Raw genomic sequence first — 71,805 nt, 5'->3', positions numbered from 1 at the left:
CTACTCAGGGTTTTTTCTTCCAGTTCAGAGCAGAAATGTTTTTGTTAAGATACTGGATGTTGTGTTTTTCTCCACAATTTTAATTATAAGCTAGATACATTGCTGCTAACAGCAACAGGGATGAGTCAGTGAGTCAGTTGGACTTGTGAATCATGATTCATGAGTCAGTAAAGTGATTCTCGAGTATTGAACGATTCGTTCATGATTCGCGCATCACTACATTAGACAAAAATGAAACTTTAGACCCTCTCTTCCCCCCCAACAGAAGTCAAAGGGATCTTCCAGGAATAGTGACACTATTTTCTGGAGAAGTGATTGGTCAGTACGTCGTGATTTCATACCTGCTGATCTCTAATCTGGAACCTAACCGGCACCAGCAGAGTAAAAGACACTTAACAGCTAAATTGAATCAAGCATAAAAACATTTTAGGCATCAAGACAAGTCATATTATCTGTGAATTTCCCTTTTTGTGATTGGTCAGATGCTGCCAACACCTCCCTTTCCTTGTGAAGGTGCATGAGAAACCCTGGATTAACTTTGCTAACCAGCGGTTATCCTGATCACGATTGTTAGTGTAAGTCAGGGGTGTCCAAACTTTTTTCACTGAGGGCCACATACATAAAAATATAGGAGGGGGTGGGCCACTTACTAGAAATTAGGTATATAACCTTAACTTTAGTGTATTAAAGTTAGAAAAATCACTTACAAGTGGTCGAATATATTATATTGTTGAATATAATTAAAGACAAAACTGCCTTCATCACAGCTTTCCATAAATGGATCTTTATTGATATATTGAGAAAAAGCTTTGGTAGCTCATTCTCAGAACAGCAGCCTCAGATTTCCTCTTAGACAGAAGATTTACAGCACAGAGAAAAAACAATAAAGGGGAAAATGGGACGGGCACATTTCAAGTTTGTTATTTAAGTTATTGGGCTTAGCAACACACCTATTAACGTTCGTTTGAAACCGTTATCAACATTAACAAACTGAGCTGGACTTAATAACAGGAGTGCATATAATTTTAGTAAATTATTCTGGTTAGTATGTAAATCGGGACATCCAGCCGCGGTGCTGATCCGACGCCACTCGTGCCAAAAATCCAGACAAATGTCAATTGATCAAGGAGCAAATCTGCATCAGATGAGATCAGCTGACTTTGCGTGTGCTGTGCACAGCGGTGTGTACTCTGTGTGTTAACAAGAAAAGCGCATATAAGAAAGTGGTGTGCAAAAGCAGGGTAGTGACAGAATTGATGCGCATTATTGATATTTGAAGCATGTGTACCTGCACATTAACACACGGGTACTGTGGAATATATTTTTACTCACCTAAAGTGCTCGTCCACTCCCCGCAAAAAAATAGCAGCTGTGCGGTGTCTGTGGCATCAGTGCTCTCATCGCATGCGATGGAGTAAAAATCAAAAGCACAGCTTTATCAGACATTTGCAGTTTAATGTTGGCTGACAAGTCTTCAGCAACTGGATTTCTGGACATGCTGACGTTGTTGACGGGCGCATTATTTCGGTGACTTTAACGAGGCCGTGTTTTATGAGGTCTCCATCTGAAAAAGGCTTGCCATGTCTTGCGATGAGTTGGGCGACCTCATAGCTGGCTATTGTAGCCTTTTCCTGGACCTTTTGACCACGAAAAAAATGACTGTTGCTGACCCCGCATGAGAGCTACCCTTTGCTTTAATTTCTGCTCTCCCTCAGCACCAGTGTAGGATGCATAGGCCTGATGTTTGGTTTCATAATGACGTCGTACATTATACTCTTTCATAACTGCCATAATTTCAGTGCAGATCAAACAGACACACTTCCCCTTGAATTCTTTGATGAAATATTCACTCTCCCACCATGTCTGAAATTTTCTGCATTCACTTTCTACCTTTCGCTTCTTTGGTTCTGCCATGTTTAGTAACTAACTTGGGCTAAATTTCTTCTGTGATTGTCCTTTTTGGTGGAGCAACTGCCTCGATCGACAGTAGCTCCCCCTGGTGTTAAAACTAAGAAGTGCAATACACTCAAGCAAAAGTTGAAGTGCGGGCCATATTCGATTCTATTTATAAAATTACTTGCGGGCCAATTAAAAATGGATCGGGGGCCGCAGTTGGCCACCCTGGTGTAAGTGAATCCAGATGATGGAAAGAAAACCTGGGCATGCTGAAATCACTTCGTAGTATATGCCCCAGGGTTCAAAGGCCATCCAGTCGCACCATAACAAGAACATGGGAACACTAATGTTGTTTCTCCTTTTACAGTCATAATCTGCATTCATGGATGTTAAAAATGATTTTATTAGAAATGTATTTTGAAACAGAAGAGGTATTTCAGTTAAGATAACACAGAACTACTTCAGTGACAGTGGACGAGATCTTTCCACTGCTGTGCAGTCCAGATGTGCAGCTCACAGACTGATGGCAACCTCTCAGAAAACACGAGTTACAGTAGTAGTGATAAACAGTGAGACAAAGATCCTCTGCTGAAGCAGAAAAGGTTTTATATATTTCCTATGTAACCTGCAGGGGTGATTCTCAAGTCTGTTGGAGCCCAGGCAAAAAGGGACAGGGACACCTGACAGCCCAGTGTGCCCAGCAGAGCTGACATGAGGGCTGTTTCAACTGAATCACACACTCTGCTTGCCAGAGGTGAGTGAGTGGAGTCATGTGGGGTCCCTTTAGGGAAGTCAGGTCCAGCGTACCGCCACTGCAGACTCTGCACATTATCGCTGCTGTAGTCTCAAATTTGTGCAAACAGTGCATTGTGGGTTGTGTTGCATCCGAATCTGCTGGCAGGCATCTTTTTCTCAATCCTGCCAAACTCCGCCCCTTTCATGTAAGCGTGCAGGGAAGACCCTGGGTTAGAGAATTTCAATTCAATTCAATTCAATTTTATTTATATAGCGCCAAATCACAACAAATGTCGCCTCAAGGCGCTTCATAGATACAGAGAAAAGCCCAACAATCATATGACCCCCTATGAGCAAGCACTTTGGCGACAGTGGGAAGGAAAAACTCCCTTTTAACAGGAAGAAACCTCCGGCAGAACCAGGCTCAGGGAGGGGCGGCCATCTGCTGCGACCGGTTGGGGTGAGAGAAGGAAGACAGGATAAAGACATGCTGTGGAAGAGAGACAGAGATTAATAACAGATACGATTCAATACAGAGAGGTCTGTTAATACATAGTGAGTGAGAAAGGTGACTGGAAAGGAAAAACTCAATGCATCATGGGAATCCCCCGGCAGCCTACATCTATTGCAGCATAACTAAGGGAGGATTCAGGGTCACCTGGTCCAGCCCTAACTATATGCTTTAGCAAAAAGGAAAGTTTGAAGCCTAATCTTAAAAGTAGAGATAGTGTCTGTCTCCTGAATCCAAACTGGAAGCTGGTTCCACAGAAGAGGGGCCTGAAAACTGAAGGCTCTCCCTCCCATTCTACTTTTAAATACTCTAGGAACAACAAGTAGGCCTGCAGAGCGAGAGCGAAGTGCTCTAATAGGGTGATATGGTACTACAAGGTCATTAAGATAAGATGGGGCCTGATTATTTAAGACCTTGTATGTGAGGAGCAGGATTTTGAATTCAATTCTGGATTTAACAGGAAGCCAATGAAGGGAAGCCAAAACAGGAGAAATATGCTCTCTCCTTCTAGTCCCTGTCAGTACTCTTGCTGCAGCATTTTGGATTAACTGAAGGCTTTTCAGTGAGTTTTTTGGACATCCTGATAATAATGAATTGCAGTAGTCCAGCCTGGAAGTAATAAATGCATGAACTAGTTTTTCAGCGTCACTCTGAGACAGGATATTTCTAATTTTAGAGATGTTGCACAAATGGAAGAACGCAGTCTTACATATTTGTTTAATATGTGCGTTGAAGGACATATCCTGGTCAAAAATGACTCCAAGGTTCCTCACAGTGTTACTGGAGGCCAAGGTAATGCCATCCAGAGTAAGAATCTGGTTAGATACCATATTTCTAAGCTTTTCAGCGCCGAGTACAATGACCTCAGTTTTATCTGAGTTAAGAAGCAGAAAGTTAGCAGTCATCCAAGTCTTTATGTCTTTAAGACATTCCTGCAGTTTAACTAATTGGTGTGTGTTATCTGGCTTCATGGACAGATAGAGCTGGGTGTCATCTGCATAGCAGTGAAAATGTATGCTATGTCTTCTAATGATGCTGCCTAGGGGAAGCATGTATAATGTAAACAGAATTGGTCCTAGCACTGAACCCTGTGGAACTCCATAATTAACCTCAGTGTGTGAAGAGGACTCTCCATTTACATGCACAAATTGGAGTCTATTAGATAGATATGATACAAACCACTGCAGTGCAATACCTGTAATACCTACAGCATGTTCTAATCGCTCTAATAGGATATTATGGTCAACAGTATCGAATGCTGCACTAAGGTCAAGAAGGACAAGCACAGAGATGAGTCCACTGTCAGAGGCCATAAGAAGATCATTTGTAACCTTCACTAAAGCTGTTTCTGTGCTGTGATGAACTCTGAAACCTGACTGAAACTCTTCAAATAAACCATTCCTCTGCAGATGATCTGTTAGCTGTTTGACAACTACTCTTTCAAGGATTTTTGATATGAAAGGAAGGTTGGAGATTGGCCTATAATTAGCTAAGACTGCTGGGTCTAGAGATGGCTTTTTGAGTAAAGGTTTAACTGCAGCCACCTTGAAGGCCTGTGGTACATAGCCGATTATTAGAGATAGGTTGATCATATATAAGATCGAAGAATTAATCAATGGCAGGACTTCTTTGAGCAGTTTTGTAGGAATGGGGTCTAAAAGACACGTTGATGGTTTGGAGGAAGTAATTATTGAAGTTAACTCAGAAAGATCGATTGGAGAAAAAGAGTCTAACTTAACATCAATGGAACTAAGAGTAGCTGTAGATAATATTACATCTGTGGGATGATTATTGGTAATTTTTTCTCTAATGATAAAAATTTTATTTGTGAAGAAGTTCATGAAGTCATCACTAGTTAACGTTAAAGGGATGGTTGGCTCAACAGAGCTCTGACTTTTTGTCAGCCTGGCTACAGAGCTGAAGAGAAACCTGGGGTTGTTCTTATTTTCTTCAATCAGTGATGAGTAGTAAGCTGTTCTGGCTTTGCGGAGGGCTTTCTTATAAAGCAACAAACTATTTCTCCAGGCTAAATGATGATCCTCTAAATTTGTGACACGCCATTTCCTCTCCAGAGAACTGTCCTCTCCAGAGAACTGATAACAAACTCTGTGTGACAGTTTATCCTGATAACAAACGTTAGGGTAAGTGAATCCAGATGATGGAAAGATAGCCCGGGTCTGTTGATGAGTCTCCACTTAAACACTGACTTTGTTTGTGTTTCCTGGAGTCCCGTCAGTCCTGTAAACCAGCGTCCCCAACCTTTTTTGTGCCACGGACCGGTTTATGACCGACAATATTCTCAAGGACCGGCCTTTAAGGTGTCGAGGATAAATACAACAAAATAAAACCAGTACCGCTGCCAAAAAAAGAAGAGTTATTCAAAACACATGGGAAAAGACCCAGGGAAACAGAGTTAACGATAAAAAGATTTTAAAAAATAACACTTAAAAATTCATAGTTTTTCATTAAAACATTTTAATTAATTAAAATAAAATATTTTTAAAAATTTAAACTCTACCACCACCAAAAATCGAAAAATAAAAATAATAATAAATGATGATAACATGTATTTATTATGTTGCTCTTTGTTTGATTTCTCTTCTGTTTTTTTTCTCCATACAGGTGATCCAGGTGTTTGTTTTTCTTTTTGTTCCTTCCCCCCTTTCTCATCATCTCTTCTGCCCTCTGTCTTTCTTTCTCTCCCTCTCTTTCTTTCCTTCTTTCCTTCTCCCTGTCCTATCCCCCAGTCATGTCTGTCCCGTCTGTAACAACCGATAATAAAATAAAATAAATACACAATTATAATAAAGGTCAATCAAATGGACCAACATGGCATCTTTCTTGGCCTTCAAACAACAATTCTGATGGCTAAAGATCCAAATGGGACAGGCAAAAAAATAAATGAATAAATAAATGATGATAACCATGTGCAGCTTCTCTCGTCTTCCATTTTTCCATGATATGTTTCACTCTACATCAGACACGTGTTAAAGTGTGTTGGCTGCATATTAAGTTCAAAATGCTGATGAGCTCTGATCCAGTTGACTGATATACTCTGCTCTACATCCTGCACTGAAATATGAGGATTGTGTGTTTATTAAAATTTAAAATCATCATGGAGTCATTGACAGAAGAGCATCAACGTTCAGCCTGTTAAATTAGATTTAGATATTTTTATTTCAGAAATGATTCCTAACAAAAATGGAGAATATAAAAACACAATCAAAGCAGTAACGTCCATATTATGAAGTGTTTGCTGTATCAGACAATCATGTTTATTCACAACAATGAAAACAATATAGTGCAGATGAACATGGTGCTGTAATGAATCTGCTCTTAAACACAATAACAAAATACATTTTCCAAGAGAGATGATAATGATTCACATCAGAGTGAAGAACGAATACATTTACAACTGGTTTCTAACATTTATTATAGATCGAACTGATCACTGATAGAAACAGAAGAATATTCAAAATGATACTCTGAGAGATACACGAATGAGATATGGATAAACATCAAATCACATAAAACAAAAAAGCACATAATCATTATAACTGAAATAAAATATGAGCAGAAATAAACAAGAATTAAGTCGAAAGATAGAAAAAGGCAAAATGTTTAAAATATATAATCATATAAGAGACTGAACCGTCCAGTCAGGTCACAGATTCATATCTACAATAATATTTTTGTTTGTTTTTGTTTTGATTTCTTCACTTCTATGTATTATTATTATTATTATTATTATTATTATTATTGTTATTATTATTATTATTATTGTTGTTGTTGTTGTTGTTGTTGTTATTATTGTTATTATTATTATTATTATTATTATTATAAGCATATTAAGTGTGTGTCTGAGCTGAAAGCTGCTCTCCTCTCCTGGTTTTCTGTCTCACACAGACCACAACAACACAAAGCATCACCTGCAGACTGCTGAGCAGTATCCACCTGACTCTGTAGAAGGTCGAGTAAACCCCAAAGGGCTCTCTGTAGATCAGAACTGTTTTTTCTGCTGACACACACTCAAACTTTAAATTATAACCTGCACACACATACTCTCCTGCATCTTCCAGTGAGACATTAGAGATTATCAGGCTGTCATGGGAACAAGTGATTCTATTGTCCCTGCATAACTTAACATCGTACACAATTTTGTCTTCTGTTTGAATCAACTTAATGAACATAAAGTCCAAAGTACTATTTTTCCAATCATCAGAGCATCTCATAGTGACTTCATCTCCCTCTGAGAAAACCTTTACTGTAGGTGGACCAAATTTAGGGCACACCAAAAGCTCGTACACATGTTTTACTGTTTCACCTTCACAGCTGTAGGTACCTGAATCATTTAACATTAGTGATGGAAGTACCAGCGAGAAGTTTCGACCAATTTCTTGAACAGTATTGTAGGAAATATCTTCCTTCATCCAAACTGGGGGCTGGTCATGAATGGGGTCCATGAAGGGACACTCCAGCACAGCTGTGTCTCCCTCTGAAGCATAACGTCGCTTTATTTGTTTGGTCAAACGTACAGAGTAAGTGCTCACACACTGCTGTTGGTTCATCACCAGGCAGATGTAAACAGTTTGTTGTTGATTGAAGACATGAAGAAGTGATGTGTTTGTCACCTCCAGGAAACTTTCTTGGACTTTATTCACCTTCAAAATTCTGTCTTCAAAACTACTCCACATGTCTTGTTGCCACTTACTGTCATGTCTGATCCAACGCACCGTCAGATTCTCACCTGCTCCTTTACATTGTACGTCTACAGTGTCTTCAGGACTTATGATCAATTCTTCCTCCCTTACTGTCTTGCACACAGTCAGGCTGATGTTTCTCTCATATGTCACGCTGCCCTGAGTCCAGCACACTTCTTGGTACAGTCCAGAGTCTGAGTGGGTCAGGTTGTTGAGAGTAAATGAAGGAGAACCATGAAATGTCTCAGGAAATGAGAGTCGTCCTGTCAGGTCTTCATGTACTGTGAAGTTTCTGTTCCAGGGGTCAGAGATGTTCCACAGGACCAGAGTATCTTCACCAACACGTCTGGAGGTGATGCAGGAGCTGTTTTGATCTGGGAGCTTGAACTGTAAAGACTCTCCTTCTTCTCTTATGGCGATAAATTCTTCTGCATGAATGTTGCTGATGAGAGTGAACAGCAGGGAGAAGCAGAGCTGTGCGACTGCAGCCATCCTGCTCAGAGGTCTCGTGGTGAGTGTCGTACAAGCACTGACACTGCTCGCTTCATGAGCTTCCTGTTTGTGGTTGGAGGAGGAACGCCACTTCTTTATCACATCATCAAGGAACACTTTGAAGCATTTGGCTCGATATCACGCCGTATATCTGCTTTCACTCTTCACAGGCCAAAGTGTGGACACGGTTTTTTTTATGCTTCGTTGCATGGGTCCAGGGGTATCAAACATGTGGCCTGGAGCACAGAACCGGCCAGTCACAGTGTCCAATCTGAACCATTACAAGTGAGATAATGTCAGCTTTACCACACAGCCATGAATATTATGAAAATGTAAAAGTCCTTTCTAAACTATTAATAGTTTTTTTCACAAAAAAGACAGAAAGATGGCGGGGCGCTAGGTCGCAGCAGCCACACCGTGTCCTGTCTTGTCTACAATATCCCGACCATAACTTGAACCTGGTATTTAAAACCTACTGCACAATCCACTTCGTATTGTCTCTGTCCTGTCTTCGTGTACAGTAGTCCCTCGCTATAATGCGGTTTACCTTTCGCTCATTTTTTTTCAATTTTCCATAAATCTTTGATCACTAGCAGTGTGAGTCTGAAGTGCTGTACAGTATGTTTGTAAGTCTTCTCCCCAACAAACACAAAAATATCGACGAAACGTTTTGCACCGTCAAAAGGCAGCGGCGGGTGTTTTTGGTTTCATTCTATAATACTGGACTCATTTTGCTATGGAGGACCGCGAGAGCCACGCGCATCGAAATAAAGAATTCTGTGCTTAAATAATGAATTGTAGAATAAATTCTGCATTTGTAAATTTATTTTTGAATTCCAATTTAATAAACTCATTTCAAAATCCATTTCCCTTTCCTGTTCGCTCTGGGATTAGCTGCTGGATTAGCTCTTCGATTAACAACTTCCTCGCGGCTATTCAAATTAGCCACACTGTGGGATGTAAGGAGCTCTCTGATTGGTTGGACAGACACAGGCTTTCTGCCTGGATATTTCTAGCTCATAGCTTCGCCCTGCTAAGAAGCGTGTGTGCTTGTACAAAGGCTGTTCAGCCTCGGGATTTACACTCGGCTCGACACGGATATGTGAAGAATGAAGGGACCCTGCAGCGAAACGGAGAGCCCAACCTCTGACTGAGTGCCTGTTTTCACAGTCTGACCACCTGTGAAGGTAACGTGCTAACATGGCTAACGCTAGCATCACCGCACATAGCCCCATTATTTCAAGGTCATCTTAGTTTATGAAGGTTTTACGTCGCAGCTGTACGAGCTAGCTACGTGTTTTGTAAGCTGCTGTGCTCTTCACAAATAAAGCTGGAAGCAGCTCAGACTAGTAGAACCAGCACTGAGGCCTGTTACATTTATACAGTCTTAGAGCAACGGCTGCAGCCTACAGCCTTTAAACTAGCGATTAAAATGCTGACAGTAAACTCGTCAGTCCAGATGTTACCACATTACTTTGTGATACTTAGAGTTAAAACAACTGAGACAGGCTGATTAAAATAACAGCTGTCAGTTCTCTCATTCCTTATATCAAGACTGGAGATCACACTACTGATTTCAGTTCATTTAATATGTGAGTGCACAGATTCATTCTCAGCTGGACATAAATGATGATCAAAGGCTGTATATATGACGAATTCATCAAATCCCAGCCTGTAACACAGTGCGCTGAATCTTAGCTTTGAATGTCCAGTATATTCTAATCAGTGCAATTTAAGCATTCACTGAACCTAAAGTATCTATGTCATAGGTGGATTCACAGGTGGTAAGTTTAACACAGAAGGGAAACCCTTCTGACGGGAAGAGCAGTGGAGCAGCCAAGGGAAGTAGTAAATATAAACACAAGTTGCTAAAACTATAATTTATTTTTAAAGAAAGCGCTAAAATACTCTGGCCAGGCAGGAACATGAAGTTAAAAACATTAAAAGTAATTAAAACTATACAGCCAAAATGCAATGGCCTCAGCCATGAAGGTCAAGTCCCATAAAAGTCCAAACGGTGCAGAAACCAACAGGATCGTCGCCGCCCTGTCTGCCTCTTCATTCTGGTGCCAACTAAGAAAGGAGAGAGGGCCAGCAGCAGTCACCATTCTTAGATTCCACTGGAATGTGTGTGTGTGTGTGTGTGTGTATATATATATATACACACTCACACACACACGAATGAATCATTTAGCTTCAGCAGCATTTCTATTCATCTTATGAATTCCAGTCTAATGTCAATTCAGTGTTTGAGTTTGGTCTTAAACTCCAGAGAATACCACCTGGTTCAACAATCTTTTTCTCTTATTATTTGCTAAACGGTTTTCTTCTGAGAGATGCTCCTGAGGCTGAAATTGAGCCCAGAGAAACAACAACAAAGTTTGTCTGTGAAGGTTCTCAGTCATCCAGGTCATCATAGCCAAAGGAGCTTGCAAAGAAAAGCGTCTGGACTTCTTTAAGTTGCTTGAAGACGTTTCACCTTCATCCGAGAAGCTTCTTCAGTTCTAAGATCAAATGGTGGAGAGTCCCAGATTTAAACCTAGTGGGAGTTTCCCCCCACAGAGGGACAAAAGGACCCCCTGATGATCCTCTAACCTGAGCCAAGGTGTGTAACTGGGTGTGGGTCCCAATCAACCAGGGTTTCGGGTGAGCTCATTGTGAAACCTGGCCCCACCTTATCATGTGATTTCCTGAGGTCAGATGGCCCAGGATGTGAGTGGGCGTTAAGGCGTCTGGGGAGGGAACTCAAAACTGGATTATAGATGGCAGAGAGTTGGTGTCGTAAACCACCGCCTCTGTTCAAAGATGGTCGCTCACAGTGGACATAGATGCTTCTTTCACTCCTCTTTCAAACCATCTGTCCTCTCTGTCCAAAATGTGAACATTGGCATCCTCAAAAGAGTGACCTTTGACCTTTAGATGCAGATGGACTGCTGAGTCTTGTCCTGTGGAGGTGGCTTTTCTATGTTGTGCCATGCGCTTGTGAAGTGGCTGTTTGGTCATTGGAGAGACCAAACAGCCACTTCACAAGCGCATATATATAAGATATATATATATATATGTATGTATGTATAACTGTTTAACTTTCACTGAACCAGAAAATTATGACTCTAGAGATAAAATCTCTTTTGCAAGAGTCTTGACCTCAGCATGCTGCTTACATGCTTTTTACCCTTTCAGGAAAAAGGCTAAAATGTCAAAACATGTTTTCAGAGATAATAAAGAACTGCGTGTGGGAAAGTGTACAAAACACTTTCCCACACGCAACATGTGTGTGAGAGAGAGAGTATCAGATTATAAAGTCAAAGAAAAAACAACTTTAACATGAAAACAGATTGCTGAGCATCCACACTTCTCAAATCAGTAGTAAATGGCCTGTATTTGTGTAGCGCTTTACTCGTCCCTAAGGACCCCAAAGCGCTTTACACATTCAGTCATCCACCCATTCACACACTGGTGATGGCTGCTGGACACTGGTGTTGGACACCAGTCCAGTTGGCAGTAATAAGGATTATTTTCTGTAAAAGAATATCGACATGTGAATTAGATTAGTTTGATGCTGCCAACACTTTCATGTAACTGCGCTGCTGGTTTAACTCAACTAACGGAAAGATATCCTGGATATGCTGACTTTGCTCCATGGTGTACAGGACTCTGAGACAGCAGCTGGACTGCCTGTTTAGCCTCATGATTAATGTCTACAATGAAAATATTAGTCGAACATCGTGAAGTCTGTATAGGTTTAACAGTGTCGAACAAGCCTGGTACAGTTAAACCTGAGAGTTACTATATGGCGGGAACACCAATATTATCTCTTTTAATGAAGTTTACACGTGTATACACAGGTCACACTGATTATTGAACAGAAAATGTTAGGGTGAATTGTTAAATATTGTCATTTTTATGTTTACCATTTGTACATTGTTTTAATTCTGTGAAAGGAATTCTTTCTGTCCTCCCCTCCCCAGATTCTCGAGGTTCTAGGTGGGGGGCTGTAGTCTTTTATCATCCTTGTGCTTTTGATGTAAGCTTCCTGCGTTTACGACCCTTTGGTCAGCAGGAGGTCTGACACACACACACACACACACACACTCTCACATAACACACACACAGTGCCTTGTCTTTGTAACCAAGGGGGGTTACGTGGGGAAGGTACGTGTTGTAAACTATTGTTTATTGTGTGAACGTTGCCAATAAAAGGGAGCGAGAGGGGGCAGTCGGAGAGGTCATTTTGTGATGTGCTAAGGTACCGAGAAGCCTCCCTTGCAAGTAAAAAGATCGATCGCTGTTGCCTTGTCTTTCTTTCATGGGAATAAGTTCTGGGATCAGCGGGGTCTGACTTAGACCCAACATTATTTGGTCCTTCGGAGCCAGAGCCCAAGATTTTTGCCGTACACTGAGGAGAGAGAGGACACGCCGCAGACTGTCGACAGCCAGGCCGTTTGGACGCCTGATAAAGCCCTAAAGTGTTAAAGTCGCAACCAGGCCGGCGAGATAGCGTTTGAACTCCCCTCGTGGACGGCGACTGACAGGATTCTGGGACTCTCCTGTGAACGAAACGCAACACAACAGTAAGCAAACCGAGAGCGTCTCTATAACCGTGTGAATGAATGTGGAATTCTAGATAGGAATGCGTCACTGAGACTGCGCGGGTTTCACGCGAGTCCAGGGGAGCGCTGGTTGCGCGGTTTCACGCGAACCTAAAACAATAGAGAGCGGCTACGTGACCGTGCGGATTCTCGCAGGTACGTGAGTGCGCCAGCTGTGCGGGAAGGTCGCAGGCTCGCGACGCGCGGTTTCACGCGAGCACAGGAGTGCGTTGGTTGCGCGGGTCCACGCGAACCTAGAGGAAGCGGCTCTGTGACTGTGCGGATAGGTCGCAGGTCCAGAAGCACGCTAGCTGTGCGTGTAGACGCAAGCTGCCTGGTTTCTCCGCCAGTGTTTTTGTTTTTGTTTTAATCTTTTTGATTTATTTAAGGAGGGTAAGGTTGGTTTCTCCACCGAAAGGAGGATAGAGCTCTATAAAATAAAAGGGACTCCGCAGATAAGGGCGTTGAGTATATGGTTTCTCCACCAATGTATAAGGAGGAAAGAGCTCGCCGCGGTATAGAGAGTTTAAGATTATAGGCCTTAAAAAGTGTGTGAATGAACGTATGCGTGTGTAAGTGAACGCACCAACACAGAAGGAAACCTAAACGGTGTTAACTAATTCTGTGACCTGTTGTGTACACGTAGCCTGGGTTTTTGAGGTAAGGTGTTACCTGCCGCAAACTTAAAAGAATTGTCATAATGGGGAATAAAATATGTAAGTCTGCCTTAGAAGGGGATGTAAAATTTATGGAGAAATTTTTACCGGGCAGCACGCAGTATGTAGGTTGTTGATGTGAAAAATATGGATTTGAATGGACATTAGTGGAAGTTAAGAGTAAAGTGCTTGTAGAAAGAATAGCTGTAAGTGTAGCAGGTAAAACAGGGAAAGTGAAGCAGAGGAAGGAGTTGCAGTTAGCAGTTGCTAAGTTGTGGCTGGAGCAGGTTCAAAAGAGAAGAGGAGCAAGAATGTTAAAAGAGCAATATTGCAAGCAGTAGTTGTGAAACCTGAGGATGAAACCACAGCTCAATCCACTGCAACTACTTTAGAACAACACCGTAGAAAAGCATTAGAAAGAGCAAGAATGTAAAAAAACAAAACAAAAAACAGAGAGAGATGTGTGATGTTTTAAGCAGTGATGAAAATAATGAAAGTGTGATGAGAGAGGAACACGAAAACATACAGAAAATGCATTAACTATACTAACCCTACATACATATACACATAAATGATACTCATGAAGACTAGACAGCACCTTAAGCATGAGATTCTGTTTGTCATCTTGTCCAAGTCACTAGTAAGATGAAAGTGATACATAGACTAGTGGACTGAATATTATAGGAGGACAGATGGTTACATCATAGAGGAGAAAAACAGAACGCTGATGAGAGGTTTTAGATGAGTGAGCTGATTGTGAGTTTCTGGTGTGTGAAGAAGTTTTAACATGGCACACATTTAGTTAACATGAGAAGAAACTTATGTGCTAAGACAACAGGGTTATGCTGTATGTTGTGTGTGATTGGATGAATGTTTGAGATTAAACTGGCTGTTGATTTGTCTTTTGTTACTAAGTTGAGCCAATTGGGTTGTTATGATTTATCCCCCTGGCATGAAGAACACGTGTCATGACTTAAACAAGGCCTTTCTTTCCTTTCCTTTATTTTCTTTATTTCCTTTTATTTTGTTACTTTCATGGTGCACTGAAAGTTTTGTTTAATGATCTCTGTTTAAGCAGATCTGCACGATTAGAACAGAAGCGCTATATACTATACTATACTCGTCGTCGAGAATACTGTTAGTGAGCTTCCCCAAAATTAAAATGGGCTCAGGAGAAAGCCACTTATTTGGGACAATTAGGAAACAAGTTCCTGTCCAAAAGGATTCAACGAGGAAATCCAGTCTAAATTCTTTTTCTTTTTGAAATGACGTCAATTTGCTGAGCGTGGAAACGAATGCGACGATAATTTCCACAATCTGCAAAGAATCACTGAGTGAGAATTTTAAAATAAATGGGGAAGCTGACAAGACTGACTGACTCAACACCATTGTGTGAAGTTAACCCCCACCTGACAAAGGTGTGGATGTATCTCTGTGTGTGTCTCTGTTGCAGGAGCAGAAGGAGACCACAGGAGGAAACTTGGGTCACATGACTATGTGAACTCTGCAAATTTAACCTTTTTAGTTTAAAATTTCTTGTGTCTGTGAATTTACCATGGGAGTGTTGTTCACTACCTTATGTTGCTCACAGAGATCACTGTGAGAAAGAGTGTATACACCTGCGCAGCGCTAACATTTACATTTCTTTTTACAGCAGATGGTTAATCATGTGATTTGATCATGTGATTTACAGCAGGACACAACTTAATGATGTTTTTCTACCACAGGATTACTGAGATTTTGTGTGAAGGAAACTGGCTATATGTTGATGATGAAATTACACTGTGTTGTTGAGAGAATGTTGGAGAAAATGTGAATGTTACAGGGGAGAAATTAATACAGTTTGAGACATACTGTGTTTGAAACCAGTGTTATTTTTCCACAGTGAGTGTTAACTTTATGACTTTTCACAGCTCCTCTGGAATCTGGATGGCCGACACCTGATGACCGTGTGTTTGGCTAATGTTTGTTTTTCCTTAAGAGTGCTAAAGGATTCAGCAGACAGACAAGTGACAATTGAACAGATGGGCAGTGGTTACAGAATAGTTACATGGGGCTCATTATCTGACCACTATTGGGCTCATGGTGAGTGACAAACTTAAGGAAAGTCACTGATTACAATGTGGAATGACATTGAGATGTTAAATGATTTGGAACAAATTATGGGAAAAAGTAGGAGTTTAATGAGTTTAGAATAAACCTGCAATGATACTTGTCTCTGTGACGCTGAATACTTTATTACTCTTATGATCTATAGTTGGTTGCAAATGTGAGGTTGTTTTAACTTTAAAACTTTGTCTTCTAGGATACAGGCTGAAGCTGCGAGTTAAACAAGCAAAACATTTAATTGCTGACTAATGTTTTTTACACAGGGTTACAGCTTGGAGTGAAGCTGCTCCAAGGGACAAACCCTGGAGATTGTTTTAGGGAGACTGTGCAACATTCTTGTACATGTCTCATTGGGGAGTTGACACATGGCAAAAGCCGTGTGGCGAGAGGAGTGTCATTTTTTAATTTGTAGATGTTGTGAGGTGCCATCACGAGAAGGAGTGACTGAGAGGATCGCCCACAAGATGGAAGCTGAGGCCTGGAGAGAGTCTTCAGGAGGATCAGAGATCACCTTCAGCACAGCAGCATCGCGCAGAGAGCTGTGCTACTGGGCTTCCAGAAGCGTTGGAACATGAGAACCTGAGGGAGCGTGCCAAGCTCCAAAAGTGACAGCGCAGAGGAGGTCCAGCGATGGACTTGTGGTTCTGTGAACAGCACAAATGCCAGGTGACTGTAAAATAACTAACAGCACTTGTTCCACAAGTGAAGCCAGTAACTTACTATCCTAAAAGATCAGCTCTAGTTGCTTGTGCTTTACCTCCATGCGTGAGATCAGTATGTGCAGCAGCTTAAGCTGTACAATGTTTCAGGAAATAGGTTATTTCACCTTTTGACATTGTTAGTTCCACACGAGGTAGATGTTTACTACTGCAGACTAAACTTACATTTCTGTTACCTACAAGACACTTGTCTTTAATGTTACTATTACTCTCACAACCACACATAACCATAAAGTGGTGCACAATTCTGAATTTGTCAAACCCTTTTTGCCAACGAAAAGAGGAGGGCACTTCTCATGAGTGTAGAGAGCACGTGGAGAAGAAGTGTAAGTCGAGGGATGACTTAATAGCTGTGCCACTCGTTGAGGGAAAGGTTTGGTTTGTTGATGGTTTGAGTTTTACAACAGCAGAGGGACAGACTAGAACACGTTTTACTGTAGTAGACAGTGAGAAAGTTATCTGTGCATGACAACTAACATGTTTCATATTTGCTCGAGCAGCAGAGATGCTAGCTTTAACGGAAACATGTAAAGCTGCAGAGAGACAATATACCCTGATAGCCAGTGTGCATTTGCTACATTACATTTCCTTGTAGTGCAGTGAGTGAGACGAGGTGTGACAACCTCTACAGGGAAACCTGTAGAACACACCAAACTCTTGCAAGATCTGCTGGAGGCAGTGTTAGTAACCAGTGGAATTGCCGTTTGTAAATGTGCAGCACACATGTGAGGGAAAGATCCAGTTGCATTAGGGAATGCTTTTGCAGATAACATTGCAAAAGAGGCAGCTTTAGTAAACATGGTGTTAACATTTTAGCAGTACAACATCAGCAGACATGTAGGGCCACTCACCTACAGCAGGAAAACAGTTGTGACTTACAGAAGGAGCAAGCTTGCAGGTTGGTGTTTATCATCTGTGTGATAAACCAATACTGCCTAATAATTTGTATAAGACTGCTGCTATTTTGAGCCATGGGCTTTGCAATGTCTCCACAGGGGGGATGATGGCAGCAGTAGTTTATACTCACTCTAGGATTATTAAATACTTAAAAAAAAAAAAAATTGCATTTGCAGGCAGAGAGAACTAATAGAACAGTAAAGTTAAGACTTAGGAAGACAGGCAGGACATGGTTAGACGGTATAGAATTAATTAAGATGTACATGAGGATTCCTCCAACAGAGAACGGTCTGACTCTTTGAGATAATATATGTTAGAGCATTTAGAGTTCTAGTCTTCTGTAGTGATGATAGAAAAACAGAAGAGAGAGCATATTAGCAGATTAGATGCTTGAAATGTTTTAAAGTAAAGTAGTCATGAGAACAAATGATCTGCCAGATGATTCTGTTTCTCTGCAGGAGCAGAGTCTGAAGTCTGGAGATTGGATGTTGATAAGGCCATGGAGAGGAAGTGCTGGTCCAGTCCGCGGTGGAAGGTTCCCATCGGGTGCTGCTGACAACGACCACAACAGTGAAGATTGCTGGAAGAAACACTTGGATACATCAAGCGCACTGCAAGAAGGTGACACACATCCAGGCCAGCTCGGAGTCAGTGGCAGGAAGACCGGGTACAAAGGGGGGGGAAAGCCTCCAGGGCCCCTCGTCTCAATCCGGTGAAGAAACCAACTGAGCCACAGGTACTCATCAGAATGGCTGGGAATGTGCTGTGCATCTTCTTGAGCCTGTGGACCCTGAGTGGGATGACAGGGAGCGCACTGGGACAGAGCAAACCACACCCAGTACCCGCATCAACAACTACTGGTGGCAGTTTAAGAACACAACCGCTCACCTAAAGAACGAGACCAATGGTTATGCTTGTGATGCCACTGGCTACACATTCTTCTGGACTGTGGCCATATAGCATCACTGAGAGCGAGACAGTTTGTTTGGTTGCCTTAGCAACACATCCAGGAGTAAACGTACTTGAAACACTGCCAACTTTTCAACTGCTCTGAACCTGAATGGACGGTTGATTCACCAGTAGCTGGGAAGGTGAACTGCTCTGGTACGACAGACCTGCTAGTCTGACTCAAAGTATCTGACTCGCTGCAGGACATTGAACAGCTAAACGAACTGGGAACAGGCCAATTGCCTACGTGTATGAAGGACAATGGATTTAGTCCAAGTTGAAGATTAACCATGGAACATGGAACCACCATCACTTGGTGTTCGCTCGCTCGCTCTGTGGTATAGTATCGCTTCCTGTTCCTGCTCAAACACAGTGGTGTTTCTGAGTAGCTTATTTGCTTAGCAGTTTAATTAACAACTTTTAAATACATTCTTTTTTCACAGTATAATCTTCACGTGCTTCATCCGAAGCACACTTTCTGTGTACTCACTACCTAATTTATAGTATTCACTCACTGTCTCTGTACTGTTTCGCTAGCTTAGCTCGTAGCCGACCCGTTAGCACCATGGCTACTTCACCTGTCCCTCCTGCACTTTCTTGCTCATTGTGTCAGATGTTTAGTTACTCCTCGGCCTCCTTTAGCAGTAATGATATCTGTAACAAATGTAGCATATTTGCAGCTCTGGAGGCCAGGATTACTGAACTGGAGACTCGGCTTTGCACCCTTCTCTCACCCTTAGCTAGCCAGGCCCCTGTAGCTGGTGCAGCCGAAGATAGCGTAGGCCCCGCTAGCTGTTCCCCGGCAGATCCCAAGCAGCTGGGGAAAGACGGCTGGGTAACGGTGAGGAGGAAGCGTAGTCCTAAACAGAAGCCCCAGGTACACCACCAACCCGTTCATGTGTCTAACCGTTTTTCCCCACTCGGTGACACACCCGCCGGGGGTCAAACTCTGGTAATTGGTGATTCTGTTCTCAGACATGTGAAGCTAGAGACACCGGCAACCATAGTCAATTGTCTTCCAGGGGCCAGAGCAGGCGACATTGAAGGAAATTTAAAACTGCTGGCTAAGGGTAAACGTAAATTTAGTAAAATCATAATTCAAGTCGGCAGTAATGACACCCGGTTACGCCAATCGGAGGTCACTAAAATCAATATTGAATCGGTGTGCAACTTTGCCAAAACAATGTCGGACTCTGTAGTTTTCTCTGGTCCCCTCCCCAGTCAGACCAGGAGTGACATGTTTAGCCGCATGCTCTCCTTAAATTGCTGGCTGTCTGAGTGGTGTCCCAGAAACGATGTGGGCTTCATAGATAATTGGCAAACCTTCTGGAGGAAACCTGGTCTTGTTAGGAGAGATGGCATCCATCCCACTTTGGATGGAGCAGCTCTCATTTCTAGAAATATGGACAAATTTATTAAACCCCTCAAAATATGACTATCCAGAGTTGGGACCAGGAAGCAGAGTTGCAGCCTTACACGCCTCTCTGCAGCTTCTCTCCTCCTGCTACCCCCCCAAAAACCCATCTCCATAGAGACTGTGTCTGCTTCCAAAAAGACAAAAAACAAACTAAAAACCAGCAACAAACAACATAAACATTTACAAAGAAAGAACAATACAGTATCCACATCTGAACCAAAGAGTAAAACAGTGAAATGTGGATTATTAAATATTAGGTCTCTCTCCTCCAAGTCTCTGTTAGTACATGACTTAATAATTGATCAACAAATTGATTTACTCTGCCTTACAGAAACCTGGTTGCAGCAGGATGATTATGTTAGTTTAAATGAATCAACACCCCCGAGTCATTCTAACTACCAGAAATCTCGAAGCACAGGTCGAGGGGGAGGTGTGGCAGCAATTTTTCACACCAGTCTATTAATTAATGAAAGACCAAGACAGACTTTTAATTCATTTGAAAGCCTGATGCTTAGCCTCGTCCACCCCAGCTGTGAAACTCAGAAACCAGTCTTACTTGTTATCATCTATCGTCCACCTGGGCCTTACACAGAGTTTCTGTCTGATTTCTCAGACTTTATATCTGATTTAGTTCTGAGCTCAGATAAAATAATTATTGTGGGTGATTTTAACATCCATGTTGATGCTAAAAATGACAGCCTCAACATGGCATTTAATCTGTTGTTAGACTCAATTGGTTTCTCTCAAAATGTAAAAGAACCCACCCACCACTTTAATCACACTCTAGATCTTGTTTTAACATATGGCATAGAAACTGAACATTTAACAGTGTTTCCTGAAAACCCTCTCCTGTCTGATCATTTCTTGATAACATTTACATTTACAATAATTGATTACGCAGCAGTGGAGAGTGGACTTTATCAAAGTAGATGTCTTTCTGAAAGCGCTGTAACTAACTTTAAGAATATAATCCAGCCACTGTTATCATCGTCAATGCCCTGTACCAACACAGAGCAGAGCAGCTATCTGAACGCTACCCCAACAGAGGTCGATTATCTTGTTAATAATTTCACCTCCTCACTACGTACGACTCTGGATACTGTAGCTCCAGTGAAAACTAAGGTCTCTAATCAGAAGTACCTGACCCCGTGGTATAATTCTCAAACACGTACCCTAAAGCAGATGACTCGTAATCTGGAGAGGAAATGGCGTGTCACAAATTTAGAGGATCATCATTTAGCCTGGAGAAATAGTTTGTTGCTTTATAAGAAAGCCCTCCGCAAAGCCAGAACAGCTTACTACTCATCACTGATTGAAGAAAATAAGAACAACCCCAGGTTTCTCTTCAGCACTGTAGCCAGGCTGACAAAAAGTCAGAGCTCTATCGAGCCAACCATCCCTCTAACGTTAACTAGTGATGACTTCATGAACTTCTTCACAAATAAAATTTTTATCATTAGAGAAAAAATTACCAATAATCATCCCGCAGATGTGATATTATCTACAGCTACTCTTAGTACCATTGATGTTAAGTTAGACTCTTTTTCTCCAATCGATCTTTCTGAGTTAACTTCAATAATTACTTCCTCCAAACCATCAACGTGTCTTTTAGACCCCATTCCTACAAAACTGCTCAAAGAAGTCCTGCCATTGATTAATTCTTCGATCTTATATATGATCAACCTATCTCTAATAATCGGCTATGTACCACAGGCCTTCAAGGTGGCTGCCGTTAAACCTTTACTCAAAAAGCCATCTCTAGACCCAGCAGTCTTAGCTAATTATAGGCCAATCTCCAACCTTCCTTTCATATCAAACATCCTTGAAAGAGTAGTTGTCAAACAGCTAACAGATCATCTGCAGAGGAATGGTTTATTTGAAGAGTTTCAGTCAGGTTTCAGAGCTCATCACAGCACAGAAACAGCTTTAGTGAAGGTTACAAATGATCTTCTCATGGCCTCTGACAGTGGACTCATCTCTGTGCTTGTCCTTCTTGACCTTAGTGCAGCATTCGATACTGTTGACCATAATATCCTATTAGAGCGATTAGAACATGCTGTAGGTATTACAGGTATTGCACTGCAGTGGTTTGTATCATATCTATCTAATAGACTCCAATTTGTGCATGTAAATGGAGAGTCCTCTTCACACACTGAGGTTAATTATGGAGTTCCACAGGGTTCAGTGCTAGGACCAATTCTGTTTACATTATACATGCTTCCCCTAGGCAGCATCATTAGAAGACATAGCATACATTTTCACTGCTATGCAGATGACACCCAGCTCTATCTGTCCATGAAGCCAGATAACACACACCAATTAGTTAAACTGCAGGAATGTCTTAAAGACATAAAGACTTGGATGGCCACTAACTTTCTGCTTCTTAACTCAGATAAAACTGAGGTCATTGTACTCGGTGCTGAAAAGCTTAGAAATATGGTATCTAACCAGATTCTTACTCTGGATGGCATTACCTTGGCCTCCAGTAACACTGTGAGGAACCTTGGAGTCATTTTTGACCAGGATATGTCCTTCAACGCACATATTAAACAAATATGTAAGACTGCGTTCTTCCATTTGCGCAACATCGCTAAAATTAGAAATATCCTGTCTCAGAGTGACGCTGAAAAACTAGTTCATGCATTTATTACTTCCAGGCTGGACTACTGCAATTCATTATTATCAGGATGTCCAAAAAACTCACTGAAAAGCCTTCAGTTAATCCAAAATGCTGCAGCAAGAGTCCTGACAGGGACTAGAAAGAGAGAGCATATTTCTCCTGTTTTGGCTTCCCTTCATTGGCTTCCTGTTAAATCCAGAATTGAATTCAAAATCCTGCTCCTCACATACAAGGTCTTAAATAATCAGGCCCCATCTTATCTTAATGACCTTGTAGTACCATATTACCCTATTAGAGCACTTCGCTCTCGCTCTGCAGGCCTACTTGTTGTTCCTAGAGTATTTAAAAGTAGAATGGGAGGGAGAGCCTTCAGTTTTCAGGCCCCTCTTCTGTGGAACCAGCTTCCAGTTTGGATTCGGGAGACAGACACTATCTCTACTTTTAAGATTAGGCTTAAAACTTTCCTTTTTGCTAAAGCATATAGTTAGGGCTGGACCAGGTGACCCTGAATCCTCCCTTAGTTATGCTGCAATAGACGTAGGCTGCCGGGGGATTCCCATGATGCATTGAGTTTTTCCTTTCCAGTCACCTTTCTCACTCACTATGTGTTAATAGACCTCTCTGTATTGAATCATATCTGTTATTAATCTCTGTCTCTCTTCCACAGCATGTCTTTTATCCTGTCTTCCTTCTCTCACCCCAACCGGTCGCAGCAGATGGCCCCGCCCCTCCCTGAGCCTGGTTCTGCCGGAGGTTTCTTCCTGTTAAAAGGGAGTTTTTCCTTCCCACTGTCGCCAAAGTGCTTGCTCATAGGGGGTCATATGATTGTTGGGCTTTTCTCTGTATCTATGAAGTGCCTTGAGGCGACATTTGTTGTGATTTGGCGCTATATAAATAAAATTGAATTGAATTGAATTGAAATCTTTGCACATTCTTCTTTGCAAAACAGCTCCAGCTCAGTCAGATTAGATGGGCAGCGTTTGTGAACAGCAGTTTTCAGATCTTGCCACAGATTCTCGATTGGATTTAGATCTGGACTTTGAATGGGCCTTTCTAACACGTAGATGTGTTTTGTTTTAAACCATCCCATTGTTGCCCTGGCTTTATGTTTAGGGTCGTTGTCCTGCTGGAAGGTGAACCTCCGCCCCAGTCTCAAGTCTTTTGCAGACTCCAAGAGGTTTTGTTCCAAGATTGCCCTGTATTTGGCTCCATCCATCTTCCCATCAACTCTGACCAGCTTCCCTGCTGAAGAGAAGCACCCCCAGAGCATGATGCTGCCACCACCGTATCTGACAGTGGGGATGGTGTGTTCAGAGTGATGTGCAGTGTTAGTTTTCCACACATAGCGTTTTGCATTTTGGTCTCATCTGACCAGAGCAGCTTCTTCCACATGTTTGCTGTGTCCCCCACATGGCTTGTGGCAAACTGCAAATGGGACTTCTTATGGTTTTCTGTTAACAATGGCTTTCTTCTTGCCACACTTCCATAAAGGCCAACTTTGTGCAGTGCACGACTAATAGTTGTCCTATGGACAGATTCCCCCACCTGAGCTGTAGATCTCTGCAGATGGGGCAGACTGACAGAAGCGAGGCTGCCATATCGCGCCATCGGCCCCTATGGCCAACACCAGTAGGCAGTAGGTAAAGTGTCTTACCCAACGACCAGGACAGATCGAACTGGCGACCTTCCGGTTACAGATGTACTTCCCAACCCCCTGAGCCACGGTCGCCCGGAAGGTACCATCTGTGCAGTCTGTAGATGTTGAATCTACTTAATTATTGTAGAAAAATAATTGATTTCTGGGCTTTTTTCACACATTAAAGTTGATTACCTTGATTAAGCATCACGAGGCGGAGGGAGGGGGGTGGTTGCCTATTTTTTTTGCTGGGAGTTGGCAACCCTATTAGTTAGGTTGTTTAATATTTCTGCTAAGTACTCTTTAAAATACCAGAATAGGGAGGATGGTGTAGGTTTTGTTAGATTGATCAATGTAGCTGAACTATAAAATATTTTGGGTGCAGTGTATTTTTTGCATACAGGGTTAGGGTTAGTGAGGGGGCAAACTCCACAAGTTTCTGACAACTAATAAAATGTGTTCAGTGTGCTGCCCATTGTGTTGGATTGTCAATGCAACCCTCTTCTCCCACTCTTCACACACTGATAGCAACACCGCAGGAGAAATGCCAGCACAGGCATCCAGTATCCGTAGTTTCAGGTGCTGCACATCTCGTATCTTCACACCATAGACAATTGCCTTCAGATGACCCCAAAGATAAAAGTCTAAGGGGGTCAGATCAGGAGACCTTGGGGGCCATTCAACTGGCCCACGACGACCAATCCACTTTCCAGGAAACTGTTCATCTAGGAATGCTCGGACCTGGCACCCATAATGTGGTGGTGACCATCTTGCTGGAAAAACTCAGGGAACGTGCCAGCTTCAGTGCATAAAGAGGAAACACATCATCATGTAGCAATTTCAAATATCCAGTGGCCTTGAGGTTTCCATTGATGAAGAATGGACCCACTATCGTTGTGCCCCATATACCACACCAAACCATCACTTTTGTTGTTCCAACAGTCTTGGAGGATCCATCCAATGTGAGTTAGTGTCAGACCAACAGCGGTGGTTTTGTTTGTTAACACCATTCACATAAAAGTTTGCCTCATCACTGAACAAAATCTTCTGCGTGAACTGAGGGTCCTGTTCCAATTTTTGTTTTGCCCATTCTGCAAATTCTGTGGCCGATCTGGGTCATCCTCGCTGAGATGCTGCAGTAGCTGGAGTTTGTAAGGGTGCCATTTGTGAGTAGCTAATATCCGCCGAAGGGATGTTCAACTAATGCCACTCTCCAGTGACATGCGGCGAGTGCTACGTTGTGGGCTCTTGCTGAATGAAGCTAGGACAGCCAATGATGTTTCTTCATTAGTGACAGTTTTTTTGCCACATTTTGGCAAATCCAACACTGAACCAGTTTCACGAACCTTAGCAAGCAGTTTGCTAGCTGTAGTATGGGAGATCTCGTAGGGTGTCTTGCATTGATATCTGCTGCAATGACCCGGTTACTGCGTTCACCAGATATCAACACGATTTCGAAACTTGTAAATAACTCATGAAAGAATAAAGTTACGTTGAAACCAAGCACACCATTGTTTTTCTTGTGACATTACCAATAAGTTTGATGTGTCACATGGCCCTCTTCCTATTGAAAAAACAAAAGCTGTATTCAAGATGGCCGACTTCTAAATGGCCACCATGGTCACCACCCATCTTGAGGAGTTTGCCCCCTCACATATACTAATGTGCCACAAACGGGACTTTAATATCACCAACCATTCCCATGTTATGACAGTGTATCCATACAAATGGCCCACCCTGTAGAATGGGAATATGTTTCAGTAAACAGGTAAATAAACAAAACTTCTGTTAGTGTCCAAATACATATGGACCTAACTGTATATGTCAAATCATAGCAGTATTCAAAGTGGCCTTAATGTGGATTGAAAGCGGTTTTCCATTCACCTTCTCTAAACTTCGCTAAGTGAAGCACAGAGGGGCAGAAACAGAGTGAACATCAGAGAGGATCTGAAGCAGGAGGAACGGAAACAGCCCTGTGCTACCATACAGCTCATTCACAAACAGGCTGCACAGAAACATGTACATAGGTTTATGTAAGCTTCTGTTCACACAGATAACCACAATCAGCAGGATGTTGGCAGCAGCGATCGACTTGTATAAAGATCGAAGTATCTGATAGGGCTGTTTCTGAGTAAGCACCGAGTGTGAGACATGAAACCTGGGAAAAGTTTGTTTTCATTCTCACTTTGTTGTGAACAGAAAACATAACTCTGGATAAACGAACAGGCAGAAAATGTTCACCTCTGACAGAACTGTAGCATGTGAGGGTCACGGCAGGGTTGAAAACAGTGACATGAAAAAACCGGAGACATGCCATGACACAAAGGAAAACAGACGACCCTGAACAGAGACAGAGGACTTAAATACACAGGATGGTAATGAGGGAAGTGGAAACACCTGGGGAAAAACAGCTGACACAAATAATCACAATGCCACAGGGGAAGCAAAACTAAACACAATGAAAGTCTCAGCCACTCTCTCCGGTGCCAAAGTCCCTCCGTCCAACCTTACAATACAGGAAAAGAAGGCCGTCGCTTCCCTGAGCAAAGACCACAACATCACTGTTTTACCAGCTGATAAGGGAAGATGCACCGTGGTCCTAAACACTACAGATTACCATACAAAGATCACTACTCTCCTCAGTGACAACAATACCTACGAAGCCTTAACGCGAGACCCCACAAGCAGCTACAAAAAGAAAGTTATAGCTTGCCTTCAAGACTTGGAAAAGGACAAAATCATTGACCGCCTTACTTATCACCGCCTTTACCCAGGGGATGCCATACCCTGCATTTACGGACTTCCTAAAATCCACAAGGAAGCTGTCCCACTCAGACCCATAGTCAGTAGCATAAACTCAGCCACTTATAACATTGCAAAACACCTTGCTACCATCCTTGCTCCTCTCGTGGGGAACACCCCACACCACATCAAGAACTCCACCGACTTCACTGACAAGGTCCAGAAACTTACCCTGGATCCAGATGAAACCATGGTGTCCTTTGATGTAGTCTCTCTCTTCACTTGCATACCCACCACGGAGGCCGTGGAGACTGTCAGAAAACGACTACAAGAAGACATCTCCTTGGAGGACAGGACCAACTTCACACCCGATCAGATTTGCACACTGTTAGACCTCTGCCTCACCACTACATATTTCAAATACAACGAAGGCTATTACAGACAAAAACATGGCTGTGCCATGGGCTCCCCCGTGTCACCTATTGTAGCCAACCTTTACATGGAGGAAGTGGAAAGGAAGGCTCTTGGCTCTTTCAAAGGAAGAGTACCCAGCCACTGGTACAGATATGTAGACGACACCTGGGTCAAAATCAAGACACAAGAAGTGGAATCCTTCACTGCACACATCAACGCCATGGATAAAAACATCAAGTTCACCAGGGAAGACACAAAGGACGACTGTTTGCCTTTCCTGGACTGCGCCGTGCACATTGAAGAGAATGGCAACCTCAACATCGAAGTTTACCGGAAGCCCACACACACGGACCAGTACCTCCTGTTTGACTCCCATCACCCTCAGGAACACAAACTTGGAGTAATTAGGACCCTACACCACCGGGCAGAACATGTTCCCTCTAAGCCTGAAGGGAAAAAGAAGGAACACACACATGTAAAGGAAGCACTCAAAACGTGCGGCTATCCTAAATGGGCGTTTATAAAGTCAGCAAAGAGGCACAGAAAAGAAGATCAGACACCAGCGAGGGAGGATAAGAAGGACAGACGCAACAACATTGTCATCCCCTATGTAGCCGGTGTATCAGAAAAACTCAGGAGGGTTTTCTCCAAGCATGACATCCCGGTGCATTTCAGACCCAGCAACACGCTCAGACAAAAACTGGTTCACCCGAAAGACAAAACGCCAAAACACAGACTTAACAATGTGGTGTATGCTGTACAGTGCAGCGAGGAATGCCCAGACCTCTACATTGGAGAGACCAAACAGCCACTTCACAAGCGCATGGCACAACACAGAAGAGCCACCTCCACAGGACAAGATTCAGCTGTTCATCTGCATCTTAAGGTCAAAGGTCACTCTTTCGAGGATGCCAATGTCCACATTTTGGACAGAGAGGACAGATGGTTTGAAAGAGGAGTGAAAGAAGCCATCTATGTCCACTGTGAGCGACCATCTTTGAACAGAGGCGGTGGTTTACAACACCAACTCTCTGCCATCTATAATCCAGTTTTGAGATCCCTTCCCAGACGCCTTAACGCCCACTCACATCCTGGGCCATCTGACCTCAGGAATTCGCATGATAAGGTGGGGCCAGGTTTCACAATAAACTCACCCGAAACTCTGGCTGATTGGGACCCACACCCAGTTCCACACCTTGGCTCAGGCGATTAGAGGATCATCAGGGGGTCCTTTTATCCCTCCGTGGGGGGAAACTCCCACTAGGTTTATATCTGGGACTCTCCACCATTTGACCTTAGAACTGAAGAAGCTTCTCGGATGAAGGTGAAACGTCTTCAAGTAACTTAAAGAAGTCCAGACGCTTTTCTTTGCAAGCTCCTTTGACTACGACGACCTGGATGACTGAGAACCTTCACAGACATACAGACCTTACTTTGTTTGGCTTTCTTGCTTTTGCAAAGTCAGCAAAGAGGGCACCGTTCCCGGAGGCGCTGCAATACCGGAGCGAGCCCCTTATTCGGCTTCCTGTTCTAAAAATGCATTTAATACGTTGCCCCCGAATAGGGGAATATCAGATATTAAACTGATAAGAACAGATACTACACTTGATCTTAGCCAAAAGGCCGAGAAGCGATGGCCTCCTGCAGGTTCCTGGCTGAGCCGCCTTCTCGGGACACTTCTCGCTTGTGACGGTGCGCTCTTTCACTTGGCTCACAGGGAGGGCTCCGCTTCAAATCTCCGCCCACCCACAGTAGCTCAGAGGAGCTCCCTGGAATTGCGCGCTTTCTTCTATTTCTTCTTTTGAACAACGAGGAGAGGGCCCAGCCAGACGGCAGACCCTGCAAGAAATAGGTGCAACTCCTTAGCCTCACTCTCCACGGAAGTCTTTAGTAAAAGGCGAAAGACTTGTACGTTTTGAAGAGAAGCCACAGTGTGTGTTTCTTTGGCCTCGCAGGAAGCCGCAGTGACTCCTCGTCCTGGCTTTTGGCGTCACGGTAGGCCCCGTTTGCTTGGCTGAAGGGGCAGATCTCAGGCCCCGCCTGCTCTGCTCCAGAGTTCGACTTTTTTCGACGCATTTTTAGAACAGGGAGCCGAATAAGGGGCTCGCTCCGGTCGCTCCACGCATCGACCCGGTATTGCAGCGCCTCCGCGAACGGTGCCCCCTTTGCTGACTTTGTGCAAAAGCAAGAAAGCCAAACAAAGTAAGGTCTGCCAAGCCAAGAGCCAGAAAGCAGCCTGAAGCCGCGAACGTGCTCCTCTCCAGTCACCCCTCTCCTGTCAAAGTCGAACTCTGGAGCAGAGCAGGCGGGGCCTGAGATCTGCCCCTTCAGCCAAGCAAACAGGGCCTACCGTGACGCCGGAAGCCGGGACGAGGAGCCACTGCGGCTTCCTGCGAGGCCAAAGAAACACACACTCTGGCTTCTCTTCAAAACGTACAAGTCTTTCACCTTTTACTAAAGATTTCCGTGGAGAGTGAGGCTAAGGAGTGTCACCTATTTTTGGCAGGGTCTGCCGTCTGGCTGGGCCCTCTCCTCGTTGTTCAAAAGAAGAAAGTGCGCAGTTCCAGGGAGCTCCGCAGGCCTCTGAGCTACTGTGGGTGGGCGGAGATTTGAAGCAGAGCCCTCCCTGTGAGCCAAGTGAAAGAGCGCACCGTCACAAGCGAGAAGTGTCCCGAGAAGGCGGCTCAGCCAGGAAACTGCAGGAGGCCATCGCTTCTCGGCCTTTTGGCTAAGATCAAGTGTAGTATCTGTTCTTATCTGAGAAGCACAATGGCGACCTGGTCGGCCAGCTATACGCAGACTGACAGAGGAGATGGCACGAGGAACACCTTAAGATTCGCTCTAAAAGACAAAGATGCGGCTTTCCAGGATCGACTAGCTTTTGGGAGAAGGATTTTGTTTGATGCTTTGCAGATTCAGCCCGAGGAGATCTACTGCTTGCACCAGAGTATAACCAACAAGTACTACGATGTGACGCTAACTATGAAAGACACAGCGGAAGAAGCAAGGAGAAAAGCTCATCTGACGTCAAATGAAGAATTAAAAAGGTACATGGTCACCCCTTTATATAGAAGTGACTATAGTATCCTAACTGTACACATGTATAACCCATGGGTTTCAGAAGAGACTATAAGATGTTTTTTGGGAAGACACGTAAAGGTCTTACCTGGAGTAAGAATAATAAAAGATGGTCTGGGCTTGTGGACCGGCAAAAGACAATTCCGCGTCAAAATGGAGGAAGACCCGAATAGTGAAGAAGGCTATCGACATCCTCCGGCAGTTTTTTCTATCGGGGCGGACAGAGGCTTCCTCATCTACGCGGGCCAACCTCTGGTTTGCAGAAGATGTGGCGGCAAAGGCCATGAAGCCGCTCATTGCAATCAGGTGAGGTGCCGAAATTGCAATGAAACGGGACATAGCACGAGAGACTGCACTGTACTAAAGAGATGTCATTTATGTGAGTCAGAGGAGCACATGGCAAGAGATTGCACAAAGCCCAGGTCATACGCTGCAGTAGTGGTGGGGCCGGTGGGCCAAGAGAAGGAAACTGGACATGACAAATTAGAAACACCTTTGTTAATGCAGGAGACTCCTGCAGGTGAGAGAAATGAAGCTGACGAGGAAGAAGAAGTTTCTGAGAGAATGATAGAGGTTCCTTTGTTAGATACAGAGGACAGGAATAAGGAAGGATCCTTCGCTACGAGTGAGGACATGACCGAGCAACCTTGGAGAGAGGTTAGGAAAGCAGGAAGAAAGCAGGCGAAAAGAAGGAAAAGGCAGGTTTCGGACACCCCGCCAGAAGATAGCAATGAGGAAAAAATGGAGACTGCGCCTTTCGGTGTGGAGGGAGAAAGGCGTGCTCCAAAAGGAACTCAAAAGGAGTGTACCCACACTCCTTTGAGCACCACGATAAGTGAAAATGATTCCGACGATGGGAGTGAAAATGAAAGTAACGCTGAAAGTTCTCTGATACGAACATTATTTTCTCAGGAAAGTTTGGGGAAGTAGCCCTTACCATTAAATGGATAAGATGAAAATAATGACTTTAAATGTCAGAGGACTGAGGGATGTAAAGAAAAGGAGAGCTGTGTATGAATTTTTAATTACTTGTGACTTTGATATATGTTTAATCCAGGAAGCCCACTTAAGAGACGAGGCTGACGCTCTGCTCTTCACAAAGGAGTGGGTAGGAGGCGAAGCAGCATGGAGTGTGGGGAGTGTATACGGTTCAGGGGTGGGAGTTTTGTGCGGGAAAAAAAGTATTCAAATCACGGACAGCTTTTCCGCAATACAGGGTAGGGTCTTGGTGGTGGATATTAAAAAGGTTGGAATAAAATGTCGGGTGGTAAATATATATGCAAACGCAGAACCACGAGCCCGTAGGGAACTCTTTTCTAGCCTGGATATTTGCTTTATGACAAGTAATGTAATTTATGTGGGCGGTGACTTAAATTGCTCTTTAGATAAGAACAATGGTTCTCTTCCACTTAGGAATCTCATGGCAAAGTATAGGTTAGTAGACTCCATGGGGAAGCTCTTAGGCAACCGTCCGACCCATACGTGGGAAAATAGTCGGGGAACGAGAAACAGGCTAGACTATATACTAGTAGGAGACACAGAAAAGGTAATCGAAACGGGGTCCCTTTACGCGCCCTTTACTGATCACAAAATAGTGTGGGCGAAGGTGGAATGAGAGGGGACAGCATATGGAAAAGGATATTGGAAATTAAATAATGACATCTTGTTAGAACAGGAATATAGGGCAAGTTTCAGAGGGATCTTCCAACATTGGGTGGATCTGAAATGTCTGTATGTGGATAGAGGGAGCTGGTGGGAGGAAATGAAAAAAAGAATAAAGAAATTTTCAATTGGTTACAGTATGCAGAGAGCACAGGCCTCAAAGAAGGTCTTTAAAGATTTACAGAGGGACATTGCAAAAGAGGAAGAGGATAGGAACAGAAATAGACATAGGGATAGAAGTGAGAAATTGAATGTTTTATTGAAAAAACAAGAAGATTTTTTTCAACAGAGAGCGAGGACAAGGATGTTTAAGTTTATGCAGGAGGAGCATGAGGGTCAAGAAAAGTGTTCAGCGTACTTTTTTGCCCAAATGAAAAGGAGGGAGGAAAGTGGACTAATAAAAGAATTGGAGATAGATGGGAAGACAATGACTGGTTCTGAGGATTTACGGAAAGTAGTAGAAGAGTACTATATGCGCCTTTTTGAAAAGGAAGAGTTGGATACAGATGCGCAGGGGACCTTTTTGAGGGGGTTAGGGGAAAGGCTATCTGAAGAAGAAAAACAATCAATGGATAGATGCATAAATAAGAATGAACTATACGATGCCTTGAAGACAATGAAAAATAACAAAGTACCCGGAATAGATGGTCTTTCGAAAGAGTTTTATGTCACCTTCTGGGATCTCATCGGAGACCATTTGCTAGAAGTATTTAATGAAATGTGTGAAAAGGGCTATATGTCGAAAAGCATGAGGACGGGGGTGATTAGTTTATTGTTTAAGAAAGGCTCACCGGCAATGCTTTCCAATTATAGACCTTTGTCCATGGTCTGTGTGGATTATAAAATTCTGAGCAGAGCTTTAGCGTTACGCTTGGCCCAGGCTATGCCGTTTATTAAAAATGAGGACCAGACCTGTGGAGTAAAGGGTAGACAGATTGCTTGGAACTTGCATTTGCACAGGGATGTGCTCTCGTATATAGAGGACAGGAATTTAGACTCCATATGTGTAACAATTGACCAAGAAAAAGCCTTTGACAGAGTCAATTATGATTTTCTATGGAGGGTGATGACGACTTTCAATATAGGGGAAACATTTCTGAGCTGGATAAAAATGATGTATGTTGACATTTGTGGCAAGGTGAAAGTAAATGGCTTTCTGACAGATGAGGTGTATCAGCAAAGAGGACTTAGACAAGGTTGTCCCTTGTCTGCCTTGCTTTACGTCATCTATGTAGAACCTTTAGCATGCGCGATAAGGGGAAACCGAGAAATTAGAGGAATAGCCTTACCAGGGGGAGAAGTGTTAAAAATCTCCCAGTATGCTGATGACATCACCCTTTATTTGGGGGATGATGGGAGCGTGAGGGAAGCTATGCAGCTAATACATACCTTTGAAAGGGCGGCAGGGTCAAGGGTGAACAAAGAAAAAACTAAATACAAATTTCTGGGAAGGTGGGCAGGCAGAAGGGAGAGGCTTTGTGGGCTTTCCCTCTGTGAAAGCCCCATGCGGGTCTTAGGCATTAATTTCGGGAATCCTGGGGGAGACGCAGAACGAAATTGGGAGTCAAAAATGGCAAAAGTGAGGAGGAAATTGGGGATGTGGAAGAAAAGAAGACTCTCCATAACCGGCAGAGTCCTGGTTGTGAAAGCCGATATTCTGCCTGCCCTACTTCATTTGGCATATGTTTTCCCATTACCACAAATGTTTAGGAAAGAACTAACACGGGAAGTGTTCAAGTTTATTTGGGGTGGGTACGAATATGTGAAAAGAACTATGATGTACCAGCCGATACTAAAAGGAGGGAGAGATGTTCCATGCATCCCTTTAAAATTGGATGTATTATATTACTGTAACATTTGTAACATACTGAACAAGCCTTATACACACAAATGCCAACTTTTAATTCGCTTTTGGCTATCAGGCCCATTGAGACAACTGACCAAGTGGGACAATAGTGCGCCCAGAGCAGAAAGCAGACCGGTGTATTATGCAAAGCTGATCAAGTGGCGGGAGAAGCATTTAGAATGTAAGGATAAGGACCTTGCTCTGAATCATAAGACCTTGTATAGGACCCTGGTGGGAAAAACCCACACACAGTGTGTGTGGGTGAAAGAGGCTACATGGAAACAAGCACAAGGAAAAGACTTGAGCAATGGGTGTAAAGATTTGAACTGGTTGCTGCTACACAGGAAAATCCCTGTGAGATCGATAATGTATGCTCATAGATTAAGCGACAACAAAAACTGTCCAAGGACTACTTGTCAAGGAGAAGAAGAAACAATAGAACATGTAATGTGGGGATGTGGTTTTGCGCAAGAAGTGTGGAGAGAAATGCAAGTGCAATATGAGTGTTTAAATGGCATCCAATATGATGAGCTAATGTTCCTTATAGGGAAGGAAAAAAGAAACGAGGCCAGCGGAAAGATCCCCTTGTTAATGGCCCTGACAAAACTATTTTTGTGGAAGGCTCGACAGGGGTACATCCTGGGGTCTTACAAATGGACAGCTAGAACTACACGTAGAATAATAGTAAAAGAAATAGAGAAGACTTGTCTTTTAGAGAAAACTAAATGGGGCTGGGACACGATTAAGGATAGGTGGAAACATGTCTTCCAAACACCTCCCAGTTTCAGGAAGGCTTAAGAGATTCAAACTAGGAGGATAGTTTGATTTTTGTGTTTCCGATAGAGTTCTGTCGTTCTAGAACGGACGTTTTGGGTTTGAGAAGAATATTGTAGAGTACGGGCCCATGTAGTGGTAAGATGCGGCGCCGTTTGGTGCCTGTTTTATATTTTTTTTTATTTCTTTATTTTTCTTGTATTCTATTATTACTAATATGTTTCTGGTGTTGTTTTCACTTTTTTAATGAATTGTATGAAATAAATTAAAAAAAAAAATAAAAAAATCTGTTCTTATCAGTTTAATATCTGATACGCCCCCGGTTCGGGGGCAACGTATTAAACGCATTTTTAGAACAGGGAGCCGAATAAGGGGCTCGCTCCGTTCGCTCCACACATTGACCCGGTATTGCAGCGCCTCCGGGAACGGTGCCCCCTTTGCTGACTTTGTGCAAAAGCAAGAAAGCCAAACAAAGTAAGGTCTGCCAAGCCAAACAAAGTAAGGTCTGTCAAGCCAAGAGCCAGAAAGCAGCCAGAAAGCAGCCTGAAGCCGCGAACGTGCTCCTCTCCAGTCACCCCTCTCCTGTCAAAGTCGAACTCTGGAGCAGAGCAGGCGGGGCCTGAGATCTGCCCCTTCAGCCAAGCAAACAGGGTCTACCGTGACGCCGGAAGCCGGGACGAGGAGTCACTGCGGCTTCCTGCGAGGCCAAAGAAACACACACTCTGGCTTCTCTTCAAAACGTACAAGTCTTTCGCCTTTTACTAAAGACTTCCGTGGAGAGTGAGGCTAAGGAGTTGCACCTATTTTTGGCAGGGTCTGCCGTCTGGCTGGGCCCACTCCTCGTTGAAATGAAAAAAAGAATAAAGAAATTTTCAATTGGTTACAGTATGCAGGAAGTGAAGAAGTGATGTGATCTCTCATCAGTCTTTCAAAACACTTCATCACAATTGAAGTCAGTGCTACTGGACGGTAGTCATTGTGGCAAGCGGGCTGTTTTTTCTTTGGAACAGGAACTATAATGGACTGTTTGAAGCACGTGGGAACCACAGCTTGGGCCAGGGAGAGGTTGAAGATCTCCGTGAACAGCTGGTCAGCGCAGGCTCTCAGGACCCGGCCAGGGATTGCATCTGGTCCTGCTGCCTTCCTGGTGTTCACCCTCCTGAAGGTGTTCCTCACTGCTCTGTGATGATGAATGCATTTTCTTCACTGGTGCAGTCCGAGCGCGTGCAGCCGTTTGTTGTTTTAATTGCTGCGGCATCGAAGCGAGCATAAAACGTGTTCAGCTCATCAGCCAGTGAAGCATCGGCATTCATCATTGAAGAAGCTGGTCGTTTATAGTCCGTTATAGTCCGCAGTTCTCTCCACAGGCTCCTAGAGTCGCACTGTCGTAGCTGTGACTCTAGTTTTTCCCCGTAGCTCCGCTTTGCCTTTCTGACCGCGCTGCGCACGTTGTAGGACGCAGCCTTGTATAGGTCCATATTACCGGAGACGAGCCCTTCATTGTAGGCAGCGGTGCGTGATCTCAGAGCGTCGCGGATGTTTTTTTCCACCCACGGCTTCTGGTTGGGAAACGTTCGGATGATAGTTCTTTCTGCTGTGTCGTCCGCTAGTTTCCCGATAAATCCCACAACCGCTTCCGTAAACATGTTGATGTCATCAGAGCTGCGCCGAAACATGTCCCAGTCTGTGTCATCTAGTGCGTCCTGCAGCGTGGCCACTGATTGGTCCGTCCAGCGAGCGACCTCCCTCCTGATTGGTGGTTGCTGCTTTAGCCTTTGTTTGTAAGCAGGCATGAGGAAGATGGCGGCATGGTCCGATTTCCCAAATGCCGGCAGGGGTTGAGCCTTGTAACAGTTCTTGAACAGGGTATAGCAGTGATCTAATGTCCTAGTGCCCCAGGTGGGGCAGTTGATGTGCTGGTGAAGGTTGTGAAATGTCCGTTTGAGATTCACTCTGTTAAAATCTCTCATAACAATGAGTGCGGCATCTTGGTGAAGTGTTTGTTGATGTGTGAGAGCCTCATGTAGCTCACATAAGGCAGTGTCCGAGTCCGCGTGTGGCGGAATGTAAACAGTGCAGGCAATGATGTTTGCATGTTTGATGTACCGCAGTGAATTCCCGAGGGAGATAGAAAGGGCGACATTTAACGATCAAAAGTTCTAGATTGGGCGAGCAAGAGCGTGTGAGTGGGGAGATGTTTGTGCTGTCGCACCATCTGTTGTTCGCTATAATGCGGTTTACCTTTCGCTGATTCTTTTGTGTGCAATTTTGCATGGTTTTTTTTTGGGGGGGGGGGAACAACGCATTGTGTTCTGTATCCTGATTGGCTGTAGACCATTGTCAAATCAATCTGGTGCCGTGTCTCCTGTACAGTACAAAATGTGTTCAGCTTGTCAATTTTACATCAATCTTTGATCACTAGCAGTGTGACTCTGAAGTGCTGTACAGTATGTTTGTAAGTCTTCTCCCCAACAAACACAAAAATATCGACGAAACGTTTTGCACCGTCAAAAGGCAGCGGCGGGTGTTTTTGGTTTCATTCTATAATACTGGACTCATTTTTCTATGAAGGACCGCGAGAGCCACGCGCATCGAAATAAAGAATTCTGTGCTTAAATAATGAATTGTAGAATAAATTCTGCATTTGTAAATTTATTTTTGAATTCCAATTTAATAAACTCATTTCAAAATCCATTTCCCTTTCCTGTTCGCTCTGGGATTAGCTGCTGGATTAGCTCTTCGATTAACAACTTCCTCGCGGCTATTCAAATTAGCCACACTGTGGGATGTAAGGAGCTCTCTGATTGGTTGGACAGACACAGGCTGTCTTCCTGGATTTTTCTAGCTCGTAGCTTCGCCCTGCTAAGAAGCGTGTGTGCTTGTACAAAGGCCGTTAAGCCTCGGGATTTACACTCGGCTCGACACGGATATGTGAAGAATGAAGGGACCCTGCAGCGAAACGGAGAGCCCAACCTCTGACTGAGTGCCTGTTTTCACAGTCTGACCACCTGTGAAGGTAACGTGCTAACATGGCTAACGTTAGCATCACCGCACATAGCCCCATTATTTCAAGGTCATCTTAGTTCATGAAGGTTTTACGTCGCAGCTGTACGAGCTAGCTACGTGTTTTGTAAGCTGCTGTGCTCTTCACAAATAAAGCTGGAAGCAGCTCAGACTAGTAGAACCAGCACTGAGGCCTGTTACATTTATACAGTGTTAGAGCAACGGCTGCAGCCTACAGCCTTTAAACTAGCGATTAAAATGCTGGCAGTAAACTCGTCAGTCCAGATGTTACCACATTACTTTGTGATACTTAGAGTTAAAACAACTGAGACAGGCTGATTAAAATAACAGCTGTCAGTTCTCTCATTCCTTATATCAAGACTGGAGATCACACTACTGATTTCAGTTCATTTAATATGTGAGTGCACAGATTCATTCTCAGCTGGACATAAATGATGATCAAAGGCTGTATATATGAAGAATTCATCAAATCCCAGCCTGTAACACAGTGCGCTGAATCTTAGCTTTGAATGTCCAGTATATTCTAATCAGTGCAATTTAAGCATTCACTGAACCTAAAGTATCTATGTCATAGGTGGATTCACAGGTGGTAAGTTTAACACAGAAGGGAAACCCTTCTGACGGGAAGAGCAGTGGAGCAGCCAAGGGAAGTAGTAAATATAAACACAAGTTGCTAAAACTATAATTTATTTTTAAAGAAAGCGCTAAAATACTCTGGCCAGGCAGGAACATGAAGTTAAAAACATTAAAAGTAATTAAAACTATACAGCCAAAATGCAATGGCCTCAGCCATGAAGATTAAGTCCCATAAAAGTCCAAACGGTGCAGAAACCAACAGGATCGTCGCCGCCCTGTCTGCCTCTTCATTCTGGTGCCAACTAAGAAAGGAGAGAGGGCCAGCGGCAGTCACCATTCTTAGATTCCACTGGAATGTGTGTGTGTGTGTGTGTGTGTGTGAGTGTGTGTGTGTGTGTGTGTATATATATATATATATATATATATATATATATATACACACACATACACACATGAATGAATCATTTAGCTTCAGCAGCATTTCTATCCATCTTATGAATTCCAGTCTAATGTCAATTCAGTGTTTGAGTTTGGTCTTAAACTCCAGAGAATACCACCTGGTTCAACAATCTTTTTATCTTATTATTTGCTAAACGGTTTTCTTCTGAGAGATGCTCCTGAGGCTGAAATTGAGTCCAGAGAAACAACAACAAAGTTTGTCTGTGAAGGTTCTCAGTCCTCCAGGTCATCATAGTCAAAGGAGCTTGCAAAGAAAAGCGTCTGGACTTCTTTAAGTTGCTTGAAGACGTTTCACCTTCATCCGAGAAGCTTCTTCAGTTCTAAGGTCAAATGGTGGAGAGTCCCAGATTTAAACCTAGTGGGAGTTTCCCCCCACAGAGGGACAAAAGGACCCCCTGATGATCCTCTAACCTGAGCCAAGGTGTGAAACTGGGTGTGGGTCCCAATCAGCCAGGGTTTCGGGTGATCTCGTTGTGAAACCTGGCCCCACCTTATCATGTGATTTCCTGAGGTCAGATGGCCCAGGATGTGAGTGGGCGTTAAGGCGTCTGGGGAGGGAACTCAAAACTGGATTATAGATGGCAGAGAGTTGGTGTCGTAAACCACCGCCTCTGTTCAAAGATGGTCGCTCACAGTGGACATAGATGCTTCTTTCACTCCTCTTTCAAACAATCTGTCCTCTCTGTCCAAAATGTGAACATTGGCATCCTCAAAAGAGTGACCTTTGACCTTAAGATGCAGATGGACTGCTGAGTCTTGTCCTGTGGAGGTGGCTCTTCTATGTTGTGCCATGTGCTTGTGAAGTGGCTGTTTGGTCATTGGAGAGACCAAACAGCCACTTCACAACCGCATATATATAAGATATATATATATATATATATGTATGTATAACTGTTTAACTTTCACTGAACCAGAAAATTATGACTCTAGAGATAAAATCTCTTTTACAAGAGTCTTGACCTCAGCATGCTGCTTACATGCTTTTTACCCTTTCAGGAAAAAGGCTAAAATGTTCAAATGTTTTTTAGTATGTGTAGGAATTTATACCAAATCTACACAAAATTAAGGTCATTTGTTGCAGAGAAACGATTGATGGACAGATGTGGAGGATATGTGGGAGGAAACGGACATCAAACCACTGAAGTAAACATGTTTTCAGAGATAATAAAGAACTGCGTGTTGGAAAGTGTACAAAACACTTTCCAACATGTGTGTGAGAGAGAGAGTATCAGATTATAAAGTCAAAGAAAAAACAACTTTAACATGAAAACAGATTGCTGAGCATCCACACTTCTCAAATCAGTAGTAAATGGCCTGTATTTGTGTAGCGCTTTACTCGTCCCTAAGGACCCCAAAGCGCTTTACACATTCAGTCATCCACCCATTCACACACTGGTGATGGCTGCTGGACACTGGTGTTGGACACCAGTCCAGTTGGCAGTAATAAGGATTATTTTCTGTAAAAGAATATCGACATGTGAATTAGATTAGTTTGATGCTGCCAACACTTTCATGTAACTGCGCTGCTGGTTTAACTCAACTAACGGAAAGATATCCTGGATATGCTGACTTTGCTCCATGGTGTACAGGACTCTGAGACAGCAGCTGGACTGCCTGTTTAGCCTCATGATTAATGTCCACAATGAAAATATTAGTCGAACATCGTGAAGTCTGTATAGGTTTAACAGTGTCGAACAAGCCTGGTACAGTTAAACCTGAGAGTTACTATATGGCGGGAACACCAATATTATCTCTTTTAATGAAGTTTACACGTGTATACACAGGTCACACTGATTATTGAACAGAAAACACAAAGATCAGGTGTTAATCTGATTTATTTAATCTCTCTCCTCCTTTTTAATATTAGCTATAATTCAGAAATGGCGACTGAAACGAGTAGATATAATGAATGAAGCCGGTGTACCGTCAGCTGGGGTTATGACAGTTGTGTACCGGCTCTATCACACGCTTTGCTGTGAGACAGACATCCAGGAAATCCACAAAATCAGCACTTCTGCAAAGAGGCTCTATCTTAAAAAAACGCTACATCCTCGGCTAAAAAAATATTAAAAGTGTATTTGGTGACACACAAACTTCAAAGCACAGTTCAGTTATTTTCTACATGTTCATAGTTGTTGTTGTTGAGAAACGCCCACTGAAGGAATGGCCACCAGCCCAAAGCAATGGTTTTGACTCAAACAGCGTTAACCCCGCCCCCTGAATTTGATGGGTGATGCTGACGGATAAAAATAAATGAAGAACACAGCTGCAGGGTCAGGAGTGCCTAAATGAATTAAATAAATACATCATCAAATAATTAATTAAGTGTTTCAATATAAATAAATAATTTATTAAGTGTTTTAAATGACATGAATGGGCATTTAATTAATTACTGCCACATTTAATTCATTATTAATGTGTATGAATTAATCCATTTTGTCACTCCTGACCCTCCATACTCTTGATCCCTGCATCAGCACTTTGGGGGCATTTAGCCCTAACGGTGTGTTCACACCGAACGCGATGGACGCGAACAAAAACGCCCCAAACGCCCCTAATTTGACGTGTGCACATTCGCGTCTCAACGCGTGTCCAAGAAAAATCCATCGCGCTTCAAAATATGATATTTTGACGCGCGTGAACCGGAAATGTGGGAGGGATGTGGGAGGAAGTTGTGCCAGACCGGTATCTTTGCAAGATGGCAGCTGTCGAGTTAGCGCTTGAAGAGAGAGTCTCCCTTCTCTATGTACTGTGGAGAGCAGAGCAGCGGCGTAAAAGACGCCCTCGCCGTACCTGGGTCCATCAGGTCCTCCAGAGGCATGAGCAGTTTGGTGAGTTTCACCATTTGCTCCAGGAGCTGTGCCTGGATGACGGCCGATTTCAGCGATATCACCGTCTTTCACTCGGCCAGTTTGAGGACCTGCTTTCCCGCTCGGTCCCAGAATCGCCCGCCTAGACACCAACTACAGGCGCTCAATCCCACCTGCAGTAAAAGTATTTAATACGGTAGTCCTTTATTGATACCTGTGCTAATATATGCTAAACCATCCATTTATACACTGCTAACGTGGATGTGCTATGCTAACAGTGAATGCTCGGTTTTTACTGAAAGCAAACTGTGGTACGGAGACGACTGTTTATAATATTTCTAGTGATACTCAGAAGGTCTCATCAAGTCCCGATTTAATTCGATTTATGCTGTTATCAGTGTTTGCAATGATAGCATGGCTGTGGTGTCATATCAATGTATGCGCTCGGTGTTTGCTGATATCAAACTGTAGCATTAGGACCACTGAGTTAACCTTTGTAGTGATACTCACTCCTTTTTATTTAGACCTGGTTTAATTCTGGGATAGTTGAATATTTGTATATAATCACCGCAGACTGTTTTAGATTATATCTAATATATATCATGTAATTATCCTTATAATTACAAAAGGTTTTATGTAAGATTTATGTTTTGCAATTTGTAATTTTGGAATTTCAATAATGTATTTTGTAACTGCAGTACACATAATACTCATTTTAAACAATTTTGTCCAGGTTCCTTGCCAGCAAACAACTCCTCCAGAGAGGCTGTCCTGGTGAGGGAGAAATTCATGGCTCACTTCTCGGTGGAGGGAGCTGTGTCTTGGCAACCAAAGGAGTAGCCTGTTTGAAGTCCGAGTGACTTCCCCACAACGGCTCTTTTAAGAGCCACCCACAAACCTCTAAAGAGTGTTCCTGTCCTTTTAATTTTTTCTTAATAAATGGAGCTCTACTCCAAAATAAACTAACCTCTTTTTACTCTCTTAAGTAACTTGTCTTCACTATGTTCCTATATACAGTGTGGTGCAAAAGTTTGGGCAACCTTATTAATAGTCATTATTTTCCTGTATGAATCGCTGTTACAATGAAAAATGTCAGTTAAATATATCATATAGGAGACACACACATTCATATACACTAAATATTTATTTCATTTCTCTTTTTTTGTGTCGCCAATTTATGCACCTGCTTGATTTAAACAGTTATTGCACTTTCTGTAAACTGCATTTCACTTCTCAAATATCACTGTGTGTGTCTCCTATATGATATATTTAACTGACTATTTTTATTGTGACAACCAATGATTTGTACAAGAAAATAATTACTTTTCACAATGTTGCCCAAACTTTTGCATCCCACTGTATTAGTATGTTTTGTCATTAGTATAATATGAAATAAATTCTACTTGTGTCAAGTCGGGTGCCAATATTTGCTGTGTAGTAGAACAGAGACATTTTGTCATTATAAATGTTTATTTGAAAAAATATAAATTCATTAACAAAAACATTTATCATAAATATATGAAATGTAACTATTTACAGAGAGACAGGAATAAAAAGGACCCAGCTTGGAGTGGAAGAGCCTCAGGGAGAAGGAGGAGAAAAATAAGAACATTGTTTCTGCCCTGGAGAGCTGCTGCCTCATCAGAAAACTACTGATCATTAGGGTCCAATGTTTCCAAATTTAACACAGCTGTGCTGTTTTCAAAAACTAATTTATAAATTTGAAATTTCACGAATTCTCGTGTCTGAGGCGGCATGCTCTCCAGAGCAGGAACAAGGCCGAGGAGGAAATGTTCAGTTGGAGACGGGCGTGGCCTCTTTAGGGACTCCAGGATGGCCAGCTCCACCGCCGATGGACCGTCCTGGGACCCGTCCCTCGCCCGCCTTCGAGCTGTCCTCCTCTGTGGGCCTGTAAAACACAGCACAAAACAACACAAAGTAATGAGAAGGCTGCTACTAGATTTTCATTTTCAAAATTGAAAAAAAAACATGATATAAACAGATTGGTTGTAGATATTTAGTAAAGGTGATCACAAGGGAATTCAAGCAAGTAAAAAGCTGTCAGTGCTTGATGTTCATACCTGTGGGTGCAGCAGCAGGAGCTGAGGGACCAGGGACTGGGGAGCCAGGAGAAGAGACGGGGGAGGACTCTGCTGCATGATTACTTGACTCTATGAAGACAATATTAAATGTTAACAGGTTGAAGACAATAGTCATAGAGAATATTATATTATTATATACTTATATACTTATTATTATATACAGTGGTCTCTCATTTATTGCAGCACATGAACAGTAGTCACAGGTCTCACAAGTTGATTCTCAAAGTGAAAACCTTTGTCGATTTTAAAACGTAAAAGTATTATGCCGCGCTTTTTCTCCGTCTGCGGCGCCACTTTTGTGCGCCTTTTTTGCTCCCGGTGCAGGTGTGTATTTCCGAATGAGGCTCATAGTTATGAGTGTTTTTGTGCTGTTTTTTTCTATTGGACGTGATGGTTATCAAAACCAAACATGATAAGTTTGGCAAGCGCAGGAGACACGACACGGAGGAGATTTGTCATTTGGGCTGCAGAATGCAATGCGCATCGTTGAAAGCTGTACGGTGCAATAAAAAAAATCTGCGAAAAGGCGAGGCAGTGACGGATGAACAGCGGGACTACTGTATACTGTTTATTAATAAACAAAATATGTTCCTGTATGACAACACGCATAAATTAACTGCCTACATTAACTCAATGTAAACATACCTTCTGACTGACACTCCCCTGCTGCCTCTCCGGGCTGTCCCTGGTCCTCGGGGGAGAAGTTCTCCACGGTCCGCACCATATTACCGCTAGTCTCCCGCGGGGTGAGGAAGGGGTCCAGAAACCCCATGACCGCGAAGAACTTCCATTTTCTCCCCGATCCTGCTGCAGACCCACTCCTCTTCTCCTTCTCTGCCTTCTTCTCCTTATTATAAGTGTCCCTGAGGCTCTTCCACTTTCTCCTGCAGATGTCCTCTGAATAAACGCATTATCTTGTTAGCGGAAAGGTATTTGTACATCAGTGGGAAAATAGCGGGACAGTAGGCGGGCTTGCTAGCTTTTGCGCGGGTTCATCGGGTCAGTCTGAAAATTAAAAAGAAGGAATGAACTTACCAGGTTGCCCGATCTCCTCACTTATGTGTCTCCAAGCTAGGTCCTTTTTATTCCTGTCTCGGTAAAAGTAGTAGCTAGCATCATATAGCTCCGGGTGATTAGCCACGGCACTGATTAGCTTTTCCTCCATACTGAATGAAGAATGAAGGGCTTTGGCTGGATCTGCCCCTTTGACCTAGGTCAGAGCCACGTCACCAGGCCCCTGATTGGTTGTCGCGGCGCGATTTGACGCTGGAGTTCAGATTTTTCCAACTCTAGCGGTAGACGCGAAACGCGCGTATGCACAAAATGCAACACAAAAACTCACGCGCGTGGTTTTATTCGCGAGTCAAACGCGCCAGACGCGCTACACTGACGCGCGTTTCACGAGTTTTGGCGTTTTCGCGACGCAAATCTGCTTCCGAATTTTCGCGGGACCCGCAATCGCGCGTCATCGCGCTTTTCCATTGACTTTACATGTAAACCTGACGCTCTATTCGCGTCCATCGCGTTCGGTGTGAACACACCGTAAGAACTAATACTTAGTAACGCAAAATACACCAAACTTATAATTTAGTAAAGGGGGAGGAGCTACGGAGAATGAGCCTTATCAGTGTGGAGTCCATGCAGTTCTGGCTGGGAAACCCCACACATGCGACATGTACTATCGGTGTCCCACTGATGCCCCACTACAACAGTGACATGTGGAACCTTAGTATTACAAAAATTCCATCTAAATAATAAAAAAATAAAATCTATACAATGCACATTTGAGAAAGTTCACTATGACTCACTCAGTACATTATAGCTCAGCTACATAAGGAGCTTGGAAAGAAAAGCATCTGGCATCAGGACATCCAGATGCTTTTCTTCTCCATAAAGGTGTATTAAAAAAAGAACAGCAAATTATAATATTACAGCGGATGTGTGACCTTAAAGGTTACTGGCTGAAAAAAGGTCACTGATCAAACTGATTCTTGCTCACAAAAAACATTTTAATCAGATTCTCTGCAGGAAAATTTGAAAACATTTCCTCCTAAATTCTCAGTATTCACTTATCAGCATTCAGTCAAACGTTCATTTACGGGTGTAGTTAAAAAACTGCTAATAACTGACTTTCCACAGCAGTTGTTTGGCAGGACACAGTAAGAGATGTAATCTGTTACTCTTCATGTGACTTCTTGAGAAAGAAGTTGTCTCTGAGATGTACTAATAGTGTAATACACTCCAGTTTTTCATCTATTATTACCCCCAGAAATTTATTTTCACTGACTCTTTCAATATCAACACCATTTAGTTTAATCTTAGCATTGTATTTAAAGTACTATTTCCAAATAACATCATTTTAGTTTTATTCAAATTTAATGATGATTTGTTTTTATCAAGCCAGTACTTCACTTTACTTATTTCATTAGTCATATCCTCCAATAAATTCTGCAGATCATCACCAGAGCAGAAGATGTTTGTATCGTCAGCAAAGAGAACCATTTTTAATACTTTGGACACTTTACAGATGTTGTTAATGTTTAAGTTGAAGAATTTTGGGCCCAAAACTGAGCCTTGGGGTACACCACAAGCAATGTCCATACATAAGGAGCAACCACCATTTAATTTCACAAGTAGTCATGATTTTGCAAATATTCCACCTTGTAGTGCAGTTTGCACAAATTGTTTTAAAAATGCACTCAGCCTACAAACATTACTGATGAGTCAAGATCTGCACAAACTGACAGAAACACTAAAGCAGCTACACATTTTATTCTTATTGTCATGTATGTCCTATTTATCAGGTGACAGAAGAACCAACACAAAGCTCAGAGAGTAATGGTGATACAAGATCACAGGTGAAATTGGATGATGACTTGGTGGTTCATGTAGGCAAGTATATTTCTCCCTTTTGTTAATCTTTTTTTTTGTCTTTAGCAAAGACAAAAAGGGGGAAAAAGAAACGGGGCAGGGTTCGGTGGTGGAATCATCCATCCCCACCAATGCCAAAACCAAATCTACGCCCTTGGATTACAGATTACATGCCCCAAAATGTATTTGTAACGTAATCCGTTACGTTACTCAATGAGAGTAACATATTCTGAATACTTTGGATTACTTAATATATTATCATGCTATTTACAACTACATGAATGTACTATTGCTGTGTGATTTGTTACTATTACTGTAGGCTACTCACCATACCAACACCAACTAGATTTTTAAATCTTAATATAAATGAGTAAAAGTAGGTGGACATTAGGTAAGGCTGCACTTTTAGCAGCGATCTCATATAGAAAACTATTCCGCGCGTATATAAAACAGGTCCGCGGCTCTGAACCGTAGTAAAGGGACCTCTGGCTAATACGTCGGGTTCGTGTCGGCTCGTAGCTGAAAATTAGCTTTACTTTGTTGTCTGGGTCAACTTTGCTAGCAGAGACAGAGAGAGGCGTTGAAAGGCTGCTCCAACAGAACTTATTGTTTCAGAGGAAAACACGAACACAGTGTACAGTCGACTCTTAATAGCTTACTTACAACTGGGCTACACTGCCCATGAGGCTACATTCTTTAGGGCTATGCCTGGAACAGTCTGCCTGTTGCTTTTATATTAAATAATTTTTGAACAATAATTGAAAAAAAATTTCTCCACGTCATTATGTGGGCTGCAAGTAGGGTGACATGGGCCGCGAGATTGAGACACCGCCATTAGAGCCTCTTAATGCGTGTTTTTTTGGGGTTTCTGTCGGCATGGAATTACCAAAAACAGAGAGGGCATAGCCGAACATATGAAACAGGAAAAGACGGCCGTGTAATCCCTTTATTTCAAAAAAGTAACTGTATTCTGAATACCACCATTTTAAATGGTAACTGTAACGGAATACAGTTACTCATATTTTCTATTTTAATACGTAACTTCGGTACATGTATTCTGTTACTCCCCAACACTGAAAATAAATAAAAGAACATTGAAGTTCTTGAGATGTTCAGTGCAATAACACACAAGCTTTCTTTTCTTTCAAAGGTCTTTTTATTAGACAAAGGTTCCAATACAATGTATACAATAACAAAAAATGCTTCAGAATATTCCAAAATTTCAATCTTGTTCCCACCCTAACCCCTAAAACAACAAATAATTGGCAGCCTGCTGCCCAACTAAACCAAAAAACAAACAGAAAAAAAACAAACAAAAGCAAAAAACAACAAACAGACTCATAAAAGAAAAAAAAAACAAAACAAAAAAACAAAAAATAAATAAATAAATAAATAAACAAGAGGGGGGGGGGGGTTCCTTGGACTACTCAGTAACAGTAGTTGTGGGCCTTTCAAAGAAGTCCAGAAAGGGAGACCACAGTTTATAAAATTTATTTTTAGACCCACGAACTGTATATCTAATTTTTTCTAAATCCATACAAGACATTACATCTTTTAGCCATTGCGTGTGTGAGGGGGGAGAAGAGTCTTTCCACTTCAGCAGTATAGCTCGCCTGGCCAACAATAATGAAAAGTTTAATGTTTTGAGTCTGGAGTTGGACAGATTCAGATTCTGGACCGCACCAAACATAGCACAGAGTGGCTCTGGTTCAATTTGATGCTGCAGGGCTTCAGACATGGTATGGAAAACAGATTTCCAAAAGGTGGACAAAGAAGGGCAGGACCAGTACATATGAAACAATGTACCAGGGGCACCCCCACACCTTACACAGGCTGGGTCCACCCCTGGGTATATGTGTGCCAGTCTATCCCTGGACCAATGCCCCCGATGAACTATCTTAAATTGGATGAGTGTATGTCGAGCACACATTGATATATTGTGAACCTGGCCAAGGATAGAGTCCCACAGTTCATCCGTAATACGAAAGGTAAGGTCCTTTTCCCATTTAGATTTGATAGCAGCTACTGAAGAGCCTTGTAAATTGGAAATTGAGCTGTACAAGGCTGATATTATGCCCCTTGAGGTTGGGTTTACCATTAAAAAATCATCTACTGGATTGTGTGGAGGCATCTGGGGGAATTCTGCTGTCACACTCTGCACGTAGTGTCTGGCCTGTAAGAACCGAAAAAACTGAGCTGCAGCTATGCCAAATTTGGCGGATATTTGAGAAAAACTTACAAATTGTCCATCTTCATATAAGTCTGCAAAGGATTTTAGGCCCTTTTTATGCCAGATATGAAAAGCATTATCTGCCATTGAGGGAACAAATAGGTGGTTCGCTGCAACCGGGCTTTGAAGTGAGAAAGCCCGGAGACCCAGACTCTTCCTAAACTGAGACCAGATTCTAAGAGATTGCTGGACAACTCTATTGTTACTGGGTAGAGGCAATACCAAAGGGAGTGATGAACCTAAAGTCGCAGGTAGAGAAATTTTCCCACTTGAATATGACTCCATGGCAACCCAAACTGGCGGTGATGGTTCGAGATGGTAGTGTCTCCAATACAATAAACACCTGATATTGGTGGCCCAATAATAGTACTGGAAATTAGGGAGGCCTAGACCTCCAACCGGCTTGGGCCTTTGAAGAATAGATTTCTTCAATTTGGGAGGTTTACCATTCCAAATAAATGAAGTGATTAGTGAGTCTAGAGATTTAAAAAATGATTTTGGAATCAAGATAGGGAGGCATTGAAAAACATATAAGAATTTTGGAAGTAGCATCATTTTCACTGAGTTAATCCTACCTATTAAAGATAAGGATAATGGGGACCATTTGGACAGCATGTGCTTGCACTGTTCCAGCAGGGGGAGGAGATTCTTCTTAAACAAACAATTAAATTGCTTTGTGACACATATCCCAAGGTAATCAAAGTGATCTGTGACTATTTTAAAGGGAACATTTACCAAATCCAGATTTTGAGCACTCTCGTTAATCAAAAACAGTTCACTCTTATTCATATTAATTTTGTATCCAGAGAGGCGACTAAAAGCATTCAATATATTAAGTACAGCGGGTAAGGAGGTAAGCGGGTTCGAAAGAAATAGAAGAAGGTCATCGGCATACAGTGAAACTCTATGCTCAATCCCCCCCCTCCATATGCCCTTTATGTCCCCATTACCACGGATTGCAATTGCTAATGGCTCAATTGCAAGGGCAAAAAGCAAAGGGCTTAAAGGGCAGCCCTGTCTCGTTCCACGGTGGAGCCTAAAATGGTCAGAGTAGCGACAGTTAGTTACCACTGAAGCCGTGGGGCTTGCGTAAAGAAGTTTGATCCATGAGCAAAATAAGGGGCCCATCCCAAACCTTTCTAAAGTAAAAAACAAATATTCCCACTCCACCCTATCAAATGCTTTTTCCGCGTCCATAGCAATAAGGCATTCAGGCACAACATGGCTGGGGGCATAGATAATATTAAAAAGTCGCCGTATGTTAAAGAAGGCGTGCCGATTTTTTATAAAGCCAGTTTGGTCGGGAGATATTATAGCAGGAAGAATTTTTTCCAGCCTGTGCGCCAGTAGCTTAGACAGAATTTTAACATCCGTGTTTAACAGAGATATAGGCCTATAAGAAGCACAGTCAGTCGGGTCCTTGCCCTTCTTAAGTAACACTGTGATACAGGCCTGGTAGCATGATGAAGGAAGTGCCCCAGAGTCTAGCGACTCTGTAAAAACTTCGCAAAGGAAAGGGGCCAAATCGTCCGAGAATATTTTATAAAAGTCTGCAGAAAATCCATCAGGGCCTGGAGATTTCCCAGATTTCATAGATGCTATTGCCGCCTGAATTTCCGCCTTTGAGATAGGGGCTTCCAGAGTCTGTCTGAGCTCTGGGGAAAGCGAGGGCATGTCAATGGAGTCAAAAAAACCATGTAAATCTTTTACATTAACAGTAGATTCTGATGTATATAACTTAGAATAAAATGAAGAAAAAATGTCATTAATCCCTAGTCACCACTCCATCGTCCGCCTTCAAGCCAGTTATAATTTGTTTAGCCCTAATACCCCGCAGTTGGGTAGCCAAAAGCTTACCAGTCTTTCCACCATGTTCGTAAAAATCGCTCTTGTTCCTAATCAGACATCCTTCCACTTGTCGAGTGGAAAGTAGATTGAGTTTGGTTTGTAAACTTAAGTGTTCTTTATATAGCGCCGGTGATGGAGACTGAGCGTACTGCCTGTCGACGTTTAAAATCTGGTCTGAAATAAGCTTCTGGTCCCGCTGATCACACTGTCTTTTAAATGCTGCCACTGAGATGATTTCTCCTCTCAGAAATGCCTTCAGAGCCTCCCACACAGTCCTGTTTGGCATACCAGGTGTTCTATTCTCAGTAAGAAAAATTTTAACTTTAGAAGAGATGTTAGAAACAAATTGTTCATCCGTGAGCAGCAACGGATCCAGTCTCCAGAGCTTTCTCACAGAATCGCAGCCCTGAAAAGCTATTTTGAGCACGAGGGGGGCATGATCAGAGACAGTAATACTTTCATAGCTGCAGGATCTAATATTATTAATTAGCAAATTGTCAATAAAAAAATAATCTATTCTACTGTAGGTGTGGTGTACGTGTGAGAAGAAAGAATAATCTCTACCAGTAGGGAATAAAAACCGCCAGGGATCCGTGAGACCATAATCTTCAAGAAAAGACTTGACATAAGTTGCAGATTTATTAAGAGTAGCAGGTTTGGGGGATGAACGATCTAATACCGCATGCATATAAAGATTAAAATCGCCCCCCAGAATCAAAGAACGAGTATTTAAATCCGGGAGGTGTGAGAACAGGCGTTGAAAAAATTGCACATCATCAAAATTGGGTGCATAAAGATTAGCCAAAGTCACAGACCTGTCGCAGAGTTTGCCAGACACTATTATAAACCGTCCGTTTTTGTCTGACACAACATTAGATGGAACAAATGGGATGTTCCGATCGATAAGAATAGCTGTACCCCTGGCCTTTGCTTTAAAATTAGAGTGAAACATCTGTCCTGACCAACATTTTGCCAAGCGTGAGTGATCTGAATCCTGCAAGTGAGTCTCTTGCAAAAAAACTACCCCGGGCTTAAATTGCTTCAGACGTGATAAGACTCTCTTTCGCTTTATTGGGTGGTTCAACCCCCTCACATTCCAACTAACAAAGGTAAGATTACCGCTCATCGAGGAAGTCCCATATTTTTATGTACAGAGTTGTCCAAGGAGGGAAGGGAGGGGACAAAAACAAAACAAACAAACAAAACAAAACAAACAAAAAAAAAAAAACATGACAACCAACCCCACCCCAGAAAGAAAATGCAATACAATAACATATCACTGTGTAAAAAAACCCCTAAAACAATACCACCCACCAATATCACCCAGCAGGTTGCATTAAAAAGCAACCGCGTAAGCCCCTGCTTTCTTCCCATATTAGTCAAGAACTCCCCGTACCACTAGCATCATACCTGCACCCTTGAACAGTAGCCCCTAAACTCGAGCCAGGGTCTCAGTTTTCAGGCCACGAAGAAGAGAAAGAACAAAAACAAATCAACGAACCAGTTTAACCTTAAAATGAACAGCAAAGAATATATTGCTATGCCAACAGCGCAGCTGTATAATGTCAGTCACAACGAGGACGCCACTTAGACTAGTCCGACCCGTTATAGTTGTAAATTAGGGTGAGTACTCTGACCGGCTACAGTGTCCAACTCAGGATGGAGAGCCTCGGTTTTCTTCCATGGTTTGAATGAAGCGAGAGGCCTCCTCAACTGACTCCAATCGCCGGATTTTCCCATCTGAAAGAGTAATGCGGAGCCTGGCGGGGAAGAGAAGGGAAGGACGAAGGCCTCTCCGATATAACTCGGCCATAACATCCTTATACTGGGCTCGCTGCTTCTGGACGTCGGCGTTGTAATCCTCATAAAACTGAAGTTTATGTCCGTAGTACTCTAACGTCCCTCGGCGTCTCCGTGCTTCCCTCATCAGCAGCTCCTTAATCTGGAAGCGGTGGAGGCGGATAATGACTGAGCGCGGCCTTCCATCAGGGCTCGGTTTGGGCATAAGGCTACGGTGGGCTCTGTCAAGCTCCGGGGGGGATGGCAAAGTTTGTGCGCCGAAGACCTCCACCAGCAGCCGGGAAAAGAACTCAGTTGGCCGTGGACCCGGCTCCACCGATTCCGGCAAACCCACCAGACGGATGTTCTGCCTTCTGCTTCTGCTCTCCAGGTCGGAAAGTTTAGTTTTGAAAAGTTTGTTTTCCTCCTGTAGTGAATCATACTTAGCTTCGAGCGCCGCTAAACGCTGAACAACATCCACTGCGTTCGATTCAAGCTCACCAATTCGTAGTTCTTGATTTGCGACTTCCGCTTGAATCTTGTCCAGCTTACCGTTAATCACATCCGATGTAGCCTTAAAATCTGCGGCTATGGCTGTTCTGTGCTGTTCGAGCAGGGCGACAAGCGCCGGGTTCAGGACTGCACTAGCATCCTCTGCTGCGCCAGCGTTAGCACAGCTCTCGCCAGTAAGGTTTTTCTTGATTTGTCTCCTTCCCTTGGACATCCTTCCAGCGTGACACTTACAAATGACCCGAAAAATTCGTATCTAACAGCAAAATGGGGCTCAGAGAGTAAAATTTAAAAAAGTTAGGCAGGTGCTAGTGGCCGACACACCTTACTCCATTGCCAGAAAACGGAAGTCCCAATAATAACACACAAGCTAATCCAAAAGTTAACAGCTCACATCATGACTTATGACCTCAAAGTCTGCCTGGATCTAAATGAGGGAACCATGCGGACCTCATCAGTACAGGGCCTGCTGCAGCACACAAACTAATTTATATATATATACACACACACATATATATAGATATAAAAATATAAATTTGTTTTATTTTTATTTATTTTTTAATTACCTCTTCATCTGCTTTCAGCTGCACAAACTCAAGTCTCACATATCAGTGACAAACCACAGTTGTGCTGTTGGAGCATCCACAGCCTCTGTGTGAGTGCACTGCAACATCATGACATGAAGAACACTGGACACTTGAACCCGCTTTCAGTCTAACTTTAACTTTTTATCACCAATAGACAAGTTGGCAAAATGTAACACTCAGAACATGGAGTCAACAAATAATACTAAAATGTTTAATTATTACTACATTACCTTTGACTAAAACTCTTGTTTGCGAGCAGCTTATTGATCTTGATAAAGACGTGCTGCTTACTTGTGTAAAAACAGTGAAATATAAAAAGTGTTTACTAATTTGTACCAACGTGAGAGAGAAATGGATCTGAAACCACTGAAACCAGAGTGTTTGCAGACACACAGATAATGAAGACATGCTGCTCGGAAATGCTAGATACAGATAAAAATGGAGTGTGTGTGTGTGTGTGTTTGTGTATTGAGCCAATATATATATATATATATATATATATATATATATATATATATATATATATATATATATATATATATAGGCTTTAAAACCAAGTTAACGCTGAAAGTACAAACATCACTAATGTCACACAACTTTGCCAACATGTGGCCAACAGCAATGTTTTAATGTTCTTCATTATTAAACATTCGCACATGAATAAGTGACGTCATAATCAGTACTTACTTTTGACAGTTCACTCTTCGGCCGCTCTCTTCTGCCGTATTTTGCGGCAAAATTATCCACACCCACCGCCGCGCTATGAATTGTGGGATATATGGGACCACGAAGCGTGCACCGGACCACGCTTGATATTTGGGGAAATCGACGGCGCATTTGGAGTATGCATTTGAAGTACACTTCGAACTGGGACAGCCGTCGTCGCGTGGCGGTGACGTAATCGCACTTAAAATGCATACTTCAAGCGTGCAGACCCTGAATTGGGACACAGCAGACGAATGGTACAGTCGGGGTCACATAGGTCACAAAAGATTCTTTATACTTTTCATGTCATATCTTATCATTTGCTGGGTTTTTAATTTTCTGAATAAATCTGTCAGCGTGCTGTTTCCGTATCCTCCACGAAAGGAGTTTCTTGGATTTGGGACCATTTTCATAATAATTCTGCTTAATGAATTTAGCCCTTTTCTCTGTTTGGTCATCATATAACCTGTTTAATATCTGCTGTGCTTCTTTCATGTGTGATAAGGTGTCATCATTGTTACTTTTCATATGTTCTGATTGTGGGTGTTTCAGTCTCATAGTGAGGTCTTTTAGATACTTCTCTATGAGGACCACAAAATTAGCTTCCCTCTAAGAACTGCCTTCGCTGCATCCCATAAAATACTGAGGAGAAACATGTTATTATAGTCCATGTATTCCTTAAATTCTTCTTTTACAAACCTTTTGAATTTGACATCATTTAGTAGACTAGTATTAAGCGTCCATGAGTGCAGAAGTGTCAGGTACACGCCTGCATGGTCCGAAATATCTCTCAGCCCTATGTCACAATTTACAATCCTGTGCTTATCAAAGTGTGACATAAACAAATAGTCCAGTCTTGAATACATATGGTGGGAATGTGAAGAAACAGTATATTCCCTCCATACGTCGACCAACCCTGCTTCTTTTAACATATCGAGCTTCTGATTGTGACACTTTAGTTTTACTGGACGTGTCCAGAAAAAGTGAATATCTCCACCACATATTAATACGCCTGATGTTTCTGTTGCAATTGATTCAAAAAGGGTCCTGATCAGATGTTTATCGGTCCCTGGCCGTCTGTACACATTAAACAGTCTAACGTCCTTGTGATCTGTGACCCTTTAACCAGTATATAACGCCCCTCCTTATCTCTGATTTGTGAGGAAAGTTGGAAATGTACTTTGACAATAAGATGGCCACTCCTCTGGTTTTTTATATGTGAGGAATAATACAGATTTTTAAACACAATTTTGCAAAATTTTTTGTGCTCGGTGGCAGAAAGATGTGTTTCTTGCCAGAAAATGGTAAATGGCCTGTATTTATATAGCGCTTTACAGTCTCTAAGGACCCCAAAGCGCTTTACATATCCAGTCATCCACATATTCACACACACATTCACACACTGGTGATGAAGCTACATGTAGCCACAGCCACCCTGGGGCGCAATGACAGAGGCGAGGCTGCTGGACACTGGCGCCACCGGGCCCTCTGACCACCACCAGTAGGCAACGGGTGAAGTGTCTTGCCCAAGGACACAACGACTGTCGGAGCCGGGGCTCGAACCGGCAGCCTTCTGATTACAAGACGAACTCCCAACTCTTGAGCCACGATCGCCCCCCCCAAAAAAAAAGATGGAGTCCCAGAGAGCCCCTCGTAGTGCTGCTGGGTGATCTCCGCTCATCATAGCAGCGCTCTTGGAGAAAGCCAGTAACATCCCATAACTGCGGTCAAACCTATTACTCTTATTTTACAGAGAACTGCAGTCTTAGATTAGGTGTTACTATCCATACGCTTGAATCCCTGGAGCTTTTCCTGGATGTATTTCATCCGTTCCTCCCGGGTCTGCCGCGGCGCTCTGCTCGCTCTTTCCCAGAATGGCGTCCTCGACTTGTGTCTGGGGATGCGTGGTATTGGGTCGTCTGCTCCCTTTTCCATCAACTTCCTCTTCTCCAGGTCTTCGGATGCGTCGTAAATCACGAGCCCGTTTTCATAAAACACGCAGTCTGGGACAGTGGCTCAGCTGCTGAGTGACCCTCATCTGGGACTCTCCTGAGCTCTTCTGGGACAGCAGCTGCCCCTCTGTTGGTCTTCTTGGTCTCTTGTGTTCTGGGGGCCTCTGGATGTCTGGAGTCTTGATCTCCTCCATACCTGCTTCATGCCCTGGAGGACGGGGCTGTGGCCCCCCCACACCCTCTAGCAGATCATTACATGAAGGAACCTTTTAAAAACAAGCGTCCATGCTCTCAGGTGCACACACGGGTGATCACACACACAAACTACACCCTTTTTGGCTCCTACCTCAAAGCACACTGTGCTGTCGATCTTACTGCTGCACAATAATGTTTAATATTTAGTATTTACTGTTATATTCACATAGATCATCGTGATGTTGTTTATTATGTTGCTCTGTTTCTTCTGCTTGTTTTCTTTTTTCTTTCTCAACAGGTGAAATTAAAAAAGTATCTACTGCTAGCTAGTTTATTGTGATCGTGTTGTTTTTATTGTGTTGCTCTTTTTTTGTTTCTCTTCTGTTTTTTTTCTCCATACAGGTGATCCAGGTGTTTGTTTTTCTTTTTGTTCCTTCCCCCCTTTCTCATCATCTCTTCTGCCCTCTGTTTTTCTTTCTCTCCCTCTCTTTCTTTCATTCTTTCCTTCTCCCTGTCCTATCCCCCAGTCATGTCTGTCCCGTCTGTAACAACCGATAATAAAATAAAATAAATACACAATTATAATAAAGGTCAATCAAATGGACCAACATGGCATCTTTCTTGGCCTTCAAACAACAATTCTGATGGCTAAAGATCCAAATGGGACAGGCAAAAAAATAAATGAATAAATAAATGATGATAACCATGTGCAGCTTCTCTCGTCTTCCATTTTTCCATGATATGTTTCACTCTACATCAGACACGTGTTAAAGTGTGTTGGCTGCATATTAAGTTCAAAATGCTGATGAGCTCTGATCCAGTTGACTGATATACTCTGCTCTACATCCTGCACTGAAATATGAGGATTGTGTGTTTATTAAAATTGAAAATCATCATGGAGTCATTGACAGAAGAGCATCAACGTTCAGCCTGTTAAATTAGATTTAGATATTTTTATTTCAGAAATGATTCCTAACAAAAATGGAGAATATAAAAACACAATCAAAGCAGTAACGTCCATATTATGAAGTGTTTGCTGTATCAGACAATCATGTTTATTCACAACAATGAAAACAATATAGTGCAGATGAACATGGTGCTGTAATGAATCTGCTCTTAAACACAATAACAAAATACATTTTCCAAGAGAGATGATAATGATTCACATCAGAGTGAAGAACGAATACATTTACAACTGGTTTCTAACATTTATTATAGATCGAACTGATCACTGATAGAAACAGAAGAATATTCAAAATGATACTCTGAGAGATACATGAATGAGATATGGATAAACATCAAATCACATAAAACAAAAAAGCACATAATCATTATAACTGAAATAAAATATGAGCAGAAATAAACAAGAATTAAGTCGAAAGATAGAAAAAGGCAAAATGTTTAAAATATATAATCATATAAGAGACTGAACCGTCCAGTCAGGTCACAGATTCATATCTACAATAATATTTTTGTTTGTTTTTGTTTTGATTTCTTCACTTCTATGGATTATTATTATTATTATTATTATTATTATTATTATTATTATTATTATTATTATTATAAGCATATTAAGTGTGTGTCTGAGCTGAAAGCTGCTCTCCTCTCCTGGTTTTCTGTCTCACACAGACCACAACAACACAAAGCATCACCTGCAGACTGCTGAGCAGTATCCACCTGACTCTGTAGAAGGTCGAGTAAACCCCAAAGGGCTCTCTGTAGATCAGAACAAATTTTTCTGCTGACACACACTCAACACCTGACTTAAGACCTGCACACACATACTCTCCTGCATCTTCCAGTGAGACATTAGAGATTATCAGGCTGCCATCGGAACAAGAGATTCTATTGTCCCTGCAGAACTCTTCATCAAATACAATTTTGTCTTCTGTTTGAATCAACTTAAAGAACCTAAAGCCAAAAGCACTATTTTTCCAATCATCAGAGCGTCTCATAGTGACTTCATCTCCCTCTGAGAAAACCTTTACTGCAGGTGGACCAAGTTTAGGGCACACCAAAAGCTCGTACACATGTTTTACTTTTTCACCTACACAGTAATAGAAACCTGTATCATTTAACATTAATGATGGAAGTACCAGCGAGAAGTTTCGACCAATTTCTTGAGCAGTATTGTAGAAACCTGCTTCCTTCATCCAAACTGGGGGCTGGTCATGAATGGGGTCCATGAAGGGACACTCCAGCACAGCTGTGTCTCCCTCTGAAGCATAACGTCGCTTTGTTGGTTTGGTCAAACGTACAGAGTAAGTGCTCACACACTGCTGTTGGTTCATCACCAGGCAGATGTAAACAGTTTGTTGTTCATTGAAGACATGAAGAAGTGATGTGTTTGTCACCTCCAGGAAACTTTCTTGGACTTTATTCACCTTCAAAATTCTGTCTTTGAAAATACTCCACATGTCTTGTTTCCACTTACTGTCATGTCTGATCCAACGCACCGTCAGATTCTCACCTGCTCCTTTACATTGTACGTCTACAGTGTCATCAAGACTTGTGATATCTTCTTCCCACCAATATTCTCCCCACCTTACTGTCTTACACACAGTCAGGCTGATGTTTCTCTCATATGTCACGCTGCCCTGAGTCCAGCACACTTCTTGGTACAGTCCAGAGTCTGAGTGGGTCAGGTTGTTGAGAGTAAATGAAGGAGAACCATGAAATGTCTCAGGAAATGAGAGTCGTCCTGTCAGGTCTTCATGTACTGTGAAGTTTCTGTTCCAGGGGTCAGAGATGTTCCACAGGACCAGAGTATCTTCACCAACACGTCTGGAGGTGATGCAGTAGCTGTTTTGATCTGGGAGCTTGAACTGTAAAGAGCCTCCTTCTTTTCTTATGGCGATAAATTCTTCTGCATGAATGTTGCTGATGAGAGTGAACAGCAGGGAGAAGCAGAGCTGTGCGACTGCAGCCATCCTGCTCAGAGGTCTCGTGGTGAGTGTCGTACAAGCACTGACACTGCTCGCTTCATGAGCTTCCTGTTTGTGGTTGGAGGAGGAACGCCACTTCTTTATCACATCATCAAGGAACACTTTGAAGCATTTGGCTCGATATCACGCCGTATATCTGCTTTCACTCTTCACAGGCCAAAGTGTGGACACGTTTTTTTATACTTCGTTGCATGGGTCCAGGGGTATCAAACATGTGGCCTGGAGCACAGAACCGGCCAGTCACAGTGTCCAATCTGAACCATTACAAGTGAGATAAAGCTTTACCACACAGCCATGAATATTATGAAAATGTAAAAGTCCTTTCTAAACTATTAATAGTTTTTTTCACAAAAAAGACAGAAAGATGGCGGGGCGCTAGGTCGCAGCAGCCACACCGTGTCCTGTCTTGTCTACAATATCCCGACCATAACTTGAACCTGGTATTTAATACCTACTGCACAATCCACTTCGTATTGTCTCTGTCCTGTCTTCGTGTACAGTAGTCCCTCGCTATAATGCGGTTTACATTTCGCTCATTTTTTTTCAATTTTCCATAAATCTTTGATCACTAGCAGTGTGACTCTGAAGTGCTGTACAGTATGTTTGTAAGTCTTCTCCCCAACAAACACAAAAATATCGACGAAACGTTTTGCACCGTCAAAAGGCAGCGGCGGGTGTTTTTGGTTTCATTCTATAATACTGGACTCATTTTTCTATGGAGGACCGCGAGAGCCACGCGCATCGAAATAAAGAATTCTGTGCTTAAATAATGAATTGTAGAATAAATTCTGCATTTGTAAATTTATTTTTGAATTCCAATTTAATAAACTCATTTCAAAATCCATTTCCCTTTCCTGTTCGCTCTGGGATTAGCTGCTGGATTAGCTCTTCGATTAACAACTTCCTCGCGGCTATTCAAATTAGCCACACTGTGGGATGTAAGGAGCTCTCTGATTGGTTGGACAGACACAGGCTTTCTGCCTGGATTTTTCTAGCTCGTAGCTTCGCCCTGCTAAGAAGCGTGTGTGCTTGTACAAAGGCCGTTCAGCCTCGGGATTTACACTCGGCTCGACACGGATATGTGAAGAATGAAGGGACCCTGCAGCCAAACGGAGAGCCCAACCTCTGACTGAGTGCCTGTTTTCACAGTCTGACCACCTGTGAAGGTAACGTGCTAACATGGCTAACGCTAGCATCACCGCACATAGCCCCATTATTTCAAGGTCATCTTAGTTTATGAAGGTTTTACGTCGCAGCTGTACGAGCTAGCTACGTGTTTTGTAAGCTGCTGTGCTCTTCACAAATAAAGCTGGAAGCAGCTCAGACTAGTAGAACCAGCACTGAGGCCTGTTACATTTATACAGTGTTAGAGCAACGGCTGCAGCCTACAGCCTTTAAACTAGCGATTAAAATGCTGACAGTAAACTCGTCAGTCCAGATGTTACCACATAACTTTGTGATACTTAGAGTTAAAACAACTGAGACAGGCTGATTAAAATAACAGCTGTCAGTTCTCTCATTCCTTATATCAAGACTGGAGATCACACTACTGATTTCAGTTCATTTAATATGTGAGTGCACAGATTCATTCTCAGCTGGACATAAATGATGATCAAAGGTTGTATATATGACGAATTCATCAAATCCCAGCCTGTAACACAGTGCGCTGAATCTTAGCTTTGAATGTCCAGTATATTCTAATCAGTGCAATTTAAGCATTCACTGAACCTAAAGTATCTATGTCATAGGTGGATTCACAGGTGGTAAGTTTAACACAGAAGGGAAACCCTTCTGACGGGAAGAGCAGTGGAGCAGCCAAGGGAAGTAGTAAATATAAACACAAGTTGCTAAAACTCTAATTTATTTTTAAAGAAAGCGCTAAAATACTCTGGCCAGGCAGGAACATGAAGTTAAAAACATTAAAAGTAATTAAAACTATACAGCCAAAATGCAATGGCCTCAGCCATGAAGGTCAAGTCCCATAAAAGTCCAAACGGTGCAGAAACCAACAGGATCGTCGCCGCCCTGTCTGCCTCTTCATTCTGGTGCCAACTAAGAAAGGAGAGAGGGCCAGCAGCAGTCACCATTCTTAGATTCCACTGGAATGTGTGTGTGTGTGTGTGTGTGTGTGTGTGTGTGTGTGTGTGTGTGTATATATATATATACACACACACTCACACATGAATGAATCATTTAGCTTCAGCAGCATTTCTATCCATCTTATGAATTCCAGTCTAATGTCAATTCAGTGTTTGAGTTTGGTCTTAAACTCCAGAGAATACCACCTGGTTCAACAATCTTTTTATCTTATTATTTGCTAAACGGTTTTCTTCTGAGAGATGCTCCTGAGGCTGAAATTGAGCCCAGAGAAACAACAACAAAGTTTGTCTGTGAAGGTTCTCAGTCATCCAGGTCATCATAGCCAAAGGAGCTTGCAAAGAAAAGCGTCTGGACTTCTTTAAGTTGCTTGAAGACGTTTCACCTTCATCCGAGAAGCTTCTTCAGTTCTAAGGTCAAATGGTGGAGAGTCCCAGATTTAAACCTAGTGGGAGTTTCCCCCCACAGAGGGACAAAAGGACCCCCTGATGATCCTCTAATCGCCTGAGCCAAGGTGTGAAACTGGGTGTGGGTCCCAATCAACCAGGGTTTCAGGTGAGCTCATTGTGAAACCTGGCCCCACCTTATCATGTGATTTCCTGAGGTCAGATGGCCCAGGATGTGAGTGGGCGTTAAGGCGTCTGGGGAGGGAACTCAAAACTGGATTATAGATGGCAGACAGTTGGTGTCGTAAACCACCGCCTCTGTTCAAAGATGGTCGCTCACAGTGGACATAGATGGCTTCTTTCACTCCTCTTTCAAACCATCTGTCCTCTCTGTCCAAAATGTGAACATTGGCATCCTCGAAAGAGTGTCCTTTATCGTTTATATGCAGATGGACAGCTGAATCTTGTCCTGTGGAGGTGGCTCTTCTGTGTTGTGCCATGCGCTTGTGAAGTGGCTGTTTGGTCTCTCCAATTTAGAGGTCTGGGCATTCCTCGCTGCACTGTACGGCATACACCACATTGTTAAGTCTGTGTTTTGGCGTTTTGTCTTTAGAGTGAACCAGTTTTTGTCTGAGTGTGTTGCTGGGTCTGAAGTACACCGGGATGTCATGCTTGGAGAAAACCCTCCTGAGTTTTTCTGATACACCGGCTACATAGGGGATGACAATGTTGTTGCGTCTGTCCTTCTTATCCTCCCTCGCTGGTGTCTGGTCTTCTTTTCTGTGCCTCTTTGCTGACTTTATAAACGCCCATTTAGGATAGCCGCACGTTTTGAGTGCTTCCTTTACATGTGTGTGTTCCTTCTTTTTCCCTTCAGGCTTAGAGGGAACATGTTCTGCCCGGTGGTGTAGGGTCCTAATTACTCCAAGTTTGTGTTCCAGAGGGTGATGGGAGTCAAACAGGAGGTACTGGTCCGTGTGTGTGGGCTTCCGGTAAACTTCGATGTTGAGGTTGCCATTCTCTTCAATGTGCACAGCGCAGTCCAGGAAAGGTAAACAGTCTTCCCTGGTGAACTTGATGTTTTTATCCACAGCATTGATGTGCGCAGTGAAGGATTCCACTTCTTGTGTCTTGATTTTGACCCAGGTGTCGTCTACATATCTGTACCAGTGGCTGGGTACTCTTCCTTTGAAGGAGCCAAGAGCCTTCCTTTCCACTTCCTCCATGTAAAGGTTGGCTACAATAGGTGACACGGGGGAGCCCATGGCACAGCCATGTTTTTGTCTGTAATAGCCTTCGTTGTATTTGAAATATGTAGTGGTGAGGCAGAGGTCTAACAGTGTGCAGATCTGATCGGGTGTGAAGTTGGTCCTGTCCTCCAAGGAGCTGTCTTCTTGTAGTCGTTTTCTGACAGTCTCCACTGCCTCCGTGGTGGGTATGCAAGTGAAGAGAGAGACTACATCAAAGGACACCATGGTTTCATCTGGATCCAGGGTAAGTTTCTGGACCTTGTCAGTGAAGTCGGTGGAGTTCTTGATGTGGTGTGGGGTGTTCCCCACGAGAGGAGCAAGCAGTAGCGGTTTTAGATACGGGTGACACGGGCAGTTGCCCGGGGCGGCATCGTGTTTGGGGGGCGGCATCACAGGCATCGGCAAAAAAAAAAAAATGCTAGTACTCATGCTGCCCCGACGTCAGCCAGCGCATATTGGGAATGGTACAGGCACCGATCGGTTTTCTATCGTACATTTGCTGGGGCGCCCTCCGTTTGCGAGGTGCGCCTGCTGCTTGCGACACAGGGAGGAGAGGGCGGGGCAGCAGGGGATTCTCTGGCTGGCTGGAGCAGCATCTAATAACCAACTCGCAAAATAAAACAAAATAAAAACAAAACAACAAACACGAAAACACCAGGCATCATGATAGAGACTTATAATTTGCACCGATGTTTTTTCGAAATTCTATACACGAAAAGTGAGTGCGAGAGCCCTCGGTGCGCCTGCTCGCTGCTGAAGTCAAAGTAAACTTTGTCATCTCCGCTACATACAGTCCAGTATATAGAGAGACGAGACGACGAGGCTCCAGTTACAGCAGTGCAAGTAAACAAACAATAAACATAAGAAGAATAAGAAAATAAATATACACTTTAGGACCAGGAGTAAAGGGATCAATAACAATTTAAAATTTACAGTTTGATGATTTAAAGTCTCACACACAGCCCGTCGAAAAGGGAGGGGGGGCCTGCTGCTTCCAAGTAGAGCACATTTCATTCATAATGTTGTGGATCCAAGCCCATTATGTATTCATGATTTGAATCCTGGGTTGTGTGAAATCTCAGAAATAAACCCTAGACAAAGTGAATCTGTGAACTAAGGTGTAGGTGTGTTAGGTTATATTGTGGTGATCCTCGAGTTGGGGGATTTGTGTTCATACTGGAGTGCAAAATTAAAAAAATGGAAGCTGGACAAGAAAAGTTCAAAGCCATCAGGTCCTCAGTTTAAAAAAACAAGAGAAAAGAAGAGGAGGAGAAACGAGCAAAAGATGCAGGTAAGCAGATGTGTGATTGGATAATGGCAGGTCATCCTGAAACAATCAGAATCAGAATACTTTATTAATCCCTAAGGAAATAATGTGGATTACAGTTGCTCCAAGAAGAAATGGTAAAAATAGCAACGGTAACAGACTAAACTCCAAACAATACATTATGTTACAGATTTTAATATTAATTAGTCATTGTTGATTTGTCCTGTTCTCATTGTATGATGAATTATGATGGCTGTTTGGTAGCCGTTTGCATACTATGCATACTCTCTCTCTCTTCATATGTGTGTGTGTGTGTGTGTACAACAGTTTTATGTTAATGTACAATCCTTAATATGTTTTGTGTGTGTGTGTGTGGGGGGGGGGGGGCGCCAAGGGGAGTGTTCGCCCAGGGCGCCAAACAGGCTAGGACCGCCACTGGGAGCAAGGATGGTAGCAAGGTGTTTTGCAATGTTATAAGTGGCTGAGGTTATGCTACTGACTATGGGTCTGAGTGGGACAGCTTCCTTGTGGATTTTAGGAAGTCTGTAAATGCAGGGTATGGCATCCCCTGGGTAAAGGTGGTGATATGTAAGGCAGTCAATGATTCTGTCCTTTTCAAAGTCTTGAAGGCAAGCTATAACTTTCTTTTTGTAGCTGCTTGTGGGGTCTCGCTTTAAGGCTTCGTAGGTATTGTTGTCACTGAGGAGAGTAGTGATCTTTGTATGGTAATCTGTAGTGTTTAGGACCACGGTGCATCTTCCCTTATCAGCTGGTAAAACAGTGATGTTGTGGTTTTTGCTCAGGGAAGCGACGGCCTACTTTTCCTGTATTGTGAGGTTGGACGGAGGGACTTTGGCACTGGAGAGGGTGGCTGAGACTTTCAATTCAATTCAATTCAATTTTATTTATATAGCGCCAAATCACAACAAATGTCGCCTCAAGGCGCTTCATAGATACAGAGAAAAGCCCAACAATCATATGACCCCCTATGAGCAAGCACTTTGGCGACAGTGGGAAGGAAAAACTCCCTTTTAACAGGAAGAAACCTCCGGCAGAACCAGGCTCAGGGAGGGGCGGCCATCTGCTGCGACCGGTTGGGGTGAGAGAAGGAAGACAGGATAAAGACATGCTGTGGAAGAGAGACAGAGATTAATAACAGATACGATTCAATACAGAGAGGTCTGTTAATACATAGTGAGTGAGAAAGGTGACTGGAAAGGAAAAACTCAATGCATCATGGGAATCCCCCGGCAGCCTACATCTATTGCAGCATAACTAAGGGAGGATTCAGGGTCACCTGGTCCAGCCCTAACTATATGCTTTAGCAAAAAGGAAGGTTTTAAGCCTAATCTTAAAAGTAGAGATAGTGTCTGTCTCCTGAATCCAAACTGGAAGCTGGTTCCACAGAAGAGGGGCCTGAAAACTGAAGGCTCTCCCTCCCATTCTACTTTTAAATACTCTAGGAACAACAAGTAGGCCTGCAGAGCGAGAGCGAAGTGCTCTAATAGGGTGATATGGTACTACAAGGTCATTAAGATAAGATGGGGCCTGATTATTTAAGACCTTGTATGTGAGGAGCAGGATTTTGAATTCAATTCTGGATTTAACAGGAAGCCAATGAAGGGAAGCCAAAACAGGAGAAATATGCTCTTTCTTTCTAGTCCCTGTCAGTACTCTTGCTGCAGCATTTTGGATTAACTGAAGGCTTTTCAGTGAGTTTTTTGGACATCCTGATAATAATGAATTGCAGTAGTCCAGCCTGGAAGTAATAAATGCATGAACTAGTTTTTCAGCGTCACTCTGAGACAGGATATTTCTAATTTTAGAGATGTTGCGCAAATGGAAGAACGCAGTCTTACATATTTGTTTAATATGTGCGTTGAAGGACATATCCTGGTCAAAAATGACTCCAAGGTTCCTCACAGTGTTACTGGAGGCCAAGGTAATGCCATCCAGAGTAAGAATCTGGTTAGATACCATATTTCTAAGCTTTTCAGCGCCGAGTACAATGACCTCAGTTTTATCTGAGTTAAGAAGCAGAAAGTTAGTGGCCATCCAAGTCTTTATGTCTTTAAGACATTCCTGCAGTTTAACTAATTGGTGTGTGTTATCTGGCTTCATGGACAGATAGAGCTGGGTGTCATCTGCATAGCAGTGAAAATGTATGCTATGTCTTCTAATGATGCTGCCTAGGGGAAGCATGTATAATGTAAACAGAATTGGTCCTAGCACCGAACCCTGTGGAACTCCATAATTAACCTCAGTGTGTGAAGAGGACTCTCCATTTACATGCACAAATTGGAGTCTATTAGATAGATATGATACAAACCACTGCAGTGCAATACCTGTAATACCTACAGCATGTTCTAATCGCTCTAATAGGATATTATGGTCAACAGTATCGAATGCTGCACTAAGGTCAAGAAGGACAAGCACAGAGATGAGTCCACTGTCAGAGGCCATAAGAAGATCATTTGTAACCTTCAATAAAGCTGTTTCTGTGCTGTGATGAACTCTGAAACCTGACTGAAACTCTTCAAATAAACCATTCCTCTGCAGATGATCTGTTAGCTGTTTGACAACTACTCTTTCAAGGATTTTTGATATGAAAGGAAGGTTGGAGATTGGCCTATAATTAGCTAAGACTGCTGGGTCTAGAGATGGCTTTTTGAGTAAAGGTTTAACTGCAGCCACCTTGAAGGCCTGTGGTACATAGCCGATTATTAGAGATAGGTTGATCATATATAAGATCGAAGAATTAATCAATGGCAGGACTTCTTTGAGCAGTTTTGTAGGAATGGGGTCTAAAAGACACGTTGATGGTTTGGAGGAAGTAATTATTGAAGTTAACTCAGAAAGATCGATTGGAAAAAAAGAGTCTAACTTAACATCAATGGAACTAAGAGTAGCTGTAGATAATATTACATCTGTGGGATGATTATTGGTAATTTTTTCTCTAATGATAAAAATTTTATTTGTGAAGAAGTTCATGAAGTCATCACTAGTTAACGTTAAAGGGATGGTTGGCTCAACAGAGCTCTGACTTTTTGTCAGCCTGGCTACAGTGCTGAAGAGAAACCTGGGGTTGTTCTTATTTTCTTCAATCAGTGATGAGTAGTAAGCTGTTCTGGCTTCGCGGAGGGCTTTCTTATAAAGCAACAAACTATTTCTCCAGGCTAAATGATGATCCTCTAAATTTGTGACACGCCATTTCCTCTCCAGATTACGAGTCATCTGCTTTAGGGTACGTGTTTGAGAATTATACCACGGGGTCAGGTACTTCTGATTAGAGACCTTAGTTTTCACTGGAGCTACAGTATCCAGAGTCGTACGTAGTGAGGAGGTGAAATTATTAACAAGATAATCGACCTCTGTTGGGGTAGCGTTCAGATAGCTGCTCTGCTCTGTGTTGGTACAGGGCATTGACGATGATAACAGTGGCTGGATTATATTCTTAAACTTAGTTACAGCGCTTTCAGAAAGACATCTACTTTGATAAAGTCCACTCTCCACTGCTGCGTAATCAATTATTGTAAATGTAAATGTTATCAAGAAATGATCAGACAGGAGAGGGTTTTCAGGAAACACTGTTAAATGTTCAGTTTCTATGCCATATGTTAAACAAGATCTAGAGTGTGATTAAAGTGGTGGGTGGGTTCTTTTACATTTTGAGAGAAACCAATTGAGTCTAACAACAGATTAAATGCCATGTTGAGGCTGTCATTTTTAGCATCTACATGGATGTTAAAATCACCCACAATAATTATTTTATCTGAGCTCAGAACTAAATTAGATATAAAGTCTGAGAAATCAGACAGAAACTCTGTGTAAGGCCCAGGTGGACGATAGATGATAACAAGTAAGACTGGTTTCTGAGTTTCACAGCTGGGGTGGACAATGCTAAGCATCAGGCTTTCAAATGAATTAAAAGTCTGTCTTGGTCTTTCATTAATTAATAGACTGGTGTGAAAAATTGCTGCCACACCGCCCCCTCGACCTGTGCTTCGAGATTTCTGGTAGTTAGAATGACTCGGGGGTGTTGATTCATTTAAACTAACATAATCATCCTGCTGCAACCAGGTTTCTGTAAGGCAGAGTAAATCAATTTGTTGATCAATTATTAAGTCATGTACTAACAGAGACTTGGAGGAGAGAGACCTAATATTTAATAATCCACATTTCACTGTTTTACTCTTTGGTTCAGATGTGGATACTGTATTGTTCTTTCTTTGTGATTGTTTAAGTTGTTTGTTTTTTGTCTTTTTGGAAGCAGACACAGTCTCTATGGAGATGGGTTTTTGGGGGGGTAGCAGGAGGAGAGAAGCTGCAGAGAGGCGTGTAAGACTGCAACTCTGCTTCCTGGTCCCAACTCTGGATAGTCATGTTTTGAGGGGTTTAATAAATTTGTCGATATTTCTAGAAATGAGAGCTGCTCCATCCAAAGTGGGATGGATGCCATCTCTCCTAACAAGACCAGGTTTCCTCCAGAAGGTTTGCCAATTATCTATGAAGCCCACATCGTTTCTGGGACACCACTCAGACAGCCAGCAATTTAAGGAGAACATGCGGCTAAACATGTCACTCCTGGTCTGATTGGGGAGGGGACCAGAGAAAACTACAGAGTCCGACATTGTTTTGGCAAAGTTACACACCGATTCAATATTGATTTTAGTGACCTCCGATTGGCGTAACCGGGTGTCATTACTGCCGACGTGAATTATGATTTTATTGAATTTACGTTTACCCTTAGCCAGCAGTTTTAAATTTCCTTCAATGTCGCCTGCTCTGGCCCCTGGAAGACAATTGACTATGGTTGCCGGTGTCTCTAGCTTCACATGTCTGAGAACAGAGTCACCAATTACCAGAGTTTGACCCCCGGCGGGTGTGTCACCGAGTGGGGAAAAACGGTTAGACACATGAACGGGTTGGTGGTGTACCTGGGGCTTCTGTTTAGGACTACGCTTCCTCCTCACTGTTACCCAGCCTTTCCCCAGCTGCTTGGGGTCTGCCGGGGAACAGCTAGCGGGGCCTACGCTATCTTCGGCTGCACCAGCTACAGGGGCCTGGCTAGCTAAGGGTGAGAGCAGGGTGCAAAGCCGAGTCTCCAATTCAGTAATCCTGGCCTCCAGAGCTGCAAATATGCTACATTTGTTACAGATATCATTACTGCTAAAGGAGGCCGAGGAGTAACTAAACATCTGACACAATGAGCAAGAAAGTGCAGAAGGGACAGGTGAAGTAGCCATGGTGCTAACGGGTCGGATACGAGCTAAGCTAGCGAAACAGTACAGAGACAGTGAGTGAATACTATAAATTAGGTAGTGAGTACACAGAAAGTGTGCTTCGGATGAAGCACGTGAAGATTATACTGTGAAAAAAGAATGTATTTAAAAGTTGTTAATTAAACTGCTAAGCAAATAAGCTACTCAGAAACACCACTGTGTTTGAGCAGGAACAGGAAGCGATACTATACCACAGAGCGAGCGAGCGAACACCAAGTGACAGCGCCACCGACAGGAGACAGGAGACCACTGGAGGTGGTCACAGGAGACTTTCATCCTGATTTGCTCTGCTTCTGTCTGTGATAATTTATTAATCCGTATGGCAGATTCTGTGCCTGTGATGAGGTCCACTATGGGCAACTGTTGTGGAGAAATGGCAAAATTGAGTCCTTTGGCTAATACTCTCTTTTCAGGTTCAGTGAGATTCCTGTCTGAAAAGTTCTTAACCCATTTCTCCTGACTTTCTTCAGGTGTGTTTTCTTCTCTGGGTTGTGTAGATTCAGAATGAGGAGTGTGTGTTTTTGAAAGCAAGGTGTGAAATTTCCTGCGTTGTCTTTCTTTTCCTTTAGAGTGTTGGGCCCGCTGAGCCTTGTCCACAAACTTGTAAACCTCTTCGATCTCTGGAGCAGAGCAGATCTGCCCCTTCAGCCAAGCAAACAGGGCCTACAATGACGCCGGAAGCCGGGACGAGGAGTCACTGCGGCTTCCTGCGAGGCCAAAGAAACACACACTCTGGCTTCTCTTCAAAACGTACAAGTCTTTCGCCTTTTACTAAAAACTTCCGTGGAGAGTGAGGCTAAGGAGTTGCACCTGTTTTTGGCAGGGACTGCTGTCTGGCTGGGCCCTCTCCTCGTTGTTCAAAAGAAGAAATAGAAGAAAGCGCTCAGTTCCAGGGAGCTCCGCAGGCCTCTGAGCTACTGTGGGTGGGCGGAGATTTGAAGCAGAGCCCTCCCTGTGAGCCAAGTGAAAGAGCACACCGTCACAAGCGAGAAGTGTCCCGAGAAGGCGGCTCAGCCAGGAACCTGCAGGAGGCCATTGCTTCTCGGCCTTTTGGCTAAGATCAAGTGTAGTATCTGTTCTTATCAGGTTAATATCTGATACGCCCCCGATTCGGGGGCAACGTATTAAATGCATTTTTAGAACCGGGAGCCGAATAAGGGGCTCGCTCCATTCGCTCCACGCATCGACCCGGTATTGCAGCGCCTCCGGGAACGGTGCCCCCTTTGCTGACTTTGTGCAAAAGCAAGAAAGCCAAACAAAGTAAGGTCTGCCAAGCCAAGAGCCAGAAAGCAGCCTGAAGCCGCGAACGTGCTCCTCTCCAGTCACCCCTCTCCTGTCAAAGTCGAACTCTGTGACAAGCGATGGAGATATGGAAGAGGAAGACGAGAGCGAAGAAAAGTCCGAGGACTCTTTCATAAAAGACCTTTTGTTACATGTCAATATGGATAGTTAGAGAATCCAAGAGAGCAGGTAAAATATACCAAGAGACTCATTGGTTTTTTTTTTGCTTTTTTTTCTTTCTCTTTAGTATTATTATTATATTTTTTGCCCTTAGTGCTCCACTTTCTTTTTGTTTATGGTATGGGAAAAGTACGGATAATTACCCTGAATGTTAGGGGGCTAAAAAGTGCCCGGAAGAGAAAAATTGTTTATGAATTTTTATTGAGCTACGATTTCGATGTTTGTTTGGTTCAGGAAGCTCATCTGAGAGATGAGAGGGATGTTGCTTTGTTTACTGAGGAATGGAGGGGAGGGGGAGCTACTTGGAGCATTGGGGGGGGGGTACATGGGACTGGAGTTGGGGTGTTATGTGGGAATAAGGATATTCGGATAATTGAGAGCTTTACTGTAATACAAGGAAGGGTAATGGTGGTGGATATTGATAAAAATGGGACTCAATGTCGGATAATAAATGTATATGCACAGGTGGAGCACGGGCTACGTAAGGACCTTTTCCAAAAAATGGATACTTGTTTTTTGACTAGGAAAGATATTATTGTGGGAGGGGATTTTAATTGCTCTTTGGAAAGGGAAAAGTTTCCTCTCCCCTTTAGGACCTTCATTAAGAAATATGGATTAATTGACGTAATGGGGAAGTTACTGGGAAAGCAAGTGGGGTATACTTGGGAGAACACAAGGGGGGTGAAGAGTAGGTTAGATTACATTTTAGTAGAAAAAAAGTGCAAAATAATAGAGGGAAAAACAATACCGGCCCTCTTCACAGACCATCAAGCAGTTGATGTGGAGCTCGAGATAGTAGGGCCAGACTTTGGAAAAGGGTATTGGAAGATTAACAACGACGTCCTCGCAGAGAAAGCCTATAGGGAAGGCTTCATGAAAATCTTCCTGATATGGGCCGAGATGAAAAGCTTATACAGTAACAACTGGTTTGGTGGGAGGACATAAAGAAAAAAATCAAAAAGTTTACAATCAAATATTGTACAGAGAGGTCAAAAGTCCAAAAGAAAGAGTTTGACACAATACAAAAA

General features: G+C 42.9%; 1 protein-coding gene, 5 non-coding genes and 4 pseudogenes across 6 annotated transcripts; 7 read left to right on the top strand and 3 right to left on the bottom strand.

The window, feature by feature from the left end:
• Positions 1-28,547: 28,547 nt before the first annotated feature.
• LOC146502864 (U2 spliceosomal RNA) lies at positions 28,548-28,716 on the bottom strand (annotated as a pseudogene).
• Positions 28,717-28,903: 187 nt separating this feature from the next.
• LOC146502863 (U5 spliceosomal RNA) lies at positions 28,904-29,016 on the bottom strand. Its single transcript, XR_014868978.1, has one exon. It is a non-coding gene; the product is annotated as a U5 spliceosomal RNA (small nuclear RNA).
• Positions 29,017-29,107: 91 nt separating this feature from the next.
• Positions 29,108-29,248, top strand: LOC146502862 (U2 spliceosomal RNA; annotated as a pseudogene).
• A 243-nt stretch (positions 29,249-29,491) lies between these two features.
• Positions 29,492-29,604, top strand: LOC146502861 (U5 spliceosomal RNA). Its single transcript, XR_014868980.1, has one exon. It is a non-coding gene; the product is annotated as a U5 spliceosomal RNA (small nuclear RNA).
• Positions 29,605-29,789: 185 nt separating this feature from the next.
• Positions 29,790-29,914, top strand: LOC146502860 (U2 spliceosomal RNA; annotated as a pseudogene).
• A 4,761-nt stretch (positions 29,915-34,675) lies between these two features.
• LOC146502859 (U2 spliceosomal RNA) lies at positions 34,676-34,880 on the top strand (annotated as a pseudogene).
• A 278-nt stretch (positions 34,881-35,158) lies between these two features.
• Positions 35,159-35,271, top strand: LOC146502858 (U5 spliceosomal RNA). Its single transcript, XR_014868885.1, has one exon. It is a non-coding gene; the product is annotated as a U5 spliceosomal RNA (small nuclear RNA).
• A 6,232-nt stretch (positions 35,272-41,503) lies between these two features.
• Positions 41,504-44,964, bottom strand: LOC146502857 (uncharacterized). Its single transcript, XM_085130931.1, has 4 exons — positions 44,448-44,964; positions 44,058-44,309; positions 43,392-43,481; positions 41,504-43,219 (listed from the first exon to the last, which is right to left on the bottom strand). Exons 1-4 carry the CDS (start codon positions 44,575-44,577, stop codon positions 42,960-42,962), a joined length of 732 nt encoding a protein of 243 aa, XP_084987057.1. The 5' UTR covers positions 44,578-44,964; the 3' UTR covers positions 41,504-42,959.
• Positions 44,965-70,043: 25,079 nt separating this feature from the next.
• On the top strand, positions 70,044-70,156 carry LOC146502856 (U5 spliceosomal RNA). Its single transcript, XR_014868985.1, has one exon. It is a non-coding gene; the product is annotated as a U5 spliceosomal RNA (small nuclear RNA).
• Positions 70,157-70,350: 194 nt separating this feature from the next.
• Positions 70,351-70,541, top strand: LOC146502855 (U2 spliceosomal RNA). Its single transcript, XR_014869037.1, has one exon. It is a non-coding gene; the product is annotated as a U2 spliceosomal RNA (small nuclear RNA).
• Positions 70,542-71,805: the final 1,264 nt, after the last annotated feature.

Source organism: Neolamprologus multifasciatus, chromosome 14, assembly GCF_963576455.1.
Source record: "Neolamprologus multifasciatus chromosome 14, fNeoMul1.2, whole genome shotgun sequence".
Taxonomy (NCBI): Eukaryota; Metazoa; Chordata; class Actinopteri; order Cichliformes; family Cichlidae; genus Neolamprologus; species Neolamprologus multifasciatus.
This window is presented reverse-complemented; position numbering and strand designations above follow the sequence as displayed.

What these genes read in the sequence shown, in the direction of transcription:
- LOC146502857 (XM_085130931.1), bottom strand. Translation starts at nt 44,577, where the DNA reads ATGGAGGAAAAGCTAATCAGTGCCGTGGCTAATCACCCGGAGCTATAT. An exon ending in TGAGGAGATCGGGCAACCTG is followed by an intron (nt 44,310 to 44,447) that starts GTAAGTTCATTC and finishes GCGTTTATTCAG; the next exon opens with AGGACATCTGCAGGAGAAAG. An exon ending in TCCTGCTGCTGCACCCACAG is followed by an intron (nt 43,220 to 43,391) that starts GTATGAACATCA and finishes TGTGTTTTACAG; the next exon opens with GCCCACAGAGGAGGACAGCT.